At 41.2% G+C, this 53,509-nt stretch overlaps 1 protein-coding gene and 1 pseudogene across 11 annotated transcripts in view; both read left to right on the top strand.

Annotated features, from left to right (window-relative positions):
* The first annotated feature begins 22,890 nt into the window (after positions 1-22,890).
* Positions 22,891-23,262, top strand: LOC102836380 (annotated as a pseudogene).
* A 29,781-nt stretch (positions 23,263-53,043) lies between these two features.
* PARD3 (par-3 family cell polarity regulator) overlaps positions 53,044-53,509 on the top strand; it is an 888,439-nt gene continuing 887,973 nt past the window's right edge. For all 11 annotated transcript variants that reach the window (XM_006871245.1, XM_006871243.1, XM_006871244.1 and 8 more), the window contains exon 1: positions 53,044-53,163. In XM_006871245.1, the coding sequence (XP_006871307.1) occupies positions 53,044-53,163 (120 nt within the window). The remainder of the gene's footprint in view (positions 53,164-53,509) is intronic.

Raw genomic sequence — 53,509 nt, forward strand, 5'->3', positions numbered from 1 at the left:
AGAGCAAGTTTCAGAGTCTCCTCTGACATCCATTTTGACCTTTTCCTCCTTTCTTGTCTTCTTAATGACTTTTTGCTCTCTTCATGTATGATGTTCTTGATGTCATCCCACAACTTTTCTGGTCTTCAGTCTTTAGTGTCCAATGCATCAAATCTGTTCTTCAGATGATCTCTAAATTTAAGTGGGATAAATTCAAGGTCATATTTTGGCTCTCGTAGACTTCTTTTCATTTTCTTCAGTTTCATTTTGAATTTGCATATCAGTAATTGATGGTCTGTTCCACAGTCTGCCCCTGGCCTTGTCTGAGGTAAGTAGGACAGCCTGGCCACTGCAGTCTCTTCCAGCTAAGCAGTGTCCCCCTCCCCCCGTGTTGACCTGGTCTCCAGACACCTCTCACCCCGCCGCTCCGTGGTCTGAGTTTCATTTAACACCTCCACCAGGTATAAAATGTAGTGATATTAATGATCTAAATCATGTTATATAACAGTTACCCATCATTGTGGCCAAATTTCCCAGCATCATCAAAAAGAAAAATGAATTCCTAAGCAATACCTTCCCTCACCTTTCTACTCCTGGTAACCACTAATAAAACTTTGGTCTCTATCCACTTGCTTATTCTTCTTACTTATGTAAGTGAGACCAGACAATAGTCATCCTTTTGTGATTGACTTGCTTCACTCAGGATAAGGTTTTTAGGGTTCATCCATGTTGTAGCATGACTCAGAATTCATTTCTCTTCATAGTTGAATGGCATCCCATTGTATGTATGTACCACATTTTGTTTTTCAGTTCATCGGTTGATGGACAGTCAGGTGTTTTCTAGCTTTGGGCTATTATGAATGGTGTTTCAGTGAGAGTTGGTATGCATGTGTCTGTTCATGTTGCTGTTTTCAAATCTCTTGAGTATATGTACATAAGGATGGGATTGCTGGGTTCCACACGGTTTTCAATGGCTGGACTTAAGAAACATAGATTGCCAGAACATTCTTTTGAGGCTCTTTTATGTGAACTAGAAACTCTAGCCCTTAGGACAGCAACGAAGCACATTAATAGTTTTCACCACCTAGGGACATCTAGTTCAAGTTACCAACGCTTAAAATTAAATTACCAGGAAAATTGTTGTAAATCTCTTGGAATTGTCCCTTTGAAACTGAACTATTCTCAATTTTCTTAGAATACTAGGTTTTGTAACTGTGGTTTATCCACCAGGAGAAGAAAAGCAAAAAATACCACCTTTTATTAATTCATCCTCTACCTATGAAATATTTATTGAGAGCTTAAAATGTCCTTTGCTAGGAATTGACATAAAAAAATGAAGGAAACATAATACATTTTGAGAACTTAAATTTTGTTAGCTCAGAAGCCATATGTACAGCAAGCATACAGTGATGTAAACTACAAGCCAGATCCAAGGAGCCTGAGGAATGAATAAAAGTTTGCTTAGATGAAAACATGAGAGAACATTCTAGAAAGAGAGTACAACATGTACAAAGAATCAACAGTTTAAAAAAAAAATATTCTAGAAGTTGGGTGTAACCAGGGCATGGTATCTCTCCCTCTCTGCTGGGTAGGGCCAATCCTACTTCCTACCTCCCTCAGGGTTTAGTAGGTGAGAACATGGATTATGTACTGCTTTGATGCTCAGCCCCAGATGAACATTATCTAGAATCATTTCCAAGATAAGCTTCCAATGCTCAGGCCTAAGAAGCTTATGAAAGGACTCCCTTGAGTGAAAGGGTATAGAGTAAGTGTTGGGAATCTGTGTTATAATTCTGCATAGCCAGGGTTCGGGGTTGGTGAGCCAAAGAGGAAATGTTTGCAGAAGCCAGTTTAGTGAGACTTAAAGGGCCTAGGATTATAGAGAAGTCTTGGTATGGCGCTGTAGGATAAGTACTGGACTGTTAGCTACAAGATTAGCAGTTCAAACCCACCATCTGCTCACTGGAATCCCTATACAAGGTCCCTATGTGTTGGAGCCAACTTGATGGCACTTGACAACAGGACAGTGTAAAAGGAGTCCAAGTGGTGGACCAGTTCAGGCTTGGCTGCTAAACAAAAGGTCAGCACCTCCAACCCACCAATCCCTCCATGGGACAAAGACCTGGTAATTTGCTTCTGTAGAGTTTACAGTCTAGCTCATTCCCTGTCGCTGCTGAGCTGTGTGGAGGCAGAAGCCCAGGTATGTTCAAGATTCCGTTCCACCCATAACCCACCATCATGGCTGAGGAAGGCATTGCTGCTGCAAGTGTAATGGACGTTAACACTGCTGTACAAGAGGGGCTGAAGACTGCCCTCATCCATGGTGGCCTAGCACATGGAATTCACGAAACTGTCAAAGCCCTGGACAAGTGCCAAGCCCATCTTTGTGTGCTTGCATCCAACTGTGATGAGCCTATGCATGTCAAGGTAGTCAAGGTCTTATGTGCTGAACACCAAATCAACCTGATTAAACAACAAGAAGTTAAGGGAATGGGTGGTGGCTGTGTGCTATGGAGTCGGTCCCAACTCATAGCGACCCTGTACAGGGTTTCCAAGGCTGTAAATGTTTAGGGGAGCAGAAAGAACAGCCGGTAGTTTCAAACTGCTGACCTTGCGGTTCACAGCTCGATTTGTAACCACTACACTACCAGAGCTCCTAAGGGAATGGGTAGGCCTCTGCAAAACTGACTGAGAGGGACTACGGCAAAGAATCTCAAGCCAAGGATGTCATCAAAGAATATTTCAACTGCAAGAAATGAGATAATAAAAAACTTACTACTCATTGCAAAAAAAATTACAGTCTAGAAAATCCTGTAGGACACTTCTATACTGTCACATTGGGGTAACTATGAGTCAGAATCAACTCAACTGCACACAACAACAGGATAGTACAGAAACACATCAGCAAGAAGCCCTGGGGTTGGAGTGAGGCAAGATGAGTCTGAGAATGTAGGTTTAGAGATTCTGAAGTGCCTTCTATGTAGTTCTAAGGTGTTGAGTTTTTGCCTTTTCTTGCAGGCAGGGCTGAGCTGGTAGACTGTCTTTACACCTCTGCAGTGTGCAGAATGTTTTGGAAGGAAAGAGGCCAAGACTTAGATAGAATGCTGTTGCAATACTTCTGAGGACTCTGCTGAGGTGTGAAGAACAACAATGGTAGAAGGAATGGAGAGGAGGGAAGAGAGAATCTGGAGTTGTTTCTGGGCTGCAAATGGCAGGATTTTGCCATATTGGATGAAGGAGAGGAAAGGGAAACAGTTTTGTGAAGCATGGTGCTTGAGGAGAATCCAGCTGGAGATGTTAGTTGGTGGTAGTAACAGGACTGCGGAACTTAGAATAACTAAAGACAGCAACAGTGAAAGCTTGTGTTTCTCTTGGCACTCTGCTAACCACTTTACATAGGTTGTTTCATTTAATCCTTATTGAAAGCCTGTGAGAGGGGAGTATTATAATCCCCACTTTAGAGATACAGGAAAACAAAGCACAGAAAGGTGAAATGAGATGCCCAAGTTGACACAGTTCGAAGTGGCCAAACTGGATCTGGAACCGACAACCATCTTGCTCTTAACCATTGTGTATATTTACTGTCTCCCTAGAATATTGAGTTGCAATTCCAGGATGTATGTGATGGTTAAGTTTCTGTGTCAACTTGGCTGGACCAGGATTCTCAATAGTTTGGCAGCTAAGACATAGTCATCCTCATGACGATTTCTGATATAATGTAATTACTTCCATGAATTCCGCTATGAGCACCCAATCAGATGACAAGAGTTTCCATGGGGACTGTAGCCTGCTTCCAACATGCTGGCAAAATTTGCTTTGTCTTTGCGGAGTCTGGTCCTTGGGTCTGGATCCTTCACTAGCTCATTATCTAACCTCCATTTCTTTGGACTTGAGCCAGCAGCTGCCATATTGTCAATCCTGGGAGTCATCAACAGTCTTCCATCTTACCCACCAACCTTGGATTCACTCACTTCTGAAGTTAGACGCCTGCTGTCCAGATCTTGGGTTTATCAGCCTCTGCAGCTACGTGAATCAGGAAAAGCCTCCAGCCTGACATCTTACCCATGGATTTGAAACTTGCCTGCCTCTACAACTATGTGAACCATTTCTTTGAGATCAATCTGTATATATGCCTATATATAAACTTCACTGGTTTTGCTTCTCTAGAGAACTCCACTTAAGATAGTTGGCCCATCATAAGGATGAGCTTTAAAGGCACTGATAACCCTATCGCCATTAATAAATATGGGCCTGATTATTATCAAGAAGAGCCCAGAGCTCAGTGTATCCTTTGGACCCAGAGTCTCTGCACTGAGAACCTCCTAGACCCAGAGAAAGATTGATGCCAAGAGACATGGAGTCTACAAAGGACTTTGGTTGGTTATGTGCCATGGAGTCAGTTCTGATTCATAGCGACCCTGTACAGGGTTTCCAAGGCTGTAAATCTTTACGGGAACAGAAAGCCTCATGTTTCTCCCATGGAACAACTGGTATTTTCAGACTGCTGACCTTAAGGTTCACAGCCCAATTCATAACCATTACACTACGAGAGCTCCTTCCAAAGGACTTTGGGCTCACAGAGATCGGAAGGAGACAAGAACCTTCCCCTAGAACTGACACAGAGAGAAAGCCTTCTCCTAGAACCAATACCCTGGTTCAGACTCCTAGGCTCCTGAACTGTGAGAGAAGACATTTCTGTTTGTTAAAGCCACCCACTGGGTGAAGGTTCTAACTATTCCCGGATTTGGGAAGGCAGGCTGGGCAGAGCCACTAGGATTTGTTTGCATCAATGACTGAGGAACCTCAGACAAACACTTAATTGGAGAGAAGACACAGGGACTCCAGGCAAGAGGGAAAACACCCTTTCACCAGGGACATGTACTGGAAAATTGCATAGAATAGGTGGCACAAATATAAGACCTGCTTCTTGTCCATCTCCTGAAGACATTGAAGAACAGGTGGAATGAAGGGTAGAACAGACTGGTGGCCTGAGGAGTAAACTCAGCTACCATATCCAGGATGGATATGCAGAGCAATATGGCCCTTGTCTGAGAGCAGCGACAGTTCAGTGGTAGAATTCTAGTCTTCCATGAAGGAGTCTTAGGTTCAGTTCCTGGCCAGTACACCTCATGCACAGCTACTACCTACCTGTCAGTGGAGGCGGTGCGTTGCCTGCCATGATGCTGAATAGGTTTCAGAGGAACTTCCAGACTAAAATGAACTAGGAAGAAAACTCTAGCAATCTGCTTGCGAAAAGCAACCAATGAAAACCCTATGGATCAAATAGGTCCAATCTTGTTGGGCATAGAGTCACCATGAGTTAGGGGCCAGATAGATCGCCACTAACAACAACATCAAGATCATTTTCAGAGTATATGGAGACTTAGGAATTGTCTGATATGGCTCCAGGGTCCAGACAGAGGAAAATAATGTCTCCCTTGTAGAAACCAAGCAAATCAAATGAACAGTGACACTTTCAGGGCATCCTTTGAACCATTAAAGAATAATTTGCTGGGACTGAAATTCTTACAGGAGTCCTGGTGGTACAGTGGGTAAGCATTGGTTCAAACCCACCAAGTCCTCCACAGGAGAAAGATGAGGTTGACTGCACCTATAAAGATTTAGTCTTGAAAATCCTATAGAGCAGTTCTAGTCTGCCGTATAGAATTGCTATGAGTCAGAATCGACTCGATGACAGTGAGTTTGATTTGGAGTTCTTACAATTCTGTGGGTGGGACAGAGACACACTCATATTGTTTTGCTGTTTTAACCTTATTTTCCCCCTCAGGTGAGTGCTTGAAGCAGAAGTTATGCAATAAATAATAGCAAAAATAGCCAACATTTGTTAAACGCTTACTGTGTCACAGGCAGGGCACTAAGTGTTTACATACATTGTCCCATTTAATCCTGAAAATAAAACTGTGTGACAAGCGCTATTATTGTTCCATTTAGGACATGAAAGAGTGGAACTAGAAGAGAGATCTCTAAACTCTATTCAGAGTTTCAAGATGATGACTCAGAGATCCTAAAGGCTTATCGTCACCATCGCCCTCTCCTTACTGAACTCTAAAGCCCAGATTTGAATACATGTTTTGCAAAATCAAACACAACTTTGAAGATGGTCACAGTGTTCTCCTTTTCTAACTAAATCTTAAATTTGAAGTTTGTTTTCTCAGCTGACTGGATTTGTCTCGGCCCCCCTAGAGGAGCGAGGTGACTTCACTATCTGATCAGCATCTGAAAACATTTTTGGCTCAGTTTAAAAACGGAGATTTCAAATGTACTTTCTTAATTATACTTGACCATTTGAGCATGCGGCAGAGTGAAAACCCTGGGTAGACAGACTGTGCTGCAATTCGTTTTTAAAATAAGCTCTTCAGTCTTGCAGGCTGTGAGGAGTCTGTTTAAAGGGTGTACACTGTGAATCACAGTTTCAAAGGAAGATGGCAAATACAAATCTCAGCCAAGCAATTTGTAAAACTGGATCACTGACAGACATCCAGGAAGTAGGAGAAAAACAACCAAACAAAAATAGTGGAGTGTCTTGATGTAACCTGAAGTAATGCGTGGAATGAGTCCCAGAATGAAGTGGTCAGATGGTATGGGGAGGTGGGGGAGGTTTAAGAGACAGTTTTATCTTGAAAAGCTGGGAGTTCATGGATCATCTGAGCCTTAAGAATACTGGGCAGATTGAGGGGGTCAGGCTTGCTTATGTGGTAGACAAGCTGTCTTTAACCAACAAATCTGTTGATGTTGAGTCAATTCTGATCATTGAGACTCTATGGAACAGAGTAGAACTGCCCACTAAGGTATCCTAAGCTGTCACCACTGTAGAAGCAGACTGCCACATCTTTCTCCTGCAGAGCAGCTGGGGCGTTTGAATCACTCACTTTTTGGTTAGCACCACCAGGACTTCTTAAGCTGTCTTTACCTGCCCCGAATGCATACTCTGGTAGCGTAGTGATTACGAATCGGGCTGTGAACCTTAAGGTCAGCAGTTTGAAACTACCAGCCGCTCTGTGGGAGAAAGATGAGGCTTTCTGTTCCCATAAAGATTTACAGCCTCGGAAACCCTGTGCAGGGTTGCTATGGGTTGGAACAACAACAACTATGCATGCTCACTTCCCATATGAGAAACCCAGGTTCAGTTCTCAGTCAATACACCTCATTTGCAGCCATGCCTGTCTATCAGTGAAGGCTTACTTACGTGTTGCCACCACTGCTGAACTGGTTTTAGAGGAATATCCACAGTAAGAGGGACTAGAAAGAAAGGTGTGGTGATCTAATTCAAGAATTCAGCTGATGAAAACCCTGTGAATCATAACAATCTGATCCCCAACCAGTCTTGGGGTGGGGATCATGAAAGACTTGTCAGCACTTAGTTCCATTGTACATGGGGTCACCATGGGAGCCACGGACACCTGGAGCTACCAGAAGCCAGGAGAGAGGAAAGGAGCAGATTTTCCCTCAGAACCCTAAGAAGGAATCTCTACAGACAATACCCAAGTTTCTCCTCCCAGCCTCCAGGACTGTGAGACAATGAACTCCTGTTCTTACAAGTCACTCAATTTGTGTTGTTTTGTTACCATAGCCCTAGGAAAATGAATATGCACAGGAATAGGGCTACTGCTTAAATTCAATTCCTATGCGTTATTACTTTCTTGAACGTAATCAATACAAATCTCTTTACATGACTACATCCAGGTACTTCATGGTGTTTTTCTCATGGTCAATAATGATGATTTATTAATTATAACAGTTGCTAACAAGAGCTCTGGTAGCGTAGTGGTTACAAATCGGACAGCGAACCTCAGAGTCAGCAGTTCAAAACTACCAGCAGTTCCACAGGAGAAAGACGAAGCTTTCTGCTCCTGTAAAGATTTATAGCCTCGGAAACCCTGTACAGGGTTACTATGAGTGACCTCCACGGCACATAACAACAACCTTCAAAGTATACACAGAGCATCTCCACTTCTCAACACTTCTAGGACCACCCTAGTCCAACCCTCCATCTTCAGTCTGGGTTACTTCATCAGCCCCATTGCTCTCTTAACTCCCTCCTTACTCCCTTGTTGATAATTGATAGCATTACGATCAGCCAGGGTGATCCATCTGAAATATTACATCGTGCAACTTTCCTGCTCAAGGCACCCTGTCACTTGGAGTAAAGACCAAAGTCCCTACAGAGCCCATAGCTCCCTCACAAGCTGGCCTTGATACCTCTTTGGCCTTCTTTCATGCTCTGCTCCCCTCACTCTGTCAATAGGACAAGATTGGCCTTACCACAGGGACTCAGTACAGGCTGTTCCATCCCAGGTGCCTGCATCATCCCTTGAACTGCTGACTTTGCAGTGAGCAGCCCAATATGGCACCCACTATGCCACCAAGGTTCCTTTAGTTAGGATAGTTATTGATCTCCTCCCATTTGAATATAAGCTCCATGAGGACAGGGATGTTTGCCTATTTTGTTCACTGATGTATTTATGGTACCTTGAAGAGTGTTATTGGGTACCTGGATGGCACAAACAGTTTGCACTCAGGTATTGATGGAAAGATTGGCAGTTCCAGGGACCTGGGACAAGATGGCAGATTTAACCCTCTACAACAAAGACATGGGAGATGGAGTGAAACAGATACCGACTGTGATCCTGGTACCAAGTCTCAGAGGATAGAACAGAAGAGGAGGCTGAACAGAAGCATTGAGAGAGAAGAAACAGGTGGACTGTGGGCTGATATGGCGTGGCACTGTCATTTTAAGCTTTTGTGAGCAGCTTTTGTGATACACTGACCTGTAGTCACAGGACAGTAAGAGGTGCAATTCTCCATTGCTCCCTTGTGCCCATGGCCACTCCCTGCCCTCCACAAGCAGCAGTCAGTGGCACCCCCTCTGCTCTGCCTGGGTCAGTGCCTAGAATAGCCCTGAACGCCACAACACAAACAGTGAACAGAGAACTAACTGCATTCACACTTTCTGTCTCAACCGCACCTACCAGGAAACAGGTGGTGTGTGCCTGAGAACACACCAATGTACAATCACCAACTAAATATAAATAAAACACCACAATATCTTGGTAAAAACAGGCAATTTCTGCTTACATAAAGAAACAAGGTAGAGTGCCTCAAACAAGAGAACATAGACAAAACTTTAGATAAATACAGGAAACAAACTGACAAAATAAATGAAAAAAATTGGAACCACATGAAAACAGTCATCAGAAAGCCAGAAGATTAACACAAAGACTTCAGAAATAGTTAATACATGAAATGGACAAAAAAGTAGAAGTGAGCAATGGAATACCAGATTACTGAACTTGAAGAAAACTCACTGAGGAACAGTTAGAAAAAAAGAACAAAAAATCTGAGGAAAGCCTAGGATTTATGTAGGACACTAACAAGAGGAATCCTTGTGTGGCACTGTAGGATCAGCATTGGACTTTAAACCACAAGGTCAGCAGTTCAAGCCCACCAGCTGCTCCTTGGAAACCCTATACAGGGTTGCTATGAGTCAGAACTGACTCAATGGTACTTAACAACGATAATCAAGAGGAGTAACTTATGTGTGATTGGAATTCCAGAACAGGAAGACTAAAAAGAAGAAGAATATTATCCTAGTGTTGTTGGAAGAAAACTTCCCTAACATTATGACAGATGAGAAGACAGCTATTCAAGCAGTTGAATGAACTCCAAATAGGATAGACCCCAAAAGAAAAACACCCAGACATATTATAATCAAACTTTTCAAGACCAAAGACAAGGAATGTATGCTCAGAACTGCTCTGGAGAAATGAAAAGTTACCTACAAAGGAGAACTAATAAGATTAAACTCTGATTTCTCAGCAAAAACAATGCAACCAAGAAGACAATGAAATGACATATATAAAATTTTGAAAGAAAAAAATTGTCAACAAAGCATCATATATGTTGTAAAACTATCCATCAAATATGACAGTGAAATTAGGTCATTTTTCAGATAAACAGAAATTAAAAGAATTTGTAAAAACCATACCAACCTTACAAAAAATACCAAGTGGAGTTCTTTGGACAGAGAAGCAACAACAGAAAACAACAACCTGAGACTAACATAGATGACAATATCACCTAGACTCATCCAGATATATTGTTGTTGTTAAGTGCCGTCGAGTCAGTTCCGACCCATTGTGACCCTGTATAGGGTTCCCAAGGAGCGCTGACTTTGAGGTTCAAACTGACTTTGCAGTCCAGCACATTAAGCCACAGCGCCACACAGGACTCATAACCCAGATATAGAAGTCTTCAAAGAAAAACAGACCTACAAGATTGAAAATAGAGAACCAGAGATACAGTGGCAACAGCAATAACACACAAACAACAAAAATCCATGAAGTTAAAAGAGGGAATAATGTACTTATTCAAACTTCAGACATATTATCAGGAAGAACCAATCCCTGGAAAAAAATATATCATGCTAGGGTAACGTGGAGAGTTGGAGAAAAAGAGGAAGACCCTCAACGACATGGGTTGGCACAGTGGCAGCAGCAATGGGCTCATGTGTAGCAGTGATTATGAGATTGGCACAGAACTGGGCAGTTTTTCGTTCTGTTGTGCATAGGGTCACTATGAGTCAGTACTGACTTGATGGCACCTAACAACAACAGTGTAGTTCCAGAACTTCCAAATGAAGAGGAAATCAAGTAGAGCTCAAGGAAAAAAAATGAATAAAAATAAACACCATGTTCAGTTTACATAACACAGTCCACAAAGACAATGTTCCACTCCTGCTTGTTTAAGTAGCATCTGGGATCTGGAAAGCTCATGAGCGGCCATCTAAGGTGCAGTTGTGTTCTTGGTCTCTCAATGTGTGGAAGAAAGAGTGATAAGAATCGAAGAGGCTGAAAATCAATGAGTCCGGTGGACTAATGGAACATGTGATCATCAGTCTCCATGGCACTGAATCCAGAAGCACTAGTTGGTGCCTAGCTACCACTGTCAACTTCCCTGGAAGGGATTACATTAGAAGGTCCTGGATAGAGTAGGAGAAAATGTGGAACAGACTCAAAATAACTTAATGAAAAAAAAAAACACATTTACCAGTCAGAAAGAGAAACCTGAGACCATGGGCCTTGACCATCTTTTAGGTCTAGAAAGGAATTCACCCTCATAACCCAATTTTCAGCCAAGCACTAGATAGGTTTATAGCCGGGGACAACAACACTAGCAAGGTCTACTCACCATGAAATTGCCAATCATTCAAAATCAAAAGGGTAACATTTTTCTAAGGACCAAGTTGAGAAAGGATAGGAAGGTGGGTGGAATGCAAACAGAGACCACAGAATCACTGGTCACATGGAAGGCTTTGTAATCTTTGAAATAAGACAAAGTGCATGATTTGTTGGATGTAAAGCTGATGATCTTGTCTGTAAACCTTCACTGAATTCACAACAAAAAGTTAAAAAATACATAATAATAAACCTAAGTCCTGGTGTGGTGCTTTAGGATAAGCACTGGACTGCTAACCACAAGGTCAAAGGTTTAAACACACCAGTCACTCCTCAGAAACCCTATACAGGAAACTCTATAAAACAACATAACCCTAAAAATTAGACCAAGTCTTACTCCTACCTCTAGCTCAACCCTTACCCTAACCGTACCCCAACACTGAACAATGTCCTAAGCCTAGCCCAGGCCTAGCTGTAGTCCAAATCCTCATTCCATACTTCTACTTACCTCTCTCCTCAACACACACAAAAAAGGTGGCAGTTCAAACATAGCCAAGAGTGCTGTGTAAGAAAGTCCTGGCAATTTGCTTCCATAAAGATTGTTATTGTTGCTAGGTGCAGTCAAGTTGGTACTGACTCACAGTAAACTTATTCACAACAGAATGAAACACTGCCCTGTGCTGTGCCAATCTCACAATCGTTTCTACACTTGAGCCCATTGCTACTGCCACTGTGGATGTTTACAGCTGTTCCTCCTCATTTTGAGTTGCGCTCCATCTGCAAATGAAGGTCCCCAAAGCTTTTCTCCATTTCCGTCATTATGGTCAACTCTACATTGAGGAGGTAGCTCTTCCCCAGTCATATTTTGAGTGCCTTCCAACCTGAGGGATTCATTTTCTGGTACTCTTCATCATGTTTCAATGTTCAATATTCTGGTGTTATCTGACAGTGTTCCACTGCTATTCATAAGGCTTTCATATTTGTGTCTCCTTCTTCCTAGTTTGTCTTAGTCTGGAAGGTCATCTGAAATCTTTCTACCATGGGTGACCCTGCTGGTATTTAAAATACTGGTGGCATGTCTTCCAGAATCACGGCAACACACAAGCCACCACAGTACGACAGACTGAGAGAAGACTCGTGATCCATAAAGATTACAGTAAAAAAATCAACTCCATGGAGCTCAGTTGTACTCAGTTACAGCTGTCATGAGTCAGACTTGACTAAATGGCAGCAGGTTTTATTTTGGTTAGAATAGTGCCCAGTGCATTAGTAGATGAGATGCTCTTTAAACTTTTGTTGGACGGACAGATGGATAAGCAACTGAGCCTGTGCTTGAGTTTTGCCAGGTAATATTCTCTAAGTGCTTTACAACTATTGACTCACATAATTTTATTACAAGCCTATGAGGTAAGCATTTAATTATTATTCCTATTTTACAGATGAGCAAATTGAGTCTCAGAGAAGTTAATTAGCTTGTCCAGTGTCACATGGCTATGTGGTAGAACCAGAATCAAACCCAGGCAGTCTGGCTCTGAAATCTACTCCTCTAAATGGCCTCTCCTCATAATAATGCAATTGGCTCTCAGGCTTGACTTTCTCTTTGTCCTTGATCTCCCTATAGTTATTTCCTATAATGCCCTCTCTCTCCATTTTTATTTTGAAATTTATTGTGGTAAATTATATATAACAAAAAAATTGCCATTTTAACCATTTTCAAGTGTGCAATTCAGTAACATTAATTATATTTACCATTGTAATACTTTCTTGGTGGTGGTGGTATGCCATGAAGTCGGTTCCGACTCACAGCGACCCTGCATGGTGTTTCCGAGGCTGTAAATCTTAACTGGGAGCAGAAAGCTTCATCTTTCTCCTGCAAAACAGCAGGCAGTTCCGAACTGCTGACCTTGAGGTTAGCAGCCCGACTTGTAACCACTACACTACCAAGGCACTTTTATAATGCTCTCTCTCTTTTCTTAAAGCTTTTATTGTGCGTTGAGTGATAGTTTACATGGGAGAACATCAGTTTTGCACTCATCATATTTTGTGTCATTGCAATGATTGCAATCCCCTCCAAGCATCACCATTCAATAGTATTTGCTTCTATTCCCTCTGTTTTTGGGTTTGTTTTTTTTATGTTCCCCCAAACACTCAGGAATATATAATAATTTAAACAACCCAAAGGCACATTCTGCAAGCCTGCCTCCTGGCCACCAGCTCTCAGTCTTTCTCTATCCATGAGTCTACAGTCCTCAGCTGTTCGATGCCTTAATATCATCATCTCTGCCTCCATCTCTGGTGTTGCTGCTTCTCTGGATAGCATCCCACATTCCACTCATGCTCTTCTCCCTTGATGGTCCTAGGGTCCTCTGTTCTTGGAATGTAAGATTAACTATTCCCCCCTTTATGTTACAAAACTTCTACCTTTACAGTTGTGACAATTGCAATTAGGCCTGATAGCAAGTACTCACTATTGAATCATAAGAATCTTATCCCCCATCTCCTTTCAGCAGACATGTCTAGACAAGATGAAAACTATTCAGTGGGGGTTCTGCTTTCCCCTGCACACTCTAAAACTAAACTCCCTCTTGAAAACTTGTAAGCCAGCCACTCATGACTTTCTCACCTCCTCATTTTAGGTAGCCAATGTAAAAGTTGCCTATTCTATCAACCATGTGTACAGAGGGGATATGTTTGATCCTTGATGTGAAGACTCCTTCCCTCTCAGTTGGTATTTTGAGCTACTACATCCATAAGTATTGGTCAAGTGCATCAAATTATAGCAATTTACACTTATTTCCTTTATCAAATTTATCTTCATCTATTTGAATTCTGATCATGAAGCCATGGAGGCTAGGTCAAATGAGTACTGTCTGCAAATTTGAGTGTTCTTGTGCCCTCTCCCCTTACTTCATGTCAGTTGGATGCTTCACTCTCAGCTCTAGCCCTCTGTGGCTATGTCATTGTACTTGGGCTCAGGTGTCCTCAGGTCTCACCACACTTCGGACCAACCAGCTCTTCTTCTCTTTCATCTTCAGGTCGATGGGAGTCTATGGAATGTGGTTGACCTCAGCCCATACCTTCATTGCTGCGTTTCCTCCTCTTCCACTTATCAGTAGACCAACATGGTCACCAGCAAACTTATATGCCTGCTCATGTGTTCCCTTTGAGTTTCAGTCTTAGAGGGAGGTTTGTCCTGAAAGGACTTGATTGTTCCCGGGAAAACAACTTGCTTGTTCTTGTAGTAGCAAATCACATTGCCATTTTTGTTTTGGATTTTTCCTGCTGATCTTTCTTTAAAGAAGCATCTTTTGTTCCTCTAACTGCTCCAGGCTGGTCTGCATGTCCTTTCAAGTGGAAATGTCCCACCTCAGAAGGTTCTGGATGGGGTTCAGGATTCCACCTAAGGTTCTATACACTACAAAGGCCTTGCAAGAAGCCTATTTCACTGGGGAATTTCTATAACACCTTTTATGCTTTCTTAATATCTCAAATTGTTTTATAGTGAAGCCTTCTTTATACACAAAAGTAACTTTTATTTTGCTCTTTTCATGTATACATCATTCAATATTCATATTGCTTCTGTTAAAATGCCTCAAGTTAGTTTAGATACAGAAAAAAAAATGAAGAGTGGAAAGCAGAAATATTACCTTAAAGGAAACTTTAACTTTACATTTTCTTTCAAAAGAGAATATAAACCATTATGATTTTTTTCTACAAAAATGTGTTTATACAAGTTTTTACCATGCTAAAGTACAAAAAAAATTTTTTTTTAAGTAGGTAATAAAGGGCAGAATTGCTTAGGCTAGTAGACATGTAGTTTTTTATATGTCTAATTTTTATATAACCTTAACAACTTTTCAGGGCAATTTTATCTCTCTAAAACACTAAGATATATATAAATTATCCTGTGTTTAGGAAAATACAGACTTCACAGTAAATCAGTAGATAAAAACATAGCATTTTACTACAAATTACTGCCTGTACTGCACCAGAGTACAAAGCTATTTGAACTGCAAGGTCGGCAGTTCAAGCTCACCAGCTGCTCCTCAGAAACCCTATACAGGGTCGCTATGGGTCGGAACTGACTTGACAGCACTTAACAACAATCACAGTTTTCAAGATATTCCTTATAAATTGGTAGCATCTAAGCTGACTTTCCCAGATAAAGAAAAATCAAGGATAGCTTCTGCTTTGCCACCGTATTCTCTTAAACGTACTGGAAAATTTTTTCCAAAGGTCAAACATATGTGACTAATTTACAGTTAAAACTTCCCAAGTGAGGTGTCCCTGTTGCAAACACTAAGAATGGGTGGCTGATAATCTAAAAAGTGTCCCTGAGCCAGGTCAGAACATGTCACAAGTTACTCTCACACAGGGCTGAGAAAGAAATTTTCCTCACAAAAAGCATATTTGGAAGGGAACTGCTTTCCTAAACCATTAAGTGACCTCTTGTCACCTACCTTTATGTACTACTGTTACCTTCAGAGCAAAAAGCCACTATTCTTTGTAACCTAACTACCACCACCAAAAAGAAGACAATTAAGCAATTGAAGCAATTGAATAAAGTTATAAGCATTATTATTTCTAATGAAAACAAAGGTGGTTTTGCCTCCAAAAATATAACAATAACTTCCTGAGTGATAAACTCCCCATGGCCAAACCCCACCTTCTCCACCCCATTTCCTGTCATCATTTAACCTTGACATCTGTCCCAATTAGTGACAACCATACTCCAACCATCACTAGTGCCACACATGGATTATTCCTTTTGTGTGTAGGAAGAGAAGAGTCATACAAAAATCCGTTACTATCTAGTTGGCTCAGATTCACAGCAGCCCATATTGTACTTCATAGAGTTTTTAATCACTGCTTTTTCTGAAGTGGATCACCAGACTGTTCTTCCAAGGTGCCTCAGTGTTGACTTGATCTGCTAAACTTTCCATTAGCGGGTGAGAATTAACCATTTACAACACCCAGGGATTCAGAGGCTAGGAATGGAAGGCAGTACAACTTTGCTGAGTTTGTGACTATCTTGTTTATGTTTCTTGGGTCTTCGGACCATATCCTACGGGCACTTCCAAGTAAGGGAGACATAACATGAATGGAACCCTTTATAATGATACCAATTGCTCACAGACAGTTCATAATTTTAGGTCTATAAACTTTCAGGAGAGACTGTAATAATCTTTCACACAACCTTGAAGCCAAATGATCTATTTGCTAATGTATTACTGAATTACACTAGAAGACAATCAAGGTTACAGTTGCATTTTTTTTTTTGGGGGGGGACTCTATCTTCCCCCACACACTCTTAAACTAAACTCCCTCTTGAAAGCTTGTAAGCCAGTCACTTCGTGCCTTTATCACGCCCCCTCATTTTACGTAGTCAATGCTTAAGTTGACCTTCCCTATCTACTCTGTGTACAGAGGGGATAACATAGATACTTGATGTGAAGACTCCTTCCCTCTCTGTTGATATTTAGAGCTACTACCTCCATGAGCAGAATCCTGGTGTGGCGCTGTGGGTTAACGCACCAGACTGCAAAGCCATTTGAACTGCAAGGTCAGCGGTTCAAGCTTACCAGCTGTTGCTCAGAAACCCTATACAGGGTTGCTATGGGTCAGAACCAACTCAGCGGCACTTCACAACAACAACAACACCTCCCTAAGTATAGGTCAAGTTCATCAAATTGCAGCAATTTACCCTCATTTCCTTTATCAAAAATTCAGTTTTTTTGGTTTTTTTTTTTATCTTCCTCTAGTCGAGTTCTGATTATCAAGCTATTGAGGCTAGGTAAAATTGGTACTATCTGCAAGTTTTGGTGTTCTTGCGCATCTCCCCTCATTTCCTATCAGCTGGATGCTTTGCTCTCAGCTCTAGCCCTCTGTGGCCATGTCCTTGTCCATGGGCTCAGGTGTCCCCAGGTCTCAACACACTTTGGACCAACCAGCCCTTCCTCTTCTCTCTCTCATCTCCAGGTCATAGGGAATCAAAGGAATATGTTTGAACTCAGCTCATTTCTTTATTGCTGCCTTTTCCCCCTCTTCCACTCATCAGTAGACCAATGTGGTTGTCAGCCAGCTTACATGCCTGCTCATGTGTTCCCTTGAGTTTCGATCTTAGAGGGGGTTTGTCCTGAAGGAACTTGATTGCTTGCCTTCATGGCTTCCCAGCAAACAACTTACTTATATTCTTGTAGTAGCCAGTCATACTGCCATTTTTGTTTTGGTTTTTCCTGAGGATCTTTCTTTGAAGATGTATCTTTTGTGGCTTTGTTCCAGGCTGGTCTGCCTGTCCTTTCAAGTGGGGATGTCCCACCTCAGAAGGTTCTGGATGAGGCTCAGAATTCCACCTAAGGGCCCATATAAAGCAAAGGCTCCACAAGAGGCCTATTTCACTGGGCAAGTTCTAGAACCCCTTTTAGGTATTCCAATCAGTTATAGGCTGAAGACGGGCTTATAAGCTTTTTGCATTCATGTTTCCCAACATTCTTTTCTATCCCACTCAAGTGTCTATTTTACAATAGTAGGCAAGGGAAACCAATATTCATAAGACAGCCAAGCATCTTAGTATTATTTCCCCTCTTCAGACTATGCCTTGATCTACCATTGCATTCTTAAGTTATTTTTAAAATATCATTTTCCCTATTGGAATTGTTTTGTGATTAGCATGGAAAATGTGGCTATATAATTTGTGACTATCTCAAATTTAGCTGACTTAGTGGAAATATTTCTGTGGAATTACATGAAGCCTTTTTGTGTGTGTGTGCAACCTCTCTATTTGACTAACATGCTCTGACCATGCAAATGAGGTTATCTGAATGTGATTTGAATCATTGAAGAAATACACTATGAAATTGCCATATCCCCAAGTTCGTTGCTAGTATTGCATATTAATTTAGAAGAATCTCTGTCAAGAGGAAGCAGTCTAACTCTTACTTTAATTTTTTCCAACAATCATTGTGAGCTCTAGTTGAATATGTATTTCTAAGAAGATACACATATCTTTTGGTTTTTGCTACTACAGAATGTTTTATCTTTGCAAATGCAGATATTTCTGAAAAAAAAACAGATATTGCTTATTAGACAATTTTTAAAACTTTAGTTCTGGTAAGTTTTATGGTTAAAAACATTATTTTTATCTTTTGATTTTTCTGATGTTCCTTTGATTGGGTCTAAGGATAATTAAGTGCATATAGATCGCAAGTTCAAATCTCTACATCTTTAATTTTTAGGGGCAAGACTTTATTGCTCTTCGCAATTTCTCTAACTTGTCAAATCATCCCCTGCTTTAAAAAGAATATTTCCAAACCTCTGCTCAGATCTATTTCCCTCCATGGGCTTGTAGTGCACAAGTGCAGCCCCTACTCCATCCAAGTAGCTTCACTGATCAAAGATTACCTAGTGGTCACCTACTCCAGAGCTCCCATTGGCCTTTCAGCTTTGCTTTTTTGGGGAGTGGGACATTTTGATCATTGAAAATAAAATACCTTCCGATACATATAGGAGCCCTGGTGTGGTGCTGTAGGATAAGCACTGGACTGCTAATCACAAGATCAGAGGTTCAAACCCAGTACATATTTGACAATGCAAAATTTCACAATTTTTATAATTCACTATTGAATTATAAGTATTTGTTGTTGTTAAGTGCTGTCCAGTCAGTTGTGACTCATAGTGATGCTGTTTCTAAGTAGCAGCTGGTGGATTTGAACCACTGACATTGTGGTTAACAGTCCAGTGCTTAACCTACAGCACCACACCAGGGCTCATAAGTACAAGTATTTGAAGGTGTTTTATTTTCAGTGATCAAAATGCTTCCCTCCCAATAAAAGAAAAGTTGAAAGGTCAAAGGAAACTCTGGGGTAGGTGACAATTAAGTGAATCTTGGATCAGTGAAGCTACATGTGGATGGGGGTAGGGACTGCACTTGTGAACTAACTATAGAGTCCACGTAAACCAACACATGGAGGGAAACTCAAAAGAATCTACAGAAAATTGATGAAAATCAATAAGCAACTTTAGCTAAACTGCTCAATAAAAAATCAATGCACAAATGTTAACTGTATTTCATATTTCAGAAAAAAATAGCTAGAAAACATAATTTTTATGTCATTTGCAGTGGTGGTGAAAAGTATAAATTCACCAGGAAGAAACTTCCAGCTGAACAAGCTCTTGATGAAACTGATGTTGAAAAAGGCTAAATAAATGGGAGAATGTATTATATTAATAGATGGGAAGATTTAGTATCAATTATTCCCAAACAGATCAATGCATTTTAAAGCAAGGTCTCAAAAGGATTCTCTCATCCCTACCAGAACTTGATAAGCTGAGCTTAAAATGAAAGCCTGAGAGTCTAAGAATAGTCATGGCATTTTTGGAGGAGAGTCTTAGCGTGTTATTACAAGACTTACGGTAAAGCTATGGTAATAAAAACTATTGGTATTGGCTCAGGATTAGGCAACCCACTGGAAAAGAATGGAGGACCCAGAAACAGACTAATTTCAAATATGGAAACCTGGCTTATGAATGGGAAAGCATTGCTGATTAGTGAAAAAAAATGGATAATTTATTAAATGCAATTTGACCAATTGGCTCTTCATATGGAAAGCTTAAATTAGATTGCTCTCTCATTCAGTAAAAACCTGTTATATATGTGGAAGAATTAAAGACTTAAAACTGCAAGACAAAAAAGGAAAACATTTCTAAGACAATTAGGAAAATATATTTGTGACTTTGGAGTTACAGACAGATTTTTTTAAGCATGAAACCAAAAGCACCAAACATAAAAGAAAATATTGATAAATTCAACTACATTAAATGTTTAAGTATGTGTTCATTAAAAGATAACTTGAAACAGGAAAAAGACAAACCACACAGTGGGAGCGGACATTTGCAATATACAAGTATATCACTAACAAAGGATTCATATCCAAGATATATAAATTAATTAAACGAATCTATAGGGAAAAGACAACTCAATGGGAAAATGGACAAAAGGCCTGAAAAAGGTACTTTCCAGCAAAGGAAACACAAGTAGTCCATAAATAGGTGAAAAGATTCACAATCTCATTTAGTAATCAAGGTAATGGAAATGAAAGCCATCAAACCCAAAACCACCCACTGTCATCAAGTCAACTCTGACTCATAGTGACCCTGCAGACAGAGAAGATTGCACATCTTTCTAGGAAAAGACAGTTTCATCTTTCTCCCACCCAGCTGCTAATGGGTTTGATTCTCCAACCTTGTGGTTAGCAACCCTTCACTGAACCCACAATATCACCAGTTCTCCTTTAAAACTACCAATGAGACAATATTTCACATCTACCCACAATCTAAAAGTCTTTCCATGTAGTATTGGAGAGAATGAGGAAAAAATGAACATTTTCAGACATTTGTGATCACAGTGTAACATGATACAACTACTTTTGACAACAACTGGACAGTAAGTTGTAAAGTCAAGACCAAGTGACAGTTGTTGGAACAGAACAAGGGGACACTGAATAGTTTAAAATCAGGAAAGGTGTGCATCAGAATTGTATCCTTTCACCATACTTATGCAATCTGTATGCTGAGCAAATAATCGGAGAAACCGGATTATATGAAGAAGAACGTGGTATCAGGATTGGAGGAAGACTCATTATAACCTACAATGTGTAGATGATACAGCCTTGTCCGCTGAAAGCAAAGAGGACTTGAAATACTTACTGATAAAGATCGAAGACGACAATCTTCAGTACAGATTGCATCTCAGTGTAAAGAAAACTAAAATCCTCATGATTGAAACAATAAATAGCATCATAAAAAACATAACAATTTAATAAGTAACATTATAAGAAAAGATTGAAGTTACCAAGACTTCCTTATGCTTGGTTCCACAATCAACACTCATGGAAATTAACAGTCAAGAAATCAATTGACATATTACATTAGACAAATCTGCTGCAAAGATCTCTTTAAAGTGTCAAAGAGCAAAGGTGTCATTTTGAGAACTAAGGTGCGCCTGACTCAAGTCATGGTATTTTCAATGGTCTATGTGCATATAAGAGTTTGACAATGAATAAGGAATATCAGAGAAGAATCCTTGCATTCGAATTATGGTGTTGGCAAAGACTAATGATAATTCCATGGACTGCCAGAAGAACAGACATATCTGTGTCAGAAGTACAGCCAGAATGCTTCTTAGAAGCGAGTATGGTGAGACTTCGTCTCCTGTTTTTTGGACATGTTGTCAGTGAGGATCAGTCCTGGAGAAGGAAGGACATCAGTAAAGTGAAGTGTCAGTGAAAAAGAGGAAGACCCTCAATGAAATGGATTGACACAGTGGCAGCAACTAAGGGCTGAAACATAACAATTGTCAGGATGGCATAGAATTGGGCATTGGTTCTTTTCTGTTGTACGTAGAGTCACAATGAGTTATAAACTACTCAATGGCACCAAACAGCAGCAACACTACAGTGAAGTCAACATGGACAGGACCTACGACCAAGAAACTCCTAAGTATGCTAAAATACTTCCTGTACATGTGCACCAGGAGACACACACAAGCAGTTCATAACCATCTTGTTCATAAGAGTGAACATTGTTAACAACCCAAGTGTACACAAATGTTGTTGTTAAGTGTCATTGAGTCAATTCCAACCCATAGCGACCCTGTATAGGGTTTCAAAGGAACAGCTGGTGAGCTTGAACCACTGACCTTGCAGTTCAAATGACTTTGCAGTCTGACACATTAGCCCACAGCGCCACACCAGTACGCAAATAGCAGGATGGAAAAGATTGGTGAGGTAACACTATTGGATAATGATGAGGTAACAGTTATTTATTAATCATTTTCTGTAAGTCAGTCATTGCCCTGCTTTAATTGCTTTATCACTGAGAAATCACTCCAATGACAAACTTATTATTCCCTTTTAACTAATGTGGAAGTTAAGGCTTAATTTTCTCTTGATGAATAGATGATAGATCAAGAGTCCAAGTCCAAACTGGTTGGCACCAAAGTGCTTTGATTGCCCAGTGATGCCCAGCCTCAGGCTTTGCAAGCCTTCATCCAGATGCCCCCCACCCTGTGCTTACCTGAATCCTCCTCCCTTGGGGCTTTGACCACAGCCCACCTTGGCTCAGTCATGATGGTTGCCAAGATACGAGGAACCTGCTACCGTGTTCTATCTATGTGGCCAAATTTAGAAGCTTCTTCTTTTTTTTTCATATTTGACATTATTTTAAGTTTTCTCCTTCACTATTAAAGTGGTGAGTATCATGGCTATGTCCAAGTACTATTTTAACAGACAATCCACCATCTGAAAGAAACACCCAAGGCCTGTGGGGATAAATATATGATCTGTTTGGGACATGTTCTAGCAATCTGTGTTTAAGATTATTTGTATTTTCTAAAGGTTTTGTCTTTGGAGTTCACAAATAAGCAAGAGAGAGAGTTTATATGGCAACCTGCTTGAGAACAAGAATTTCACTTCTGGACTTTCCCTTTACCCGCGTCCCTTCCCTGGAAAGTCGGCGGGTCTGGTGGTACCACACGAGGGTTGGGTATTTCGTACACTTGGGTTCCTTCTTCGTAGAGGCAGGGCAAGTACGTATGAGACGGCTCCGTCTATATATATGTAGGTCCTGGGACAGGATTGTAAAGACTTCTGAGTGCTGAGGTTTTAAGAAATCTCTTGTTTTCTGAAGTCCTCATTCTCCTCCTCATACCAAGCCCGTCATGAACTTCCTGGACACCTGCTCCAGCTTCCAATCGGACCTGGATTTCTGTCCAGACTGCAGCTCGGTTCTACCTCTTCCTGGGGTTCAGGATACGGTCATCTGTGCTCGCTGTGGCTTCTCCATTAACATGCTAGATTTTGAAGGGAAGGTTGTGAAAACTTCAGTTGTGTTCCACAAACTGGGAACAGCTATGCCTACGTCGGTGGAGGAAGGACCTGAGTTCCAGGGGCCTGTGATTGACAGACGCTGCTCTCTATGTGGTCATGAGGGAATGGCTTACCATACCAGACAGATGCGGTCAGCTGACGAAGGGCAGACTGTCTTTTACACCTGTACCAACTGCAAGTTCCAGGAGAAAGAAGACTCTTGATTTTTTTCCCACTGGGCTACTCAACAATTTCCCCCTCCCCTCCTCTTCCTTGGAGAGTGAAGGATATTGGTTCCTTAAATACCTTGTTCGTGACCTTTGGTTGCATTATCTTGTTCCCAGGAGAATCTGATCTGCATGGGGAATTACCATCTTCTCAGAATACCTTAGTTAAGTTTTTTTATTAAAGTTATTTTTCTCTAGAAGACTCGACATATGTATACTATTGATTGTTGTTGTTGTTGTTGAGTGCCATCGAGTCGGGTCCGACCCATAGCGACCCTGTACAGGGTTTCCGAGGGTGTAAATCTTTACGGGAGTAGAAAGCCTCATCTTTCTCCCGCGGAGCGGCTGGTAGTTTCGAACCGCTGACCTTAAGGTTCGCAGCCCGATTCGTAACCACTACGCTACCAGAGTCCAAAAAAGTCTTAGCCTTGAAAATTCTACAGAGCACAGTTCTACTCAGCACATATGGGTTGTCGTGAGTCTGAATTGACTCGACAGTGACAAACAACAATAACATGCTGTGTAAGTTTTGTTTTTTCTGTCTCATATAGAACATTTATAATACATTAACAATCTCTAAAGCCTCATGGTGAGGTAGGAATAGCTTTGGGAAAAAACACACCGTCACAAAACATATAAAAAGTTAGGTAAAATGTTGCAGCACTGTAGACGTTTATCAGCATCCGAATTTAATGAGATGATAACTGCATTCAACTGCACCACATCTGGCCCAGAGAACAGACAACAGCAGACCCAAAACAACACACTAGGAAAGCTTCGTCAAGAATCACAGCAAACACTGAAGTACTTCATTGTGCTGTTTCAAGGCAGAACCATAACATAGCAATGTGTCTCTTTATATATAACCACAGACTCATTTATGGTATATGCCCTTCATCATCTTTTTGCCAAAGACACCAGACCATAAAATTTTTGGTTAAAAGTTTAAATTGACAAACAAAAGGCTCTTGTGCCAGTGAAAATGACTGCTAAACATTTCAGAGCTGGTTGTTGTTGTTGTTGTTATGTGCCGTGGCGTCGGTTCTGACTCACGGCGACCCTGTACAGGGTTTCCGAGGCTGTAAATCTTTACAGGAGCAGAAAGCCTCATCTTTCTCCCACGATACAGCTGGTAGTTTCGAACTGCCGACCTTGAGGTTAGCAGCCCAATTCTTAACCATTATGCTACCAGAGTTCCTTAGTAAAACAAAACAGCATGGCAACGTACTATATAGGTAGAGTTACATCAAAATGCTGCTGTTACAATTTCCATGTCAAAGATACTCAACCACTATATTTAACAGTTTCAATTAAAAAATAAACAAATAGTATAAAGAACTTTCACCTTCCCAAGACTTTAACACTGTTTTATGACTTAACTAAAACTCAATATTAATATGAATATTTTTATAGTGTAGAATTACTCTCCATATGTGTGTGTGAACATCTTAAGACAGAGGTAAGTGATGTATCAAAAGATACTTGTTTATAAACTGTTAAAATCTTCAACTCAATATCAGTAATGAACTAAATACTTTACATTAGATTCCTTAGGTCATTTCCCTCAAAACTTCCCCAAATTCAAAATTGATTGAGGATGTTAACAAGATAAAAAAAAAAAAAAAGGTATGTCACTTTTGAGGTAAGATAGTACCTTACCCACCTTTATTTGAAGTGGTGAGCTAGAAGGAGAAGAAGAAGGATGAAGGAATTAGAATTATTTAGAGAGAACTTATTTTTTTACTTGCTTTCTCATTTCACTCCGTTCAGGTTTCTTTATTTTATTTTTTATTGTAACTTTTATTGTTTTTTTTTTTATGTTTTATTGTGAATTATGTGATAGTTTACATGGGAGAACATTAGTTTTACATTCATCCTATCGTATATCGTTTCGAGTTTTTAATTGGATATATCTTACCCAACATTTGCTAAATCAACATTTTTCATGTGTACAATTCTATTTATGTTATTGGTGTTTCCTATTCCTCTTGAATATCACCCTCTTTCTACTTCAACATTAATCTCAATTACTAACATTTCCTCCTCTTCCCCCTGGCCCCAAGCATTACAGGGAAAAGAAAGACAGAGTGGAAGGGTTTAAAGGATAAAAGTACTTTTCAAAATGGCATTTGGATCATTAAATAATAATGACATAGATTGGTTGTTGTTATTAAGTGCCTTCGAGTCAGTTCTGATTCATAGAGACCCTATATAGGATTTCCAATCAGCGGCTGGTGGTTGGAACCGCCAACCAATCTAGTGCATATCCTAAAGCAGAGGAATATACATTTATTCCCATCCCATCATTTCAGTTTTCAGAGTGCTCCCAGGGAGCAGGGAGTGGCTTGGTAGAACAACTAGTTTGATCACAACCCTTCGGGGAATGCTGTGAGCACCACCTCCAGTCTCCCTCTCCTCCACTCGCCCCCACTCTACAAGCTTGTTCCTGTTGTCAGCCAGGCACCATCATCTTTGCTATTGTTGAAGACCCAAACCTGGCTTAGATTACCTTTGTGTCCAGGAGCATGCTGTTGTTGTTAAGTGCTGCCGAGTCGGTTCTGACCCATAGTGACCCTGTATAGGGTTTCTGAGGAGCAGCTGGTGAGCTTGAACCACTGACCTTGTAGTTCAAATGGCTTTGCAGTCTGGTGCCTTAATCCACAGGGTCACACCAGGATTCTGTCTAGGAGCACAGTCTAAAAATAAATTCCTTTACATTGATAGGTTATGTGTTACCTTGACTAATTATAATAATCTGAGACAGATCTATTTGTACTGAAGAACCTTCCAAATAGACACTGAAAACTGGTTCTGGAACCATTTTGAGAAAATAAGTGGAGATAGAAGGGTTTGTAAGAAAATGTGTTTGGAAAGTTCTGTTCCCAAGGCTGAAGAGCGGCGAAGTGCTATGTCCTTAATCAAAAACCAAAGAAGGCTTGTAGAGCTTGGAATATGTCCCTTGGAGTTGGGAACATCCAGAATTTGTGCTTAATTTATGTCTTAGAAAAATAAAGTGACTTGTGGCTGGGCAGAGAGAGTCGAGGGCGGCATTTGAGAAGTATATGCTTACCAGTGAGTTTACTGGAGGGTGAGGAGTCCTGGTGTGAAGCTGTAGGATTAGCACTGAATTGCTAACTGCAAGGCTGGTGGTTCAAATGCACCAACCCCTCTTCAGAAACCCTATACTGGATCTCTAAGAGTCAGCATCAACTCAACAACATTTAACAACAACAACAAAGAACGTAGTATATGCTCTTCTCTGCAGATTCTGGGCCAACGGGGAAAGAGGGTCAACCTGGAGCCATTTGAAGCTAATGTTTTAAGTCCAAAAGGAATTAGGATCTTCTGTCAGTGAGGAAAGTCCTGGTGTGGCGCTGCAGAATAATGCCCTGGACCACAAGGTTGGAAGTTCAAACCTGCTAGTCACTCCTCGGAAACCCTACACAGGCTCACTATGGGTCAAAACTGACTCAACAACACTTAACAACAACAACAGTCAGTGAGAATTGGAGTGACAAGTGGGCCCTCAGAGACCAAGGAATGCAGCCAGCTAAAAAGAGGCATCACCCAGACTTCCTGAGGCCCAGCAGGAAACCATCAGAATGCCCTTAGAAACATCTCAAACAGCAAATTTTGGCATTAAGGGTCTGTCAGTTCATGCCAGTCCGCAGTCAAGCATGGAAGGTCTCCATCTGTCCCCTCACCTCACTTCTACCTTCTACCTACGTTGCCAAGAGAGCAAGTGTGGAAGAAGATAAAATAAACTAAGCCCCATTGCTTACAGGAAAGAAAACATCTTTTTACTTTGAATAAAGACTGATTTGACAAGTAAAATCTTGGACTGGATGTTAAATTTCTGATTTGAGACTCTATTTTGCTGAAATGTCGAGTATCTGAAAACGGAGCAATAAAATTATGGGGCCTGCCAAGTTTCCAGCCCGAGGCATAGGAAAATTGTCCCTCTGAATAAACTTTAAAGCTATAGGAGGAAACAAAAATTTAAGCTCTGTTACATTCTTTTGTTGTGCTGAATGGAAAGCCTAGTTTTATAAACAAGGTAAGACCTCCAGAGAGAGGATATGCTAAACTGGTTATCTCTGGTGGGTGGGGTTGTGGGAGTCACCCACTTTTCCTCTTATCTATTTCTATTATGTTTGAATTTTGTAAACAGAGCATTGTTGCTTTTGTAATCAGAAAAGCCATGGTAATAAACATGCTCATCTAACATATAATCACAAAGAAAAAAACAAGCCATGGGCTCTGTTCCAACTCATAGTGACCCAGTATAGCCCCGGAACAGGGTCGCTATGAGTCGGAATCGACTCCACGGCACATAACAACAACAACAACAACAACATAGGTCACCAAGTGACCCTGTATATAGGTTTCCAAGACTTCATGGGACCAAACAGCCTCTTCTTTCTCCCATGGAGTGGCTGGTGTGTTTGAATCACAGACCTGTGGTTATTTAGCTGTCCAATGCCAAATCCACAGCGCCACCAGGGCTCCTCAAAAAACAACATTAGTGGATAGTGAATAATTGTTATCAGAACTGATTGTGAGGGTTGGAAATGTAAAGGTAGACATTTTGTAGCAAAAGGAGGGGAGTGACTGACTTTGCAGTCTAGGAGCGGAGGTCCCTGGGACCATCAAGGGAGAAGAGCGGAGAACGGGACTCTACCCAGAGAAGCAGTGACACCAGAAATGGAGGCAGAGATGATGACATGGAGAGATGGAGCAGCTGGGGACTTTAGGCTCAGAGAGGGAGAGGGGCTGTGTGCTGACGACCTGGGACAGGCTTGTAGTGTATACCCTTTGGTTGGTTGATGATGCATGGAGGGGATTGTAACCATGGCAATGAAAGGATATATGATAGGATGAATGTAAAGCTAATGTTCTCCCATGTAAACTATCACATAATTCACAATAAAACATTAAAAACAACAACAACAACATTAGTGGATGTTTCATGATATGAGTGAAATATGATTTGCAAGATTGATAGCAACTGAAAAATGAACTAGCAATAATAGTGAACATTTGTAGAATGCAATGTATTGTATAAAACATTTTCATTGTCATGATCTCATTTGCTTGTTGCAGCAACCCTAGAGGTCTGTATTTGAATTACTCACACTGGACAGAGGAAGAAAGAGTGTCATAATTCTTGTTTGCTTAACTTGGCCAACAACATTGCCACTGAACTGAAGGCTCAAATTCAGATCTTTCAACTTGAGTTCCCTTAGTCTTCCCATTTCACAGCGCTGAATGCTGTACTGCACAGATATTTCATTGCCAACACAGATATTTCATTCCCAGCCCACTTGCAATGTTCTTAAATGCGGTGCCTTAATGAACATGAGATTGTAAACCTATGTTACTATAGCTCTCATGAACAGTACTCTTCTGAACTCAAATTTCACTTTTCTCCCTCTAAATATTGGAATCTTTAAGTCTTTAATGCCTCACCTTTCTTGATATTCCTGCTGATTTCCTTATTTGTCAATGATCCCGTCATTTTTCCAGAATCACAGATGCATACTTCAGTTATCTTTAACTTCTCTTTCTCATTCGATTATATACCTGATCATTTGTAAATTTTTTTGATTCTCTCCTGGAGAGACTCATATCTGTGTACGACCCATTCCCATTGCCACCACCCCCTCTTAGTTCAGACAAGTAATTTCTTAAATGTCTTGCTGCCACTCATCCTGTTGGTTTTTGGTTTTTGGTTTCATTTCATTTTTTAATGGCAATTAGCACACAGTTATATTCTCATTTAAAATAAAGCCAGTTTTTACATTTCATAATATAAGCAACATTCCTTGACAATACAGACATTTCCTTAAGGAGTTAATTCACATAATTTTTTTTTTAATTCACATAATTTATTTATCTAGAAATATATTTTAACATGGCCTTTAATTTTTCACTAATAGGAATTATTCTCTGTGTAATAATTTTTTTCTAAATTTTATTTATTTTGTTGTTGTTGAGGTTTTACATAACAAAACCTACACCAATTCAATAGTTTCAACATATACAATCTAGTAACATTCATAGCATATTTTGAATTTGCATTTTTGTACTTCGCAGTCCAGTCAATGGTAATCTTACAGCACCGCACCAGTAAAAATAGATGGGTACAAATACACATATAACTTTTCTCAATTCAACTATTTACAGTTGTGCATTTTCAATAAAGTGTACCCACATAGCTTTTGTCAGTTCAACTTTTTGTAGGCGTACACTTATAGAAAAGCCTATTTTCAATAAAGTATATACTTATAAATAGTTGAATTGAGATAAGATATGTGTATACTTATACCCATCTATTTTTAAATTAAGGAGTCCTATTATGATGCTATGGGTTAATGTGCTGAACTGCAAGATCAGTTCTAACTGCAAGGTCAGTGGTTCAATCTCACCAACCACTTCTCAGAAGCTCTATACAGGGTGAGTTGAAACCGACTCAATGGCACTTAACAACAACAGTTTTTCAATTAAAGGCAGATAACAATTACTCACTATTGAATCATAAGAATCTTATTCCCATCCCTTCTTACCAGACCCATTTAGACAAGTGAAGACTATTCAGTGGGGACTCTACCTTCCCCTGCACACTCTTTAACTAAACTCCCTCTTGAAAACTTGTAAGCCAGTCACTTTGTGCCTATATTGCCTCCTCATTTTCTGCTACATAAGGCCTTTTTAAAGTGTTGAAGAGCAAAGATGTCAGCTTGAGGACTAAGGTGTGCCTGACCCAAGCCATGTGTTTTCAATAACCTCATATGCATGTGAAAGCTGGACAATGAATAAGGAAGACCACAGAAAAATTGATGCTTTTGAGTTATGGTGTTGGAGGAGAATATTGCAAGTGCCATAGGCTGCCAAAAGAACCAACAGATCTGTGTTGGAAGAAGTGCAGCCAGAGTGTTCTTTGAAGGCCAGGATGGCCAAACTTCATCTCTCATGCTTCTGACATATTGTTAGGAGGGAGCTGTCGCTGGAGAAGGATATCATGTTTGATAGGGTGAAGGGTGAGATAAATAGAAGAAGACCCTTAGCGAGATGGATTGGCAAAATGGCAGCATCAATGGGCTCAAATGTGGCAACGAAAGTGAGGTTAGCACAGGATCAGGCAGTGTTTCATTCTGCTGTGCATAAGGTCACTATGAGTTGGTACAGACTCCATGGCACCTGACAATCTACCCAGTATACAGAGGGGATGGGATTGTTATTTGATGTGAAGACTGCTTCCATCTTTTTTGGTATTTTGAGCTACTACATCCATGAGTATAGGTCAAGTTCATCAATTTGTAGCAATTTATCCTTGTTTCCTTTCTCGATTTTTTTTTTTTTTTAACCTTCCTCTAGTGGAGTAGAACTCAGTCTTGCTGATTCTTTATTGTTGGTAACTCATATTTCCTGGGCATCTCTCAGGCTTCTTTCTTTGTATTTGTGCAGAAAACATATGGAGATCCTGTCTGACATCCCCTGGTTTCACAAGGGGGAAAGAGAATCAAACTCAAAATCAGCCCAAGGCCAATTCCTATGAAGCAGATGTCAGACCCTACAACCTTCTTGACCCTATTCTGACACCAACCATCCCTCCTACAGCACTCTCTGCTTCACATCTGGGTCCGATAATCCATTGCAATGGCCACACAAAACTCATAACAATACTTATGATTATGGGTGTTTTTTTAAGGTAAGTGAACTGGGTTTAATTCAGGATCAGAAACAACTCAGGATACAGCAATTCTCCAGTCAGGAACGCCTCTTGTCTGCCATATTGGAGGCACATTTCACTCTTATCTTTGACCTCTCAGCCATGTGGCCCCTTGGCCTCTGCCCTGCTCGGCAAGTGATACAAAGCTCTTTTAGCCAGACTGTGAGTGATCAAAAAGTATATTCTTCAAGTCAGTCTCCTGTAGGCACTCAGTTTTGCTCAGTCCATAGGCCTAGAGCTGGGAGCTGTTCTGTCTCTCCATGCTACTACCTCTGCCATTGTCTCTGTCCTCATTTCTGCTAACATCTCTTCTGTCGCCTCCTGCCATTACCTCTTGCCATTACCCCTTGACATCTCATGCTCCATTCATGCTCTTCCTTTAGGATGGCCCTGGGATCTTCCATCCCTACTTGTCAGATGGCTCCTTTTAAGCCTAGCTAGAGGGCTCTGGTAGCATAGTGGTTACGAATCGGGCTGCTAACCTTAAGGTTGGCAATTTGAAACTGCCAGCGGTTCCTCGGGAGAACAATGATGTGGTCTGCTCCAGTAAAGATTTACAGCCTCAGAAACCCTGTGCAGAGTCACTATGAGTCAGAACCAACTCCACGGTACTTAACAACAACAACAAGAGGGCAAAACTAACCAATCCCAGCTTTAGAGTCCTATATACTTTTTTTGAATGGTTCCACACAGTCACTTGGTGGGAATTGAAAAGACTTTGGATAGAAAAGCCACATCAGATAAATTCAAGGCACCGTAATTTGGTTTTGGAAAGTTTGATTATAGTATTATCGGGGTTTTTTTTGTTTTGGTTTTTTTCTTTAAGTTTTTTATTGTGGATTGAGGGAAAGTTTATAGGGCATATCATCAGTTTTACATTACCTTGTTTCATTACAATGATTAGAATCCCCTCCATGTGCCATCAGTATTTCTCTCTATCCACTTTAGTTTTTTAAACAAACAAAAATAACCCACTCAGGCATATATAATAATTTACATCTCCAAAGGGCACATTCTTCAAGTCTGCCTCCTGGCCATCAGCTCTTAGTCCTTCTCTTCTTAGTCCATGAATCTAGAATCCTCAGCCACTCCCTCTCTCCATGCCCCCATCTCTGCCTCCATCTCTGGTGCTGCTGCTTCTATAGATAAGGTCCCACATTCTATTTGTGCATTTCTCTCTTGATAGTTCTGGGGTCCTCTGTTTCTAGGCTATAAGATTAACCACTCCCCTTTTTTTGTTACAAAACTTCTACCTTTATAATTATGACAGTTGCAATTAGTCATGATAATTATTTACTATTGAATCTTCTGAATCTTATCCCCATCTCTTTTCACCAGACCCGTCTTGACAAGATGACAGCTTATCAATGGGGACTCTTTCTTTACCCCATACTCTTAAACTAAACTCCCTCTTGAAACCTTGTAAGCCAGTCACTTGTGCCTTTATTGCCCCCTCATTTTAGGCAGCCAATGTCTAAGTTGCCCATCCCTATCTACCCTGTGATTATGATATCATCTTGATGATTTTCTTTAGACTCTATCCTGTTGGAGTTTGTTGAGCTTCTTTGAATATGTCTTTTAGTCTTCTATGATAGTCATGAAGTTTTCTTCTAACATATCTTTGACTTTTTCCTCTATGCTTATGATTTTTCTCTACCTGTTCTGTAATTTTAATCTCTTATAAATTATTCCTCTTGTTGATATGCCAACATAATTCCTTGACTTTGAAGGTTTTTATATTGTTTCTCTTTTTTCTTACTGTTTTTCTAACAGATTTGTCTTCAGTTTCACTAATTCTTTCATTGACTCAGTTCTACTCCTTTCCCTTCCAGTGCATTATCTATTTCAGAAATTTTAGTATTAATCGTCAAGATTTCTATTTTCTGTTGTTGTATGGTCTCCAATTTTTCACTTATTTCATCAATTTGTTCTTGTATTGTTTTCCTAAAAATTTCTAGAATTTCAGCTGTGTTTCCTTGATTTTGTGTGTGCTTTCTTTTTATCTCTTTCTTAATCTGCTAAAAGGACCTAAGTACAAATCTTTCAAATTCTTTATCAGGTAGTTCAAATAGTATTTCTTCCTCCAGAATATTTTCTGGTCCTTTATTTTTGTCACTTATTTGAGCGATCTTGTAATTTTTTTCCCATGTGATTTGAAGTTGTCTTTTGTCTCTGAGACATTGTGGTGTTATAGTATTAAGTTTTTAATTTCGTGTTGATTTGTTTCACCCTGATTTTTTTGTTTTGTGTTAATATATCCAGGCCACAGGATGGGCGTGCTTGTTTGACAGCACTGGGCCACTCATCACCTGTCTGTAGATGGATTTGGTTGCAGGAAGGAGTGTAAGCCTTGGTCTCTGATTGCTGGTCATCCCCAGCAGCTGAGGGCAGACTGGGTGGGTGCTAACCACTACTTGAGGATCAAAAAAGAAATAAACGAAAAAACAAGGGTGAAGGGGAAGAGGAAAAATCTAGAGAGAAAGGAATAAAGAAAAAGAAAAGTGGAGGGTGGAGGAGAGCAAAGTACCCTTTATTGAAGCAAGAATCACCAAACACAGTTGCAGTGGAGGAACAGGGAGGTCACACTATGGGAGTTTGTACAAGGTAAGGGAAGACCATATCTCTCTGGTCACTGGTCACTGATCACTGATTTGTGTGCTCATGCAGTCCTGGGTGTGTGGAGCTGATTATCTGATTTCTGTTCTGATTAAAACGCTGCTTGTGCTAATTCAAAATGACAATGCTGTATTGGCTGGTAATTGTCTGCTCTGTATGCCTATTTGTTCACTATTCTCATTCAGTGTCTTTCTTTCCTCATTATTTGGTCTATTTCTCTACCTTCTTCTTTGAAGCTCTGGGTTCCTGTACTCATTCCCCTTGCTTTCTCAAGTCTTTGTTATGGAAAACCTGGAAAGTGTTTCTATGTATTCCACCATCTTGGATGCTCCCAACAACTTCAATCTTTTCTCCATTTATCATGATGACTGCTTATTGGTACAATTGTCAGAATTTTTGTTTTCTTTATATTGAAGTGTAGCTCAGTACTCTTCAATTGTCATTAGTAAGTTGTGTGACCTTCATCAATAAGTGTTTCAAGTCCTTTTCACATTCAGTAAGTAAGGTTGTTGTGTCAGCTGCTCATCACAGGTTGTTACAATTCAGAGTTTTCCTACAATTCTGATTCCATGTTCTTCTTCAAACAATCTGGTTCCCTCAATTATTTGTACAACGTATTGATGATATTAATATGGTGAAAGGATACACACTTCTCCTGATTTTAAATTACTTAGTATTCCCTTGTCCGTTCAATTGACTGCCTCTTGGTCTATGTACATGTTCCACGTGAGCATAATTAAGTGCTCTGAAATTCCCATTCTTTGCAATGTTACCTGTATTTGTTATGATCCACATAATCAAATGCTTTTGCATAGTCAATAAAATCAGGTAAACATATTTTTGGTACTCTCTGCTTTTAGTCAAGATCCATACGACATCAGCAATAATATCCCTTGCTACTTGTCCTCTATTGAAACCAGATTGAAATTCTAGCAATTCCCTGTGCTGCTGCAACTGCTTTTGAGTTATCATCAGTAAAACTTTACTTACATATGATACTAATGATCTTGTTTGATACTTTCCCCATTCCATTGCATCACCTTTCTTTGGAATTGGCACATACATAGATCTTGCCCAGTTGGTTGGCCAGGTGGCTGTCTGCAAAATTTCCTGGCACAGACAAATGAACACTTCCAACATTGTATCAATTTGTTGAAACATTTCAACGGTATTTCAACGGTTCTCACCAATAGCTTCAGTGCATCTTAGATTTCTGTCTTCAGTACCTCTGGTTCTTGATCATAGACTACTTCTTGAAATGGTTGTATGTCAACCAATTCTTGCTGGTACAGTGACTCTGTGTGTTCCTTCCATCTTCTTCTTTTTTTTTTTTTTTACAGTTTTATTTTATCTTAGCTTTTTATTGTGAATTGAGTGAAGGTTTACGGACAAGATCATCAACTTTACACTCAACAAATTATACACTTTATTTCATCTCAGTGATTACAATCCCCTCCCTGCAACAACAGTAATCCTACTTCCTCTGTGGCTCCCATTTACATTTTATTTTTCACAAATGAACAAAGCATTTGGTGTACACATACAAAATAAAAAATATATATTCACTTAAATGTCCAAAGGACACATTTTGCAAACCAGCCACTTGGCAACATGCACACAACCTTACTCAGTCCGAGGGCCTAGAGCCTACAGTTACTCTGTCTTTCCATGACACCATCTTTGCCACTGTCTCTGCTGTCACCACTTTTCTAAGTAGGAATCTCACGTTCCACTCCTGCTCTTCCATCTTGCTAGTCCTGGGAACATCTGTTCCTGAAATGAAACATTAACTACTCCCCACTTTTAGTTGTACATCTTCTGCAATTACAGTTGTAACAATCATAATTATTCCTGCTAACAATTACTCACAATAGTGTCATAAAATCCTATCACCATCACACCCAATCCCCTTTCACAAGATCCATCTGGAAAAGTGGAAAGTTATTTGGTGGTGATACTACCTCAACCTCCTCATTCTTAAAGTAAGCACACTCATGAAAACTTGTAAGCTAGCCACTTCATGCCTTTATAGCATCTCCATTTTTGATAGTCAATGTCTAAATTGCCCGTCCCTAGCAAGCAGTTCAAGCACACCAGCTACTCCTTGGAAATCCTATACAGGGTCGCTATGGGTTGGAACCAACTCGATGGCACTTAACAACAGCAACAACTTCAACCCAGTATATTGAGGAAATAAGCTAATTCCTTAATATGAAGAATCCTTCCATTCCAGTTAGAATTTTGAGCAACTGAATCCATAAGCAAAAGTCCAGTTCATCAAACTGTAGCAATTGACACTTCTTCTAAGTTTCAAATATCTTCGTCTTTATCTGGTTGAGTTCTGATCAGCTAGCCATCCAAGCTAGGTCAAATGGGTACTAGTGGCAAGTTTGGTAGTTCACACATGTCTCCCCACACTTCAGACTAGCTGGGTGTTCTAGATGACAAGGGCTAGGTCAGTGCCCACCTTCCATCTTCTTTTGATGTTCCCTGCATTGTTCAATACTTGTCTCATAGAATCCTTCAATATTCCAACTTGTAGCTTGATTGTTTTTTCTTCAGTTCTTTCAGATAGAAAAATGTTATACATTTTCTCACCTTTTGGTTTTCTAATACCAAGTCTTTGCATGTTTCATTATAATAATTTATTTTGTGTTTCTTTGAAATCTTTTGCTCAACTAATGACTTTGTTATCCCTTCCAATTGCTTAGGTACTCAACATTCAGGAGCAAGTTTCAGAGTGTGTTCTGAAATGGTTTGTCTTTTCTTTCTTTCCTGTTTTTTTAGTGGCCTTTTTCTTTCGTGATGTATGATGTTCTTGACGTCTGGTCTTCAATCTTTAGTGTTCATTAGTGATATGAGGCACAACTCACCTCAATATACTTGTCACTTTTTACCTCAAAGAATCCTCCACTATGACAAGTCTTGTAGGGTTGTCCTCTGCTTTACAAAAAGACTTTACACAGATGGCCTTGGAGAGGTTAAGGGATTGTCATTAACTGCGTTTCCCTCCCTTTGTCTCCAGTCAGGTGCCAGGTAGTAGAGTCTAAAACTACAGTTTATTTTTGTATTCTATCTGTATACATACTGTATACATACATATTTACACCTCAGTTTAAGAAACAAAAAGTTGTGTTTTTAATGAAATCCTTGTTTTTTAATAATCAACTTTTCAATGTGAGCAAGACTTTAATATTGTACAGTTATTGTAGGGCTTTGGGGAAAGGGGAAGGTAGGGAGAAGATGCTTTGGGAGATTTGCTTCTGCTTTTCCTTCAAGGTTTTATTGTTTTCTTTTGTTTTCGTGGTGGCCATTTCTGTACTGCTGGAGTCTGTGCTGAGCTTTGTTGTTGTTGTTGTTGTTATGTGTCGTGGAGTCAGTTCCAACTCATAACGACCCTGCACAGGGTTTCCGAGGTTGTAAATCTTTACGGGAGCAGAAAGCTTCATCTTTCTCCTGTGGAACAGCTGGTAGTTTTGAACTGCTGACCTTGTGGTTCACAGCCTGATTTGTGGCAAAAATAATGACATGTTTCAAAGATTTGAAAACAAAATAGATTTTCTTTTTGTAAAAACAAACAAACAAAAAGGCTCTCCATTGTTTTGTCTCTGTGCCCTGACTCAATGGAAGCTAAATTTCAAGTGAACTCTCAGCACCATCCTCATAAGAACCCTGGTAGCGCAGTGGGTTGCATGTTGGGTTGTTAATGCAAGGTTAGTAGTTCAAATCTACCAGCTGCTCTACAGGAGAAAGATGAGGCTTTCTGCTTCCATAAAGATTTACAACTTGTGGAACCCTATACAGGGTAGCTATGAGTGGGAACCAATTCAACAGCACATAGTACAGCCAACACCCTTAGGGCACAGAAAGAAAGGCAGTTGTCTTGGGTTCCATACTGTTGCTAAACTGAGCAGAGACTCAGGGAAGCAAAGGGAGGTTGTACATGCTTGTTGATGTGTATGTGTGAATGTACACACACACACATATATTCATTCACACATTCAAACCACATATGCACCCACACCCACACATTGTACCCAAATAAGGAGGACCACATTCCTGATTTCCTGCAGCCACCTCTCGGGTTGTGGTCAATGTTCATGCTGAAGTTTTTGAGACATTTTATTCTCCATTAAGTGTACTCTTGACATTCATTGTAACCTGTTTTTAATTATGCAAAACTTGATGGGTATGTAATTTATTTTGCTCTCCAATACACTGGGCCCTTCGTCACCTAAGAATGACCATCATCCATCCATTACATAATTTCTATATTCAACCCACGAATTAAGAACCTATTGTATGCTATGCTGGTTTCCAGGGGCTAACGTTGTAGTCAAATGCGTTTGAGTCGGTTCCAACAATGGCCCAGTTATGTGCCATTGTTACAATTATTATTAGATTTGAGCCCATTGCTACTACCACTGTGTCAATTTGCTAATTCTCCACTTTACCAAGTATAAGCTTCTTCTGATAATATGCCCAAAGCATGAGAGACAAAGTCTCATGATCCTGGTTTCTAAGGAGCTCTCTGGTTGCACTTCTTCCAAGACAGATTTTCTTCTTCTGGCAGTCCATGGTACTTCCAATCTTCTTCTCTAATACAATAATTCAAATGAATTGATTGTTCTCTTGTATTCCTTATTCATCGTCCAAATTTCACGTGTATATGAAGTGACTGGAGTCCTGGTTTGGTGCCATGGGATAAAGCCCTGGACCGAAAGGTTGATTTGAACTACAAGGTCAGCAGTTCAAAATCACTAGCTGCTCCTTGGAAACCCTATTCAGGGTCACTATAAGTTAGAACTGACTCAGCAACACTGAACAATAACATGAGGTGATTGAAAATACCATGGCTTGGGTCAGGCACACTTTAGTCTTCAAATGGATGTATTTGCACTTTAACACTTTAAGAGGACTTTTGCAGCAAATTTGCCTAATACAATACGTAATTTGATTTCTTGACTGCTGCTTCTTTATTGGTCTAGTTGTGAAGATATTTGTTTTCCCTGCATTGAGGTAAAATCCATACTACAAGCTGTATGATCTTCAACAATAAATATTTCAAGTCCTCTTCACTTCCAGCAAGCAGCATTGTATCATCTGTTATTAATGAGTCTGACTTCAATCCTGATGCCATGTTCTTCTTCATATAATCCAGCTTCTCAAATTATTTGCTCAGCATACAGATTGAATAAGTATGGTAAAAGGATACATCCCTGGCACACACCATTCCTGGTATTAAACCATTCAATATTCCTTTGTTCTGGTCAGATGAGTAACTCTTGGTCTACGTACAAGTTCCTCATAAACACAGTTGAGGGTTATGGATGCCTATTTTTTGCAATGTTTTTGTAGTTTCTTATAATCCACCAGTCCAAAGACATTACATAATCAATAAAGCACAAGTAAGCATATTGCTGGTGTTCTCTGCTTTTAGTCAAGATGCATCATATGTCAGCAAGGATATCTCTAGTTCCATGTCCTCTTGTGAATCCAGCTTGAATTTCTTGCTGTCTTAGTCATCTAGCATTGCTATAACAGAAATACAAGTGGATGCTTTCAACAAACAGAAATTTATTCTAGACTGAAAGTCCCAGTTCACAGTGCCAGCTCTAGGGGAAGACTCTCTCTTTGTCAGCTCTGGGGAAAGGTCCTGTCTCGTTTCAGCATCAGTATGCCCAGCATTCCTTAGAAATCTCCATATGTCTTGGTAATAATCTTTTCCTGGATCTAGGATCTTCACAGCACAAGCACATCAGGTCTAAAGGACACACTCCACTCTAGGCTCTTCTATCTTGGTGGTAGTATTCCCTCCGTCTCTGCTCGCTTCTCTCTCCCTTTATATCGCAATAGAGATTGGCTCAAAATACAACCTAATCCTGTAGATGGCATCTGAACTCATTAAAATCATAGAAGAGAGGCTTTACAACACATAAGATAATTGCATCTGATCACATCATGGAGTTGATTGCATCATATTAGAGACCTCATCATTGTTGTTGTTAAGTGCTGTCCAGTAGATTTCACCATATTCTGATCTATAGCACCACTGTATAGGGCTTCTGAGGAGCAGCTGGTGAGTTGAACCTTCAACTTTGTTGTTCAAACAGCTTTACAGTCTGGCACATTAACCCACAGCCCCACACCAGGACTCCGATCTCATTATAGAGGTGATAATTATGTCTTAACTGCTAAATCTCTGAGAATTCTGGATTAGACAAGTTGACATAAAACCTTTTAAATCACATCTGTTAATGCACTGTTGCAACCATATTTTATTTATCTTCAGCAAAATTTTATCTGCATGTGGTATTAATGATACTGTTCTGTGGTTTCCACATTCCATTGGATCACTTCTCTTTGGAATGGGTACAGATATGGTTCTCTTCTAATAAGATGGCCAGGCAGCTGTCTTCTAAATTTCTTGGCATAAATGAGTGAACACCTCCAATGCTGCATTAGTTTGTTGAAACATTTTAATTGATACTCCATCAATTCTTGGAGCCTTGTTTTTCACCAACACCTTCAGTGCAGCTTGGACTTTTTCCTCAGTACCATCAGTTCTTATCATATACTTTCTTTTGAAATGGTTGTCCATTAATCTAATTTTTTTTCGGCATTGTGACTCCATGTATTCCTTCCATCTTCTTTTGATGCCTCCTGTATCATTCAATATTTGCTCACAGAATCCTTCAATACTGAAAGTCAAGGTTTTAATTTTTCTTCAGTTCTTTCAGCTTGGGAAATGCTGAGAATGTTCTTCCTTTTTGATTTTCTAACTCCAGGAATTTGTGCATTTCATTAAACTATTTGACCTTGTCTTCTTGAACTGCCCTTTGAAATTTTCTGTTCAGTTCTTTTACTTCCTCATTTATTCTATTTGCCTTCATTTCTTTCTGTCCAAGAGCAAGTTTCAGAGTCTCTCCTAGCATCCAATTTTATCTTTTCTTTTTTCTATTTTTAACATGTTCTTCATGTGTATTCTTGATGTTAACCTACAACTCTTATAGTCTTTAGTTTTAGTGTCTAAGTCTAATGCATCAAAACTGTTCTGGAGCTACATTCAGGTGGGATATATCCAAGGTTCTATTTTGGCTCTTTTTGTGTTATTTTGGAGTCCTGGTGTACTGTTGTTTTGGAGTCCTGGAGCAGAGTTATGGATAAAGTGAGGGACCACAAATTTGGTTTGAACCACATGGTTCAAGCTCACCAGCTGCTCTTGGAAACTCTATACAGGGTTGTGATGAGTCAGAATCAACTTGATGGCACTTAACAACAACAAAAATAGAGTTGTTTTAATTTTCTTCAGCTTCATCCTGAGTTTGCATATGAGCAATTGATGGCCTGTTGCACAGTCTGCCTATGGCCTTATTTTGACTAATGATATTGTGTTTCTCCATTGTCTCTTCCCACAGATGTAGGCAATTTCATTGCTCTGTATTCCATCTGTTGAGGATGTTGAAAAAAAAAGTATTTGCTATGAGTAAGTTATTGGTCTTGCAAAATTCTATCATACGATCTCCAGCATCATTTCTATTAACAAGACCATACTTTCCAATTTCTTATCCTTCCCCCTTGTTTCCAACTTTCACATTGTAATTACCAGTAATCATCAATTGATTTTGATTGTATGTTTGATGAATTTCAGACTGAAGAAGTTGGTAAAATTCTTCAATTTCATCATCACTGGCTTTAGTGATTGGTGCATAAATTTGAAAAATTGTTATAGTAACTTGTCTTCCTTGCATATATATTATGCTATCACAGATAGCATTGTACTTCAAGACAGATCTTGAAATGCTCTTTTTGACAATGAATGTGATGCCATTATGCTTCAATTTGTTGTCCCCACAGTATAGGGGATAGGATTCCAACTTGTAGGTGAAGTCTCATTTGGGAATAGGTTTTTCTCTACTGTGTTAAGCTTAATCACTTTTAAGACACAAGAAGAGTGTATTAAACACAGAGAAGATAACATGTTGAACTGAGTAACAAGAGATTATAGAAATTAGACAAGAACCTTCCCCCAGAGGAGACAAAGAGAACTTTTTCCCAGAACTGGTGACTTGAATTTAGACTTCTAGCCTCCTAAACTGGGAGAAAATAGATTTCTGTTCATTAAAGCTACTACTTGTGGTACCTCTTTAATAATAGTACTAAGGAGCTCAGGTAGTGTAGTGCTTACGAATCGGGCGGCTAACCTCAAGGTCGGCAGTTTGAAACTACCAGCTGTTCGGGGGGAGAAAGATGAGGCTTTCTGCTCCTGTAAAGATTTGCAGATTTGGAAGCCCTGCACAGGGTCACTATGAGTTGGAAAGGACTCCGCGGTACTTAACAACAACAACAAGAAAAAACTAAGACAATTTATGAGATGGTGTTAAACGTTATGGAGAAAAATCAGGAAGGGAGGACAGAAAGGGACAAAGAAAAGTTGTTACTGTATGCTGTATGGTCATGATATGCAAAAACCTCATTTTTTGGTATAGAGAGCTGAGGGACATGAGACAAGGAGTCAAGCAGATGGTGAGGGGAAGAGTATTTCAGACTAAGGGGACAGCTAGTGCAAAGGCCCTGAGGAATGAGTTCATTTAGTATATTGGTGTTGTTAAGTGCCATTGAGTCAGTTTCGACTCATGGTGACCCTGTATAGTGAGGTCCAGTGCTTATCCTACAGCGCCACATCAGGACTCCCTTGTTGTTGTTGTTAAGTGCCGTTGAGTTGATTCTGACCCATAGCGACCCTGTATAGGGTTTCCAAGGAGCAGGTGGTGAGCTTGAACCACTGACTTTGCAGTTCCAACGACTATACCGCCTGATGCATTAGCCCACAGTGCCACACCAGGACTCCCTAAGGACCTGAAAAGAGGCCAATGGAGTGTCAGCAAACAAAAAGAGGAAGACACCCAACAAAATGGATTGGCACAGTGGCTGCAGCAATGGGCTCAAGTGTAACCCTTGGGAGCATGGTGCGGGACCAGGTAACGTTTCATTTGGTTGTGCATAGGGTTGCTCCAAGTTGGAATCAACTAGATGGCACCTAACAACAACAACAACAAAGAGATCACTGTACCTGGAACAGAATGAACTAGGGAGACTAAAAGAAAAGATTTGGGGATGGAGGGTGGGTCATGAACTTTGGTTTTGCTTCTAAATAAGATTGAAAGAATGTTAGTGTCTTGAGCAGAGAAATGCAATGATCTGACTTGTAAAATAACCAGGTGGAGAGAAGGGCTGAACCAAGTCTGTGGCAGGAAGCTTTGGTGTTGCTGTTTTGTTTCGTTTTTGGATTCTGGATTGGGGACTGTGGTCCCACTGAATTCTGCTCTACCTAACTAAACATCTTCAGCTGAAAAAACATGCAATCTCTGCTTAGACTCTAAACAGATGCAATTCCCAAGCACCAGGAGCTTTTGACATACTTTGGACATATTATTAGTAGGGACCAGTTCCTAGAGAAGAACATTATGCTTGGTAAAGTGAAGGGTCAATGAAAAAGAGGAAGACCCCCAATGAAATGGATTGGCACAATGGCGGCAGCAATGGGTTCAAGCGTAATAACAATTGTGTGGTTGGTGAAGGACTGGGCAATTCATAGGGTCGCTATGAGTCAGAACCAACTCAACAGCCCCTGACAGAAACAAGAAGGAGCTTTTGAAATGAACTCCTAGATTAACAGAATAACTGAGTAAAGAAGGGGAAAACCAACCATATAAAATCAGGAAAACTCAGAGGCAGGGTATGGGAGAGGTGGCGTGATTCCTTAGCCAGTGCATCTGTTGTATAAACCATTAGGATGCTGACCAGGTTTTAGCAGAGCCTCCAGACTAAGCTGGACTCAACAGAAAGGCTTGGTGATCTACTTTATAAAATCAGCCAGTGAATACCATCTGGATCCCAGTGGTCAGATCCCACATCTATCATGGGGATGGTACAGGACTAGACAGCATTTTCTCTCATTGTGCATGTGGTCAACATAATTTGGTGACTAACTCCATGACAGTCAACAGCATGTACAACAAAGAGAATTGGTAGGGTTGGATGTGTACAGGTCCAGCATACTGTGGAAAGTACCACAACTGCCACATCATCAGGTTCCAGTGCTGGCGATTTCTGGGGAAGAGGGCTGGGGCAGCACTGATGAGGTAACTCAGGTACAACCACAAACCCTGGAGACATTGAGAGATGCTCACAGATTCCTTAATTTCACCACAGTGACTATGATTAAAGCACATCTTTGACTCATCCTGATTGTTTCAGAGTTTGAGGATTTTAGCTATTTAATCTTCACAGGTTCAAGCAAAAAAAAAAAAAAAATTCGGTTCCAATTATCAACCTCAATTCATTTTGTTATTTTTCTCTTCACTGAATGAAATTGCTTAGCCACATCCATTGAAGAGTCTTTAAAAGCTGATTCATATCATCTGTCCAGAAGCCCTTTTAGCTGAGATTCAACTCCGGGCTGGTGCCAGGCTTTACACGAATTCATTTCTTTTTTTCTTTATCAGTCATAATCATCAAATGTTAAGTGTCCTCTGGCTGAAGAGAGCTTCACTTTTTAAGAAACTGGTGAAAAACATCTCCTTGATCTGCTCCTATCTTTGCCTCACAGACATCGTCTTTACTCAGAGTGAAAACCAAAAATCTTTCAGTGCTTTATGTTCAGGGAAAAACCATGTCTACCTTAGAGAGAAGGCAGAATGACCTTCTTCCCAGCAAAGAATTTGGATTCAGAGCCTGAGATTCCACAAATAACAGCAATTTTACCACCTGTTCGCTCCTGTGGCTTCCCTAGCAATATTGAAGGCAAGTACTCTAAGCCCTTATCAGAGAACTTGACTTTGAACTTTATTTTCAACAGTTCAGCTGAAAGACTGGAGTTTATAAAGTACCCTGTGGAGTTGGAACAGGAAAACAAGAATGCGGTGGGCACTTTGGTGATTGTAGCTGATGGTTGGATGGAGGACACTCTAATGAACCCCTTTGGAGACTATTAAAAAAACAACAAAAAAAAAACAGCCTTGGAATATTTTGAAGGAGTCTGCTAGAGCAAATGGTTAAAGGCTCAGCTGCTAACAGAAAGATTATGGGTTCAAGTTCACCCAGAGGTGTTTCAGAAGAAAGACCCGATGATCTATTTCCAGAAGGTTACAGTCATGAAACTACTCTGCATACATGGGGTTACCCTGAGTCAAAATCAGCTCAATGGCAGCTTTAATAATAATAATAAAAATGTTTGGGCATTATAAAAAATGGCATGGCAGTAGTGTCTTACCTCTTCTCACGTTACAAGGAGGAATGAGTATCTGCTGGCTGTGATAATTATTGCAGTCACCACACAGAAGTCCTAGACTGTAATCTCTATCTAGTATGGTGTTTATTAAGGAAGTAATAGGCTACGGTTTAGGATTAGAAATGACTCAGGATACAGCTCTGTGGTCAGGACAACTTCTCAGCCACATCTCAAGGCAGGTTTCCCATTTACACTTGGCCCATCAGCTCCTTGAGCCTCTTAGGCTGACCTGGCATCTGTCCTGTTTGACTAAGTGTTACAAAGCTCTTGAGCTCTGCCAGTAAATGCCAGAAAGCACTCCACTCTGCCAGCAAGCCTCCTACCCAAAGGAGCTCAGCTTTCTCATTCCATGGATCAATCTCCTGGTTCTGCAGTCTCTGCCGCTACCATTTCTCTGTTAGTACTTCTCATCATCTCTCACTGTCTCTGGTGTTACAACTCTGTCTTTTCAGACTAGGAGGCTCTCAGCTCAAGGTCCAAAGGATGAGCTCCTTTCCTACCTCTGCCTTCTTGGCTGTTGTAAGAACCCCCTTTCTGCCTCTGGGATATCACTTTTTAAGTTTGCTGGGATGTCAAAACTGACCAATCTTCTCGCTAGGATTCCATATACCTTAATTGCTTGGCCCTACTGCCCACAAGAAGGAGCTCTGGTAGCGTAGTGGTTATGAATTGGGCTGCGAACCTTAAGGTTAGCAGTTTGAAACTACCAGCCACTCCACAGGAGAAAGATGAGGCTTTCTGCTCCCATAAAGATTTACAGCCTCAGAAACCCTGTACAGGGTAGCTATGGGTCAGAACCAACTCGATGGCACTTAACAACAACAATACTGCAATAAGAAAGGAGCTCCGGTAGTGTACTGGTTACAAATAGGGCTGCGAACCGCAAGGACAGCAGTTCGAAACTACCAGCTGTTCTGAGGCAGAAAGATGAGGCTTTCTGCTCCCGTAAAGATTTATAGCCTCAGAAACCCTGTACAGGGTTGCTATGAGTTGGAACCAACTCCACAGCACATAACAACAACAACACCCCCCCCCCACACACACACACACAAGAAGGAGCTCTGGTAGTATAGTGGTTTCAAATTGGGCTGCGAACCTTAAGGTTAGCAGTTCAAAACTACCAGCTGCTCCGTGGGAGAATGATGAGACTTTCTGCTCCTGTAAAGATTTACAACCTTTGGAAACCCTGTACAGGGTTGCTATGAGTTGGAACCGACTCCACGGCACATAACAACAACAACAAAAATCCCCCACAAGAGGAGCTCTGGTAGTATAGTAGATTATGAACTGGGCTGCTAACTTCAAGGTCCAGCTGTTTGAATCCACCAGCTGCTCCATAGGAGAACGATTAGGCTTTCTGTTCCTATAAAGAGTTACAGTCTCGGAAACCCCGTACTGGATCACTAAGAGTCGAAACCAGCTCCACAGAACATAACCTCCACTTCCACCCCCACAAGGGTGCATGCACCTTATTTACATTATTGGCAAGCTGTACAAGCACCTCATTTGCATAGTCTCATCCAGTCATTTGGTGGGAGTTACAAAGTCTGTGGCTCCCAGGGCCATATTAAGTAATTTACTGCACTGTAGGCATGTGGGGACTTGGATAGGTATCGGCAGGGCATAAAAGTAAATATGACCCTATCCTGTAACCACAGGCTTTTGAGTCAAGTAGCATTTGGATTATATAAGCATGCAGGATCAAGACAAGAACATTGAATGCAAGGAGCAAAGGAGAAGGTTTGAGGAAGTGTGGCAGGGCCAAACTTGTCCTGTACGATTTACTGGATCAAGTCACTCCCTGAGCTTCTCATGACTGATGGCTGCTTCCAGTAGGCTTGGCTAGCATAAAGGTTTTCTCCTCACTCATTCTTTTCTTTCCTCTTCTTTCTTTGGCAGTTATTCTTCTTACCCTTATCATTCATACCAACACATGCTTTCTTAAAAAACCCGCTGCTTTTAGACTTGCATTCAAAATTGCACAATAGAGAAGCGCTACTAGGACCCTGGAGTCCTGGTGTGGCGCTGTAGGATAAGCACTTGACTGCAAGGTCAGTTTGAACCATGAGGTAGGTAGTTCAGACTCACTAGCTGCTCCTCAGAAACACTGTACAGGCTTGCTGTGAGTTGGAACTGACTCGATGGTACAGAAACAACCAATTGGGACTCTGAGTAGCTGATATTTCCCTCACCCTTTGCATCTCATTTTAAAATGCAGTTCTAATATTGTGCAAGATGCGTCTGTGTGAAGAGGTCACCTTTGGACCCACCTCTCCCCGTCCATTTGTTCATTTACTCATTCATGCATTCATCAGACACTCATTGTGTAATTAATGTGTCAGACATTGTGATAGGTTCTGGATAACATGGAGTATCTGTGCTCCAGGATCTTAAACTATACTTGATGGTTCAAGTGACTTCCAGCCCTCAACAACTTCCTCCTGTAAATCATCCCTGCCTAATGCAGTAGCCACAAGTACCCACTGAACTATTGAAATGTGGTTGACCCAAAGTGAGATATGCTGTAAGTATAAACTGCACACAATATCAGGCAGACTTTTACCTGAAACACGCAGAATTTAAAAATAATTAAGCATACTGCAGAGAATGTTGGCATGGTTTGTGTCAAGAAAATGCCTTGGTCAATATATTCCCAGAGGTTAGAAAACAGAATTGATAATGTTAAGAAGAATTGTAACTGGACAACACCCTTGTAACTTTTTGTCACGTAACCCTGATGAAAATCTCTTTTGCTTCTTACTATTTGGAATGCCTAGGTGCTGGCGAATCTCTGTCACTATAAAAACCCTGTGTTTTTTACCTCCAAAAAGAAGAAGAAAAATGAAACATAGTAAAGATGTTAAATCTTTGGCTTTGGTGACTTTAAGGATTTTTTTTTTGTAGTTGTTGGTGGTGGTCTCAACTAGTCTTTACTAACTTCTTTTTTTTGTTTTTTTTTCCAGAAATAAAAGTCTGGCTAAAGTCCTATAAAATCTCCTCCTTAAATTGCCCCATGGTAACTAAATAGTATCTAATCAACAAAACACATATCACCAAGTAGTAACTATTGTTTCTATTGTTAAGTGCCATTTTGGTGGTTCCTACTCATAACAACCTTGTATGGGGTTTCTGAGGAGTAGCTGGTGAGTTTGAACCTCAGACCTTGCAGTTCAAACTGACCTTGAGGTCCAGCGTATGATCTTGCAGCACCATACCAGGACTCCAACTAAGTAACTTGTTTGACTGAGTTTTAAAATCTGCTCCTCACTAGAAATGCGTTTGTTTTTCTGCTTCTCTGCTCAATTTAGGCTAGAAGCAATTTGTTAAACTGACCCTTGCAGATATGAAAGTGGCTTGGTCCTAAAATAGATGGTTAGATTTCATGTGATGAGTAGGAGGCAGTTTCAAAAAGTCCATGGAAAAATTCCATGATTTTTCAGTTCCTGGTAGCATAGTGGTTACGAATTGGGCTGCTAACTTCAGGGTCAGCAGTTCAAAACTACCAGCTGCTCCACGGGAGAAAGATGAGGCTTTCTGCTGCTGTAAAGATTTACAGCCTCGGAAACACTGTACAGAGTTGCTATGAGTTGGAACCGACTTCACGGCACAAAACAACAACAACATATAGTAGTGAAAGTAGGTTCATTATTTGTCCTGAAATTTATGAATGTGACTCAAGACACCCCAGCGTCTGTGATCTAAAATTGAACATCAATTTTTAATATGAATGGAATCACTACATTTAGAAAAAGTAGATAGATTTAAATAAAGTGTTTAGACTTTATTTGGCTAGATGAATAAATTTTATGTAGTTATTAATTCAGTGGGTTGTATTTTGAAAAAAGGAGAAGAACATGAACTAGTTATTGACTAGTGGAAGGAATTGATATAAACAAAGTAGAACAAATATACTCTGATGTTGTCTCTTTTTGAAGACATACCGCTATAAATACTTGGCTGGCACTTAATATTTAATGCCATGGATTGTAGTGATTGGAGTAGCTATCTTATGTTAAGGGGCCCTGGGTAGCATAGTGGTGACACGTTGGGCTGTTAACAGCAAGGTCAGCAGTTTGAATCTACCAGCCACTCCTCAGAAGATGGATGAGGTTTTCTGCTCCTGTAAAGATTTACTGCCTTGGAAACCCTATACAGGATCACTGTGAGTCAGAACCGACTCCACGGTACACAGCCACTACCATCACCATCTTATTCTAATCATTAGGTAGTCTTTCCCTTACTCATCTTTATAATTCAGTAATATTTAGCCAGAGACCTGGTTACTGCAAGCCATTGGTGATCAGCTGTTTATGGAAAGGCTGGTGGTTCAAACCCAACCAACAACTTAAAGGAAGAAAGGCCTGGTGATTGTCTTATTACATTACAGCCAAGAAAACCCTGTAATGTGGTACTGTCATGGTTTGAGGGCCAACTCCACTGTAGCTAATAATGACAATATATACTCAGTGCTTTCCATATGGAAACTCTTCCGAAAATGCCTGTGGAATTGAATTAAAGTGAATTGATTACAGGCTGAGAGTCAAGAGTCCTACTTTCTCAGTTCTAGTCCAGGCCCAGTCACTGAGGAGTTGTGTCACCAGTCCACAAATTTCTCTGAGCCGTGGCTTCCTCTTCACCTTCATTCTTTGTATGTCACAGCAATCATCATCATATGCTATCCTGTACTGGACTTTGTCACCTTTTGTTTACATTGTGGTAAACACACATTCCCATGGGACAGCAAGTACCAAGTGTTTTACATATGCAATTTTATTTCATCCTTACAAATTATGAGATTGATATCATCTGCTCTATTTCTAGCTGATAAAACTGAGATAGGAGAAGCTTGAGTGTCATGTCTAAGGTATGAGTAAATCAGGATCACAACATAGATCAGAGTAATGTCTACTGTACTCCCTTCCTGAACTTGTCTTTCAGTTAGGAAGCCACCCTATAAACTTGTTGTTGTTAGGTGCCATCAGGTGGTTCCGACTCATAACTACTCTGTATAGGGTTTCTGAGGAGCGGCTGTTAAGCACTTTATGGTTAGCACTCCAGTACTCATCCTTTAGCGCCATACTAGGACTCCCCACTCTAAACTAGTACTGTGCTTTCCCTCATACAATGTGTCCACACACATGCATACAACGCCAATGTGTTAGGGGACTGCATGGTTTACAAAAACCAAATGTTGTGGTTGTTAAGTGCTGTCAAGTGGGTTCCAACTCCTAGCAACCTTATATAGGGTTTCTGAGGAGCAGCTGGTAAATTTGAATCAGCAGCCTTAAGGTAAACACTCCAGTGCTTATCGTACATTGCCACACCAGGGCTCAAAAAAACATGTAGAATATGCTATTTGCATAAAAATATGTTATATCCCTCCCCCACTTTCCCTTCCCAATGTATTACAATGGAAATAACACCTATTGTTATCAATAATCATACTTACCAATAATCACTTCCAATAATTAATTTAAGGAGCAAGAAAGACCTCCAAAACAAAACAAGAAAATCAAACCCCATGCCCGTTTAGGTAATTCCAGCTCATTGGGACTCTATGAACACAGTAGAACGGCTCCTTTGCCTTCCCTTGACCGCCAATCTCTACCAGAGAAGACAGCCTTATTTTTCTACTGTAAACCAACTGGTGGATTTGAAATGATGACATTGAGGTTAAGCTACTGGAACACCAGGGCTCAGCAAAGGTTAAAGCATCATGTTGCCATGGCGTTTGACTCATAGCAACTCTGCAAAAGGTTTCTGAGGAAAGGGTGGTGGTGGATTTGAACTGCTGATCTTGCAGTTAGAAGTCCAGTGCTTATCCTACAGCACTACTCAAGGATCCCTTAAATCATCATTGTTGTTAGGTGCCGACCTGTAGCGACCCTGTATAGGGTTTCCAAGGAGCAGCTGGTGAGCTTGAACCACCGATGTTGCGGTTCAAACGATTTTGCAGTCCAGAGCATTAACCCACAGTGCCACACCAGGACTCCCCAATCATCATAGTTGTCCACAGTCTAAAATAGTGTATAGGAATGTTGAACATTGCAGTCAAGCAGGAATGCCAAGAGCCTTACTATTCAAGGAAACCGGGACTTTTGTTTCTGGGTCTGCCTCAAGCCGCTCTACCACGGAGTAAAATGGTGATAACCACACATAGCGTCAACTCGTTATTGACTATTTTGCTAAAAAAGCTACCAAGGTGTATTGGTCAATGACTGTGAGATGAGGGGAAAGTGTGCTTTTTCATAAAACCAACTATACCTGGGGCAGTGTGAGTAGAAAATGCAGGTATTGTGAAAAACATTATTAAACTTCTTTGTCTTGTTTCCCTATTTTAAAATGAGAAGTGGAGGTGATGTATTTGATGATAACCAGCAATTTCCACTCGCCCTCATGGGAGCGATGATTGCTTTTGTAAGTCCTAGAAACAACTGGCAGAAATGAATTTGCTATCATTTAGGACAGAATAGTGTCAAGAAAGAATCTTGGCTGACATTTGTCATTCGTTAAACACAGTAACATAAGCAAACTCAACATTGTTATTAAGAAATCAGCTCATAACTAAGACAGCGATGAGCTTGTTACACTTTTTGACGTGGTTCACGGTCTTTTACGTTGTTTCATTTCCCCTCAAGTAACTACCGTAATTGACGAGTTGCTTTCTCTTCCAGGGGTTTAAGTGCCCAAGTTAAGCACTAGCATATCATTGGGATCCCCTCGCAGTTTTTCCCCAAGGCATACTGAGTATATTGTTCATAGATTTGCGTTAGGATTGCTTATGGTGCAGAATTTTTAAACAAATAAAAGATGTGAATTGCTGATGTGTACAGTTCTACATATTAAGCGGATGGGTCACCATGGGGTCACAAGAAACTTCAAGGTAAATAGTAGCCTAAGGAGAAAGACAGGGGCCCAGTCAAAGCTTCCCCAGTCTCTCCCCAGAGCGGATTAATTTTTGCTTTTAATGCATAAGCACCCCTGCCTGGCCTCGTAGTCAAGCGACCCAGTGCAAAAGCCAGTCAGGCTGCGAGCCAGGGACAGGCATTCGGGGTGCAAAGGCAGGAGGAGAAATCTCGGCTGGAACATCTCAGCACAGACAGCCGGGTCCCGATCCTCCAGAGGAAGTGGTTCTGTTCCTCTCAAAGCCATCTCCAAGCTTAGTGCCTGATGCGCCGAGTGTAAAAGGCTTTCCATAGAGACGACTGCACCAGAAACAGTCCAGTCTGAAGAAGGGGATTAAAAGTGACAAAGAAAGAGGGAGGGAGCTTTGAAGAGACCTTTGGGGGCGTGGAGCTGGCGACCCCAAGGAGGACTGGAAGGGGCAAGAGTAGCCCCAGATTGTCTTTGGGTGGGTGAAGGGCACTAGGGAGGGAGGGTCGTGGCGCTGAGGGTAGGGAGTTGGTGGGGGATTTGGGGCTGTAACTCGGCCACCCCTAAGCCGACCCGCACTCGGGCCTCCTGCCTCCTGCGGCGCAGCGTAGGAAAAGGGTTAGAAAAGCAAAGCCCTAGCCTGCAGTGGCGGGGTGCGGGGTGGAGGGTCCAGCCATCCGCCTTCCAGTCTAGCCGCCGCCCGCACCCCTTCGGGAGGGCGGAGACGAGGTGAGAGCCCGGCGGTGGCTAAGCGCTCCGCCTCCATGGCGCGGAGTCCGCGGCCCTTGCCGCGCCTCCCCCCCTGCCGCATGTGAGCAGTGTTTTGTGCCTTGGCCCTGCTCCTCCTCCCCTGCGCGCTCCCCTCCCCCAGCGGCCGCGAGTGAGAGCGAGCGCCAGAGAGCCGAGCCGCCGCCGCCGCTGCGGAGCGCGCCAGAGACGCCGAACAGGTGGCCGGAGGCTGCGGGCGCCGAGCGAGGGCGGAAGGCGGAGAGTGACCCACGGATAGCAGAGAGATCCGTCGGCCGCGCGGGCCTCCGGGCGCCGAGCATGCGAGCCAAGCGGCCCCCGGGCCGCGCCACCGCCCCGCGCCCCTAGCCGCGGTCGGCTGCGCCCGGGCGCCTGTTGTGTTGTCCTTAGTCCGCCGCCGAGCCGGGCTCCGCCGCGCTCCCTCGAGGGATCCAGCCGCCCCGGCCCCGGGGCCGTTCCAGCCGAGGGCTGAGTGAGGGAGCGCGCGCGGGATCGAGGCAGCGGCGGTGGCGACAGTATGAAAGTGACGGTGTGTTTCGGGAGGACCCGGGTGGTCGTGCCGTGCGGAGATGGCAACATGAAAGTTTTCAACCTCATCCAGCAAGCGGTGACCCGCTACAGGAAGGCCATCGCCAAGGTGAGGGGCCGGGGGCTGGGCACGCGGGGGCGCTGGAGGGGCAGGGGGGTGGTCGGCTGAGCTGGGATGGGAGGAGAGGGCGTGCAGGAGGAGGAGGAGGGAAGGCGCCCGGGATCAATATGGCGCTTCCTGGAAAGGGGGAGGAGGGAACGCGGAGGGGAGAGGCGGGGAAAAGGAAAGTGCGGCGGCCAGTTTGACCCCGGCTGGGCGCCGAGTACGGGGTCTCTGTGCTTTCCCCACCCTGCAGTTGCCGGGCCGCCTGGAAAGTTTTCAGCTCCGGGCGGGACGGTCGGAGCCAGTGGGGCAGGCGGGCCGCTGAGGGAACCGCATCATGGCTGCGGCCGGG

This window comes from Chrysochloris asiatica, unplaced genomic scaffold, assembly GCF_000296735.1.
Source record: "Chrysochloris asiatica unplaced genomic scaffold, ChrAsi1.0 scaffold00164, whole genome shotgun sequence".
Taxonomy (NCBI): domain Eukaryota; kingdom Metazoa; phylum Chordata; class Mammalia; order Afrosoricida; family Chrysochloridae; genus Chrysochloris; species Chrysochloris asiatica.